This window comes from Oryza sativa, chromosome 4 (assembly GCF_034140825.1).
Source record: "Oryza sativa Japonica Group chromosome 4, ASM3414082v1".
NCBI classification, from domain to species: Eukaryota; Viridiplantae; Streptophyta; class Magnoliopsida; order Poales; family Poaceae; genus Oryza; species Oryza sativa.
The window spans coordinates 22,140,406-22,207,444 of record NC_089038.1 but is presented as its reverse complement, the minus strand read 5'-3'; the positions used below and the strand labels follow the sequence as shown (position 1 = coordinate 22,207,444).

Here is a 67,039-nt window from a genome sequence, read left to right as displayed (position 1 = left end):
GGATATAAAGGAACACATACGCACATAATCAATCAAGATCAATGAGGGAGCTCACACTATATTTTGGATCCACAAGAGAGACCAAGTTAGAATATGTGAAGTTTAATACATACCTCTAATCATTTTTTACTTTCATATCCAAATGAGACTAGTCAAACAAAAGCTCATAAAAATGTTAATCTCATATAACTAGATTTGTCATTAATCACCAAAACCAAATTAAGGCACTTGAACTTACACAGTGACAGCCAAACAAACGTTGAGCCAGACTGTCCAACAATGCATGTCGGACTATCCGGCTAAGCTTATCATAACAATTCTGGATTGTCCGGAGCATGTAGGACTGTCCAGTATGTGTAGGTTTTCCCAAATGCGCAAATACATTGCACAACACAATCTACACAGTTCAGACTATTCAAGTCCACCTGGATTCTCCGGCTAGTTCATTGTCACTGTCTGATCAACACATGATCACAAATGGACAATGAACACTTGATCAACGCATGATAATGCTTCGGACTATATGATCCAGCTGTTTTAGCCTGCCAGACAAGTGCTAGCCTAGACCTAGACTGTCTGGCTATTTCATGTTTCAAGGTAAAAGCAAGAAACTTTCAATGCAACTTATGCTCGAAACTTTCACATTGTCTAGCACTTGAAGAGAGAGGTTCACAACCTAGCGGGCACCACACCTAGACTCTAGCACTTTCAAAACATGTTTTGACGTAATGAAGATCGTTTTAGTTGAGGTTGTTGTTGGTTTTTGTTATGATCACAGATAAATCCACAAGAGTATGGATACCGCTGTAACATTTCACCTCAGAGTATTCCAACGGTATCGAATCACAGGGAACGTGTGTGTAGAATTTAAGAACATGATTCATCAAAGGACAACAACTAAAGGTAGGTTTAGGATAAAAATGATTTCTTTGGGTTAAAGTTCTTATTTAAGTTAAGGTAAAAGTCTATCAGTTGCTTTGGGTATCGGCTCATCCTTCTGGTCTTGCCATCCGAGACTCCGGACCACAACTCTATGAGGTACCCGAGCATGAAGGATTACCCGGATAAGGCTGTCACCACCTACGACCTACCTCTAAGATCCGTGAAGCACACAACAAATGAAGGTAACCTCTAATCTAGACACAACGTCTATGTTATTGATTACTACCCTAGTCTCGGCAAAGAACTTCATTCTTCATCCAAAGTCTTAGTACTAGGACGCTTAATACAAGTAATAAGCGAGATGAGAATATTTCTTACTTAAATAAGAATATTAAATACCCAAGAGAGATCTCATGAATACTTACTTATACAAAAGAAGCATTTGTCGAGGTACAAGATTGAAGAGAGAGCCGACAACTCTGGTGCTCCTTCAGAACTCCTTCGGAGAGAATGCCGACATCTCCGGCATTCCTCCAGAGCTTCTCCTCACTCTCTCCCTATATTCCAACTATACTAGAGAGTAGCTTAAATATGAAAGTGAGTTGTACTCCATTTTGTTGTGTGTTGTGCAAATGGAATGAAACTTCCTTTTATAGCCATCTTATGATGGTTGTAAGTCGGTAGTTAGGTCGGTTAGCACCCCTAACCGCCATTAGGAACTAATGGTGAAGCACCATGTGGAGGCTGGAGATTGGGGCGCCTTGGGTGGTTCGACTGAACTAGCCCACCACCTCTAGCTGTGAGATAGGTGGGTCCCTATGATGGTGCATGGTGTATAGGTTGGTTTTTGCACTGATTTGTGGGCCCTCCAATTCGTGTACTCGCGTGTCTAATCAGCTGGAGTTTATTTCGTTGCATGACGGGTGGTTTTCATCCTTAATCACATGCATACAAATATTTACCAACATTTGTGTAAGAAATGATTAGTAATAAACATTACCACTAAGTTTGATGTTTTATTTTCAAATGCTTTTATGCAGGAATTGATGGTCGGATTTGGTATTTAAGAACCGTCAACATTTGCTCTTTGAGCTTTTCATGACCGCATCATTGGAACCTAAACTTTTCAAATACTTAGAAACCAAAAATTAGCTCCAATGATTATATTGTCATCAATCGCCAAAACTCATAAAGGGCCTTATATGCTTTCATAGCCGACACTCCAATCCCTTCTTTCTATAAAGATAATGCCCACTAAACACCTAAAGCTCCACATGCAAGCATAGTATTTATTAGCATTCCTAAAATCTACATGCAAGCATGCCACATCAACTCATTAAACACACAAAGGTCAACATGTAAGTATATAGTAATTATATCTATAATTTATTTTATTCTAAAAGTAAACATACACATGTATATCATCATTCTAAAATCACTTTCATAATATTTTAATCCAAATTATTTTATCATTTCTCCAATATCTAACATATATATCGTAGCAAAATGCAGGGCATCATTTAGTTAGTTATAGTTCAAAGCGCCAAAGTGATATATATTTTAGGGCATCAAGAATAGGGTAAGGCTGCGTTTGATAGGGTTGTGAGCTTTGCTAGTCAGTGGCATGGAAAATGAGGCAAGCCATAAGCATATGATTAATTTAGTATTAACTATTACAAACTTGAAAAATGGAATTATTTATTTTTCTTAGAAAACTTGCAAAAAACACATTGTTTAGTCGTTCGGGAAAAATGCTAACAAAAAAACGAGGTAGTAGCTCATGTAATAAGCAGTACCCCTAAGGAATATACCCAAGAAATATGTTTTGTTCTATAATATTTATTTATAATGTACCTATAATATTTATTTATAATGTACCTAGCTATCTTACTAGGGTTATGTAAGTAAAGGGTAGAAAGGGGATTTTAACTTCTCTCCCTCCTCTCTCTTTATATATATATATATATAGATATATATATAAAATATGAACCCTGGAAGGTGGACTCTATCATTCTGGCTTTCTCTTTCCTTCTTTCTCAATATCATGGTAGCTAAACATTCTCCATGTTTTACGTATGGTAACAACACCATAATACATATATATGGATTTAAATTTTGCTTGTAATATGAATCTTTTGAGGTTCAATTCTTTGTACTGGTGACTATCTTAAATAAGTTTACGCATGAATACTCTCCATTCTCGATTGTAAATATAACATTATAGATCATACGTACAAAATTATTAAGATATATTTGAATCATGCATGTACTGTTTAAGGAGCTTGTTAAACAAGTATTGTCTCGATCTAATCACACATATAAAATTTACATTTGTCAAATGCAAACTATTTAAGAAGATTGGTGCACAAGACGTTGAATGAGCAAGTGTTTTTTTATAGAAACTCTTAAGCTAATTTCACACAGTAAATTCACATATACCAACATTTCGCTTATGGCTGTCTAGTTCGATATACGGAATAAGAATATTAATGCAGAAGATTTAAGGGAATGCAATTGAAATGACTCCACATTTGGCTTATGCCTGACTAGTTTTTACAAAGGAAGAATCTCAATACAGAAAATTGAGGGAAATGCAATTGAAATAACTATAAAGGATGTTAAGAGTATATTGACTTATACTAACTTTGAAACTTCAACGAGCTTGAGAGTAGATAGGGTAGCTTGAGGAATGAAGACACTATATACGAGAAAAATAAGAATGTTTCTAAACATCATATCATCAACATACTTATAATACATAAAAAGACATACATATTATAAACATATTATCTTTTTGTGTATTATAAGCATGTTGATGGTATGATTGCTGATGAAGTTGGCATGACACATAAGATAATTCAAACTGCTTATGAATGGATGAATGAGTGATTCATGTTTATATCTCTTGCTGATGTTGATGGTATGCTCGATAATAAAATGTTGTTATCAGTTAATACTCTTTGTTGATAGTGTAATACATGATGTTGATGATATGTTTATTAATGAAATGAAATATTGTTGCCGTTTGATACTCTAGTTGTACCCATAGTTTTTGTTGCATTGCAAGCATTCTCGCGATGATTTAGAAATCTATTGTAGTAAAACACAAATGTTGTTTTGCTAACTAATCACATAAACTTGACAGAACTTAATATATCAAATGTCATTGTTTTCTTATGTGGTGACGGTGCCATAACTGATCCCCTCTCACACTTTCTGAAGATTTTACGGATTATAGATAGACTTTAAACTTTATTATGATTTTAAAGATGATGTAATGTATTATGGATAATTAGGTATGGAGCTAAAATAAATATCGTTATATTACTAACACTAACGTAACAAACATATGCTGAGTGAACCATCATTTGGCCTACAGCTCATTATAAGCTATAACGCTTATTATCGAAAAAATAATTTATAGATAAAACTTTAATATATATTATATATTCATGGAGACTTGAAAGCTAGTATAAAAATAAACTATAATAAAAAAGTTAAAATGAACTTAAAATTAAGAATTACGATTTCGAAATTACTGTAGGATTTACCTTTTTCGTTTTCAAAATATAAATCACTCCTCACCCCAAAACCGATAAACCAACCTTGCTAGGCGGCTAGCCAACTCCCAGGATATTTAATTATTTATCATTTGTAAGATACGATATTTAATAATTTGTCACTAACAGTTTATGACATATGAACCCTCATATCATCTCTTAGAATAAAGTTATAACCCACTAATTCCTAAATCTTGATATGGAAATATGATACATCATCATCCACTAACACTTATTACATTTAAGCGTCATGCAAGTATGTTATATTATCTATAATTCCTAAAGTTTGACATGCAAAGATGCTACATCATCATCCACGGACACTTATTACATTAAGCATTATATAAGCATGCTATATTATCTATAATTTAATAATTTATTAAATTTTAGAGAATTAAAATGTAAGTATGTAAAATCATCCCACATAATTCACATAATATTTCTATATTTATTCATCATTTTTTAGTATCCTATATGCATATATATATTTCATCCTCACTTAGTTCAGGTTTTTTTTTTCTTTTCTCTCATTAAGTCATATCTCATCAATTATTTTTGGTCAGATGATTAATCTATGATTTAAATTATCCCTATTCTTTTCTTCTCTCATTAAGACATATCATCTCAAATTTTTTTAACCTTTAAATATATGGTCTAAATTATTTTTCTTTTTTTTCTCTCATAAAACCACATCATCTTATTTTATATTTAAATCATCATTCTGCATACTATTTAAATTTAAATCGCATCAACTTATATAACATATGTTGTTTAAGCTAGTTTTATTGTTATCATTGTAAACTCTCGTAATAACACGCGAGATGAAATTATATGTGAGTTCAATGATAAATGTTAAATAACAACAAATAGTTAAATATCTCATCCCATCTCCCATCCCATTCCCAGTTTCCTCTCCTCGCCTCTGCTCTCTTCCCCCGTTAAGGCAGGCGATCCTGATCCCCTCTCCATCCGCCGGCGGCCGACGCGGGGGCGCGGAGGCGCGCACGCACGCACGGCGGTGTGGACGGCTCCTCTCCTTGCCGGAGCCCGGCCTCCTTCCCTGTGCGGCCTCCTCGCCCCGCCGGCGAGCCTCTCTGCTCGAATCGAACCGGAGGTATACCCCATTCCTGCCTCGTAGCCCTCTCTCTCCCTCCCTCCCTCCCTCGCTCCGGCGCCGCTTCATGCGCCGGCGAGACCTGGATCGGGAGGAAGACTCGGATCGAGCCGGTGGGGCGCGATGAACAGCCAGGGATTCGGTCCGGGCGGGAGCCCCAAGTCGTTCCGCTACCCTAGGGCGGACTTCGATCTCGAGTCCGGGATCGCCCGCAAGGGCTTACGCAAGCCCAAGAACCACGACGCCCCCGGTTTGCTCACCTCCACGCTGATGAAGATCCGGTACTTCTACGAGGCGCACCCCGTCGCGGTCGCCTTCATCCTGCTGTCCTTCGGGCTCAGCGTGCTGATCCTCCTGTCGGTGTACGAGACCCGGTTCAGGATGATGCGGGGTTCTTCGGGTGAGGTCGGGGAGTATCCGCTCCCGGAGCTCCGCAACCTTGTGATGGTGGCCGGGCATTCGATTTACACGAGCGAGAGCTGCGGGAAGATTGATCGCGAGGACTCTTGGTTCTTGGAGCCGTATCAGAAGCACCCCGGTCAGGCGGCCACGTTCTTGGCGCATATCAAGGAAGGCGTGGGTATCGCCGCGAGGGATGAGAAGGCGCTTCTGCTGTTCAGCGGCGGCGAGACGAGGAAAGATGCGGGGCCGAGGAGCGAGGCTCAGAGCTACTGGACTATCGCGGATTCGAAAGGCTGGTTTGGTGAGTTTGGCTGCTTTAATGGTTTTCATCGGGTCGCCGCAATACTAGTTTTATTGACACACTGGAATTTGAAACTGCATTGCCAATTGTTCTTTTGCTTATTGGTCTAATCATAGCATTGTTAGATGTACAATTAGATATTAGTTCTAACCACTAAATTCTCAGTTGCTCTGAAAAAGAGCAAAACAATCATAATTCTTTTCAATGAGTAAAGGACTTACATTTATGTTTAGACACATATGCGTGGGAACATATATATAAAAGCCTTAACAAAGAAATGCCGTGCTAATGCTTTGGAAGTGGGAAATAAAAAAGGAAATAGTTTATTCATATTTTCTGCAGGTCACTGAGCAATTCCTTGAAACTTAGAATTCTCTGGTTATGATAAAAATAAAGTTTCAGTGTATGAGTATAGAATCTCAGGAAGATGGATAATGAAAATATATATGCTCATATAAGTAAATGATCTCTGAAGTTGATGGTATTTACTTATTGGAGTGTAGTAATATTAGCATCAAATTGAATTTGCTATCACTGATGACTAAACGACTTAATGACTATCCTCTGTAACTACTTATAGTTTGCTTGTATATGCACAGGAAATGATGAAAGTGTAAGGAGACGGGCACTCACCGAGGAGCATGCACGTGATAGTTTTGAAAACCTCCTATTTAGCGTTTGCCGGTTTAGAGAACTCACTGGAAGTTACCCGCAAAATATAACTGTAAGATTTCTTGTCTTGCTATACTTTGTTCTCAAAACCTCCTATTAGGATTTATCATTACGCAATTAGTAACCCTGTTGGCTGGATTATGTATTTCAAACTTATTGATGCCATTCACTAATCTGCATCTCAACATTTCTTTTCTTAGGTTGTAAGCTATGATTTTAAGGAGGAAAGGTTTGCGCAATTGCACAGATCTGCTCTTGGATTCCCTGAAGGGAGATTCTTCTTCTTAGGTACCCCTGCTACACTGACTGCAAGGGAGTCTGCTGTCAAGGGTGAAGCCGCTGTTAGATCTCAGTTCCAGGAAGATCCTTATGGATGCTTAGGTTCTCTTCATATGAAGAGGCTTAAGAGGGATCCATTTCACCGTGCCATTCCATATCCGAATGGTTGCCCTGAGCTGAAGGGTCTGTTCTCATACTGTGGTCTGGTGCCTTACCCTGGGCAGCTTCCTTGGACCCAATAGCTCGAAGGATATACGAACCTTGGACTATACAACCTTCTTTCATTGCCTCGGCTCTGAAGTCTGAACTGACAAAATAACTACTTGTGAAATGTGATGTATTCTTCCTGAATCCTGACTAAGACCACATTTACATTAGTGAGATTGTTTTTTTGTAACGGTGTATATCACATGATCAATATATGTTTTTTCAGTGTGATTTGGCATCTCTGTACTAGGAAACTTGAAATTATTAGTGAAAACAATGTTCTCTCTCTGTTTTTTTTTAAAGATAAATGTTCTCAATCTACTGGACATTGTAAACTGTTATTACCATGGTATATATATATATATATATATATATATATATATATATATATATATATATATATATATATATATATATATATATATATATATATATATATATATATATATATATATATATATATATATATATATATATATATATATATATATATATATATATATATATATATATATATATATATATATATATATATATATATATATATATATATATATATGTGCCGGTCAGAGCTGTTCTGTACTTGGAGAAAGAAACAATTTGTTTGTGATACACTGTTCTTCAGTATAGAACAATTTGCATCTGCTATTGTAGTGTACATTTCTGTGCCATACGAGGTGAGAGATTCCTTTCCCCTTGATGTGTTGCATACTTCTATTGAGCATCAATTTGATTGTTCAGACCCTGTACTTAAGGTTAATTCAGTCAGGTCTGATTTCATTTTAGAAATTAGAACAGCTGCAATTACTATGTCATATTTGGATGTTTTGTGTCGATGACTGACTTCTATTGTATTCAGCTTTGTTAAGGAACTCATGTCTGACTTAGTTTAGAACAAACTCTCCCTAAACTTTGGCTCCAGAATGCATATTAACAGACATGTTTCGGTGAGAGTTGGCCAAGATGTCATGCTGAACATTTCACAAGTATGTCTTGTACTTAATAGCGGTACAAATATAATCATATTGCTATTGCTACTAATAAGGTAAAAGTACAAATACAAATGGATAAGCTTCTTTTACTAGGTAGCACCCAAACTTTTTTAACTGATTCATCAGGCACATTATATAATGCTGAAAGAACCCCATTCCTTGCCCGACAATGATAACACCGAAAACTATATTCATGCAATACATCTTAGTCATGGCTGACAGTGTGGCATCCTTCAACAAAGCAATTTGCTTAAATGCTTCAAGGTCAGAACAAAATGACAACCTATTGCTGTTTACACAAAATGTCAAATTCAGCATTTTGACCATCCAATAGTGATAAATAGAGTGCAAAGATCAAGCAAAGTTAATTGCTGAAAACCATTTGATTGTTCCTACCCTTTCTCTAACAGGGTGTGAGTTGAATTGGTTGTGGATTCGTGTGAGATTGGCTATTGCTTGGAAGCTGTCAAAATTTGCTCATCTCGTTGCTGAAAGCCTGTCACTTCTCTCTCCATGGAAGCTTCAGCTTCTGAAGAATTTGATTGGAAGCCAAATTCACGTGCATTTGCTTGCGCAAGAATTATCTTCAGCTACTGTGATTCTACAAAACTCACGCAAGCAAGATTCAGTTAACCGCCACATCGAACTTTTGAAGCCCCTTAGATCAGGTGCCGTTGGTATTACAACTGCACAAAACTGAAAGCAATCTAGGCCATCTGTATTTTCATCAAACAGATCAGATTCGCTGCTACAAAGACACGAAAATTATAATTTTTGCTACAACAAATAGGTGCTACAGTGATGCATTGATCTGGACCCTTGATTTCTTATCCTGTGATCCTAGCGCAACTGCTTAAGTTGCAGTTACACTAGCAACTGCACCGGATCCTCCCAAGCAGGAGAGCTGAAGAAGGCCAGAGGCAATGGAGACAAGCCGTACTCATAAACTGTTTAAAAAAACATTTGAGAGTTCAGACCCCCAGAAATTTAGTACAAAAGCAGGCCTTACACTGATCATGCAGCACTTCAGTAAAGGAAGAAGGCAATTAGGGTGCAAACCACTGCAAGTAATCTGGGAATAGGTGAAACAATGTTACTATATTACTACTACAGGATATATGGACAGAAGGAATGGTTGGTTTTCATCCAGTACTTGCAGTCTGATTGGTTGCCCACATTCCCTAATAAACCAAAACGGCTTATTAGGGAATAAAAATTAATTTATAGGTAAAACTTTTGTATAGGTATTCTTAGCGACTTAAAAGCCAATATCCAAAAAGTACTACGTTGAAAATATCTTAAAATTAACTTCAAAATTAAATTAAATTTATTTTTTTTTAGTTTTTGTTTTGGCTTATTAGTCCAACCGATGGAGCTCTTGGAAGAAAAACACATCGAAGGTTTGCAAAGGCACAAATTGGTCCTTGCCTTTGTACTTGAAAGTGATAATATTGATGAACAAATCTCAGCAAAAAAAATGCAGAGGCAACCACAAACTAATTATATTGCAGGAGCAAAACATAAATAAGCTTGTAAAATATTCCGCAGCAAACCATTTTTTGATATGTATTCTACAAAAGAATTAACGCAATTACAAAATCTGTAACCAGACACTAGCCCAAAAGCGCAACCAAACATTAAAACAAAACTAAGGTACAACTAAACACAAAAGAAACCACATCAGTTGGCCTATGTACCGTGTCAATACAGTTGGCATCAGATCCTTTGGAGCATCTTGTAGTCTCAAGATAATTTTCAAAATTGTGATGTAGAACTGCCACCAAGAAACACTGATATAATAATTTCACTTCACATTGTAGTTAGTATGCAATCCATTCATGCCCCTGAATAAAGTTCTCTACTGAGTAGACTCCTACAAATTGTTCTGGTGCCTGGCTGCTCCACTCAACCCTTGCCGTGTGATTTGCACCAGGCCCTCGACTGTCAAACTCCCCATAGTATAGCGTCCTGAGTGCGAATTCCCCACGCCAAGGAAGCCATCCCACTGGCCTGACAACCTTCCCCAAATAACATCCGGCATACACTGTAATTGCATACTCCTTCCATGGGCGCCCCAAATACAGCCGATAAGACTCCGGCTTTGCCCGAAACAACGCTAAGAACTCTTTGCTCCCATCAAGTGTGCAATTCCAGAACACAAACCCCGTTGTCTGCCCTGGATCAATCCTCCCATTTGCCGCCACCACATTGCGCGCGCTCTTTCGAGCTCCCTCTGCCCGTGGCACCGTCTTGATCACGCATTCCTCAAACACCGCCGCTGAATTCCCGAATATGAAATCGACCGTCCCCGTGATACGGCACCGGCGATACAGCTGCCGCATCGTGCGAGCATACAGTGTGTCCTGGTGGCCGCGGAACTCGACGTTCTCCAGCACCGACCGGTCACTGTCTGACCGGAATGCCACCGCCTGATGAGCTCCCGCACCCGCGCCGTTCTCGAATGTTATATCCTTTGCCCGGAAACCATCACCGATGACGGCAACAGTTGCAGTTTCATAGGTACCAATCCCATCAATCCCCACACTCCGCGAGGCAGTGATCACGGTAGCACCAATCCCATCACCCACCAGCAAAATGTTGGTCTTCTCATACGGAATTACCACATTCTCCTTGTATATACCTGCAGCCACCTTGATGACGAAATGCCCCGCGGTGTGGTTCGGCGCCGCGTCAATGGCGGCTTGCACGGTGGAGTAATCGGACCGCTGCGTCGTCGCTGATGGGCTTGCGTTGCAGACGGTGGCGTGCGCGCGGAGGGTCGCCGGAAAGGCGGCGGCGTAGGCGTTGGCGGAGGAGGGTTTGGTGGTGGCGGCGGCGCCGGGTCGCGGCGGGGCGAGGGAAGCGAGGAAGCGGGAGGTGATGGGGTGGGAGGGGAAGGCCGGGAGGGAGAGGAGGTGGGAGCAGTCGTACTGGTACTGGAGCGAGGCGGAGGCGAGGTGGAGCGCGGCGGGGTGGTCGCCGGAGTCGAGGGAGGCGGCCGCGGCGCGGAGGCGGTGGAGGGAGAGGGACAGGTGGTCGGCGCAGGGCCGCGCGTAGGATCCCGGCTCCGGGTGCGCCGCGATGGCCGCGCGGAGGAGCGAGGCGGGGTCCGACGACGCGCGGGGCCCTCCCGGCGGCGTGGAGGGGAGGATGATGAGCAGCGCGAGGAGCAGGAGCACCGCCGCCGCGGAGGCGACGGGGAGGAGGCGGCGGCGGCGGAGTTCGTGGCCGTGGCCGTGGCCGTAGCCGAGGGAGCGCGGCATTCCGGCGCCGGCGCCGGCGCCGCCGCCGCGTCGGAGAGAGAGGCGGTGGTCGTCGTCGTCGTCGACACGGGTCACGCACCCAGATTGCGTTTAACTACTCGGGATATGGGAAAGCGGTTTCGTATTCCGAAGGCGTATTTTGCAAAATGCGCTTTCTCCTTTGGTTTGTGCACTCTGTAGCTTACCGATAAGTCTGATAAGAACGGCTGCTTCCATTCCATGCCGCTTGGTTACTCGCATACACACACTGGCGCGCGCGCGAAATCGATAATTCTGCGATGGATTTGGTCGCGGGAGGAGTGATTCGCGGACTCCCGTCATCCTGGGAACGCATCAGATCGCCGAGGACTCCGCTCTTTCTCAGTTCTTGGGCTTCTCGCCGCCGCGTTGCTTTTGCGGCGTGCTCGTCATGCCCGCTGGTTGTTTGTCGAAATGCCTCAGCGGTGGTGCCGTTCGCCAAGAAAAAAAGGAAGGGGGGAAGTGAGGAGCCGCCTGATGAGGAGGAGGGTGATGATTTTGTTGATGAGATGGAGGGTGAAGACGATGATGATGAGGAGGAGGAGGATGTTGATGATGATGGTATGGCTGGCAAATTCTGGTTATATCTCTTTGTTTTGTTTGTGGGAATCTTTCAGTACTGGGCAGAGGGGGGGAGGGGGGGGGGGCTGTTTGGGTCTCTGCATTTAGCCTACATTTCTTTCATCATTCGGTCTGGAATCCTGGATGTTCATATGGGCATGCATTCTGAATACTAGATTATATTTAAGGCCAGCTACTCGAGTAGATTATATGTAGACAGAGGCCATAAATAATGCTGCAATATGTGTGCGAACTCATTCCGTTAATTCGAGAGGTCCGTGGTTCTGAGTCCTGATGCAATTAATTGGACATAGCTTGCCAAATCGGCTATCGTCCCAAAATTGACCTCCTCATTTCGGTCTATGATTCTTGAACAGATAGGATTCCTTGCTTTCATAGCCCATTGTTAGTTCACCTTGATATTTCTAATTACAAACAGTTAGCATGTGCAATAATTAATTTGAGCTGTAGAATAACCGAATAGTTAACGTCTTGCTGAGTTTATTTACACAGTACTCAATCTTTCAACAGAAGCATCCTTGCTTGCTAAACCTGCTAATATACACCCTCAGCTATCATGAAAAGTTCCAGTCCATTGACCTACCATGTAGTATTAGCTATTTTAAAAAAGTAACTGTACCCCTCAAAACATGCAGATCTATTGGATGATAACGAGGATGATGATGATGACTATTCTTTTGAAGATGATTTTGAGAGTGATGATGAACAAGATCTTTATGTAAGTGATACTTTTACCTGTTGAAAAATGCAACCTTTACCAGAGAACATTGGAAGATGGAGGTCCTAAAAAAACATTGACCAATAGCCATACATTTTCATTGGTAACTGGAGGTTGGGGATGGAGGTGCTGGTGGCGGAATATCACTTGCTGGCACATGGTGGGATAAGGAAGCATTGGCTTTGGCAGAGGAGGTCTCAAATTCATTTGATGGAGACTTAAAAATTTATGCTTTCAAGACAGCTGCTAATTTAACCATCAGAGTACGCATTGAGAAGATGTCAACCAGGTATATATCAATATCAGTATCTATGCAACAATATGCGGTATTTACAGTTTTTATTGTGTATGTCCAACCATGTTTTTCAAAGATATAACATGTTATGAGTTAGTTGCATATATCACTGAGGTCAAAGGTTTTTTTTTTCCTCTTTTTGGTAGCTTTGTTCTCAGTTTAGCACCATTGATCTAAAATTTCTCATGAACCACATGCTATTAGGTATGGTTCTCCAACCATAGATGATATCGAAGCGTTCACAATTGCATACCGTGCAAAGATTGATGATGCAGAGTCAGCAGGCAGGATACCACAAAACATATCCTTGGAGGTATGTGTTGTCCCTCTAGGTCTCACTAACCATATCCAGAATTAGTTAATGCCTTCTCCAGATGATCTCTGGAAGAAGCTAACAACCTTCAATAAATTCGTAATTGTTTATGTTGTACTTAGTGATAAGGCATACTTCCATTGATCACTCTGAAGGTGTCATCCCCTGGTGTGGAGAGGGTTATCCGCATCCCTGATGATCTTGAACGCTTCAAAGAACGGGCCATGTATGTCAGGTACACCATTACAAGCGACGGCGGAGAAGGGATGACGCCTCAGGAAGGCGATGGAGTTTTCAGGCTCATCTCCTACGACATGGACCTGTGCGAGTGCACCTGGGGTATAGCTGATGTGAAGATCAACAGGCAGCAGGCCGGCAAGGGAAGGCCCCTGAGCAAGAAGCAGAGGGAGTGGCGGCTGCAGACGCCATTTGAGTCACTGAAGTTGGTCAGGGTGCATTCTGACTGCTGACTGATCAGATGCCTCTTTTGAGTAAATTTTTGTAGCCATCTGTTGTAATTTTGTATCATAGGTAAAAGGTGCTCTGCCATTGTGTGTGTGCAGTAGCTATATCTGAAAAAACGTTTGTTATAGCAAGTGCCAACACCCAACAGTTACATTCAGTGATCGACGAGATGAGTTTTTCTCCTCCTCCTAATGTGAATAACCTCTCCACTAACCGTTAGAAAATTAACAGATGACACCTGAAGTTTAGTTACATGCATTTCATGGGTTCGTAGTTCGTTCGTTGTTTAATTTCCCAGAAGCTATTTTACATTCCACTTGTCTTATACTTATCTCTTCTCAACGACAATATGATGATAATGGATTGCTTGTTCCAGCACTGAATGTGCTGCCAAGTAAAGTCCATCTTCACTCAACAACCATACCAGCTAATGTTAATTAGTAATGGTAGTATTGATTAAGCCACACTTGCAGTTATTTAGTCTAGCTAGCTACCACTCCTCCATGGTTTTTGTGTACACTCAGAAAATGTCTACATGTCATCTGCACCTCTCCATCATGGACAATAGAAAAGAAAAGAAAAGAAAATTAAGGTCATAATTAACAGCATCTCTAACGCAATGGGGTTGCTTCTTGCACTTCACATAGTGTACATGCATGCTCTTGCTTGTTGGACCAAGCCCTGGATTGAGACTAAAAACTGTAAGTGTCAAGTGTCAACCTCTTGCTCTCCCAAGCTATAAAAGTAGCTCAAATGTGGACTAATCTCCATGTCCATCCCATAAATCCCTCACACAAACTGCCACACATATCAAGAACAAAACCAAATTTCTCTTAAATATATATAGCTTTAATGGAGGGCGAACGATCCTACGTCACTCCGCCGCCCCCTCCGCCGCCGCCGCCGTCGCCTACGACGCACGTCACGGTGATCGTCATCGTGGTCCCGATCGTGGGCGTCATCTGCCTCGGCCTCCTCGCCGCGCTGCTGTTCGTCGTCTTCAGGAGGCGGCGGCGCGCGCGGCGCGACGAGGAGGAGGAGGAAGCGAAGGTGGAGGAGGTGGAGGACGTGGAGGTGAAGGTGACGGAGCACGTGCGCATCGTGGAGGGCGTCGTCGGCGAGGCCGGGGTCGCCGGCGTGGCGGCCGGTGGGGCCATCGGCTGCGGAGGCGGAGGCGGCGGCGGTATAAGTGGCGGCGCCGCCGCGGTGGTGGCGGAGGCGGTGGCGGCCGGGGCGGTGGTCGTCGACGACGAGATCAAGGTGGAGGAGCACGTCGTGAAGGTCACCGAGGCGTCGGCTCGGCGAGATCACCATGATCATGAATGATCGCTCTCATTGATCAGTGTGCTTAATTAGCTAGCTAATTAAGCTAGTTGCATGCAGGTGCATTCATATGGGTGGATGGATGGCTTTGCATGGTGAAAAGGTGTTTGGCAATTGTGTGTCGATGCTGAATTGCTTGTGATTTAATTGTGTGGTGGATTATGTACTTTTGTTGGTAGTTATATGTAAAATTTGTATTCTTAATTATCTGATATGAATGAATTATTATCCTTCCATTGAAATGATTTGTTTTCACGAACGTGCAAAACAATTACATGTCAATATATTAGAAGAAAAAAGTTTTTGTTTAAACAATGGAATCAGCCAGACCAACTTATACTAAAGGGGAGGGAGAAAAGACAAAATCAAGAAAAACCAAGGAAAAGAGGAAGAGACTACTACGACGGCTAAATACAACTCCAATCAGCGGGTATGGGACAGAGCCACACTACCCTCACAAGAAACCCCAAAAAAGCAACGCCAGCTAACGACCATAGATGGCTCTAAGTGAGGATGGACTCTAAAACTACTAAGATTGAAGAGAGCGCATTGGAAAGATTTGTCGAAAAGAAAAAAAATGTGTCAATTGCTGGATTAATTCTTGAGTGTTTATAAAAAAATATACATTTTTAGGTTAATACTATCTCCAGTGTTAAAGGAGATTATCAATATTTTTTCTCACTTTTTAAAATCAGTCATATCACTTTGGCGATTAACGACCGAGAATTTTACAAACTTGAATTTTTAAAACTAGCATGGTGGCCCGTGCAGATTGCGCGGCTAGCATCATTATATTTTCTATCTTATAATAATATATATGTTTTCTCAATGTATTATTCAAATATATTAAAATGACAATATAATTTTGCGTGTCTGATGAGAACGAACTTCCAATATTCCTTTTTTAAATTTCTAATTTTAGTACTCCAAATTCTACTTTAATTTTATTAGTTTTATTGTGAATTTTAAATTCTTGTATGGATTATATACTCTTCTTCCAATATTCCTTATTTTAATTCCTAATTTCTATTATTTCTAAATTGTATTTCTATATATGGATTCTAAACTTATCTTTCAATATTTTTTAATTCCGAATTTTAATTATTTTTAAATTCTATTTCTATAGGGACTCTATAGTCTTCATCCAATATATTTTTTAATTTCGAATTTTTTTAATTTCTAAATTATATTTCTAGATGGACTCTAACCTCTACATTTATTTTTTCTTATTTTTTTAATTCCGAATTTTAATTATTTTTAAATTCTATTTCTATATGGACTTTATAATCTTCATCCAATATTTTTTAATTTCGAATTTTTTTAATTTCTAAATTATATTTCTAGATGAACTCTAACCTCTACATTTATTTTTTCTTATTTATTAATTTCAAATTTCTATTAGTTCTATTTTATACCGATATGGACTCTAGTCTTACCTTCCTATATTTCTTATTCTTAATTCCGAATTTCAGCTATTATTAAATTGTATTCCTCTATGGACTCTGTTTTTTCTTTTTCTCCGATTAATGTGAGAATTTATAGGCCATGAGACCGAATGTGGATGCTTTTTTTTCTATTCCTTTAATAATATAATAGATTACAGCAATTACAGAGAGAAAAATCTAGAGACCATTTAATTAATTATATATGCACTCACTCCGGGCAGTATTACTTGTCGTTTCCGATAGACAAATACTACTAAGTGCAAGTCAATTTCACCGCTTGAAACATCATCTATTTCTATCGGAATGGAGCAATTAATATTTAGTTAGCCAGATTATAACGGTGTGGATTCATTATTTAATTCATTACCATATAGCTTGCTAGAATTTTACAAGTAACACTAATATTACTCATGCATAAATGCCTAAATATTTGGATAGAAGCTCTAGGATGCATGGTGAAAAGGCTGAATCTAAAGGGATATTCCCTCCAGTTATAATGTTTGACGTTATTTACTTTTAAACATGCGTTCAATCATTCATCTTATTACTCAACAACTCTATGTGAACATGCAAAAAAAAAATCACACTTCAAAAGCTTTAGTGATAAAACAAATCACAACAGAACAAGTGGTAATTACGTAACTTCTTAAGTAAGATGTTGCTTTGATAACCCGTTACTTATTCTTCCTCTCAAAGGGTAATCTTTCACATTCCGTCAAACAAGAAATAAAAAAAAACCAGAAAACCTATAAGCTGACGCCAAAGATTCCATCAAAAAACACCATATTTTAATTGTGCTTTAACTATATCAACTGTACTTGAACTATCGGATAATCATAGTTGATGATAGCATCACGGTTCCCACCGCAAATTCTAAAACCGTACATGAAACCTTAGCTTCATGAGACGAGACTTCTCTGTGATAAAAAAAAGTCAACAGCAACATAAAACATAACAAACCAAATGGTATATATACTCCTACATCAAGAAAAATATACAGGGGATAATCGGTTCAGCTTTGTTGCGGCTAATCGGTTCAGCTTTGTTGCGGCTGCGCAGCCGCAGCACTGCAACAGCTCCAATATATTCAAAAATATACTGTTGATACTGTAGGTACAGAATTACAGCACAGCTGCAACCGCAGCCAGCTATACCGATCAAACCTACATATATATAGATATACCTTATCTTTATCTCATGCATATATAAACTTAACTAACTTAACTAGTAGTATGATCTATCCTTGTGTAGTTGTGTTAGAAAACATGCAACAAATTAGGGCCCCTTTGAATCAAAGGATTTATATAGGAATTTCATAGGATTTAAATTCTATAGGAAATTTTCCTATTTGGCCCTTTGAATCAAAGGATTGAAGATTTCCAAATCCTATGAAATTCCTATGGAATGACACATTGCATGTAGATTTTGGAGGAAATTTAGCAAGAGCTCCAACCTCTTGAAAAATTTCCTTTGAGTCTATCTCTCTCATCCGATTCCTACGTTTTTCCTGCGCTCCAATCAAACGACCATTCCTGTGTTTTTCCTGTATTTTGCAATCATCTGTTTTACACTTCAATTCCTGTCAGAATCATATGTTTTTTCTATTCCTCCATTTTTTCTACCCTGCGATTTAAAGGGGCCCTTAATGGGTGTGTAACTGTGGGTGGCTTGCATGTGTACTGTAACGGTGTATCTTTCATATGTGTACTTACGCGCGCGTGCTTAGCTTGGTCGTTCTCCAACAATCCAGTAAATTAAATTCCCAAGCATGATTAATTAATTGTTACGTTATTGTCTATGAAAGTGGCTATGTTAATTTCGATCTTGCATATATCGCGAACGATATATATGCTGCGTTGATCAATAACGCATGTGCGCTGGCTTTCTCCGGTCGTAATAAGTGTGGGTGTGAATCCAAGCGCGAACGCTAGCTTGAAGGAACCGATTGTTACATATACCATTGTAAATTTAGTTAAAATTAATTTTCTTATTAACCATGCATGCAAGTGTATATATCATATATATACTGAAGTAAAAGAATGAAACAAATTTATTTATTCAGGCCATATGGATAGCTAGGGTGCATGCATGCATGTCAACTTAATAAGGGATGGAATTAAATTCCCGGCCCAATCTTCATTCTCTTCAATTGGCAACTGGATCTTAAGACATTCCAAAAAATACTAAAGATAATTGACCAGACTATCTAATTACAATTGCTTCTGTTTTGTACCAAAATAGTTGACCTGACAAACAATGTGCGTGTGCCTACATCAGCCGATCGAGCCGCCTGATGATCAGAGAAGCTGACAAATAACTGTTTATCTTACTTAATTAGTTGTTCTGTACTAGTATCCTAACTAATGTAGGTAGCTTCCCCAATATTGCACATGTTCTGTACTGTGCACTTTATTTTTTCTTGAGAGAAGTACTCTCAGTTTATAATATACTCCCTCCGTATTTTAATGTATGACGCCGTTGACTTTTTAATAAACGTTTGACCTTTCGTCTTATTCGAAAAATTTATGTAATTATAATTTATTTTATTATGACTTGATTTATCATCAAATATTCTTTAAGCATGACATAAGTATTTTTATATTTGCATAAAAAATTTGAATAAGACAAGTGGTCAAACGTTGATTAAAAAGTTAACAGCGTCATACATTAAAATACGGAGGGAGTATATGACTATATATATATATTGCATATGTATATATAAGTATATGACCGAACAATTGTTCTTAGCTAGCTAGTGAGCTATCCCTTCACGCAAAACAAGTTGACCTACTTACCACATACTTTTACAACTTATACGAGTTATAAACTCATGAGTCATGACAGTTGCCACATCTCATTTGTGATAGTAATTAACCCCCAAGTTGGCAAAATACGTATGCTCATCACAAAAAAATAAGTAGTTCGTGTATATGCTGATATATGAATGCATGATAGAACTAAGTAATAGCTTGCTACTAGCTTTTCTTATTGTTTATAAAAGACCAACTTTGCAAGCTCAATTAATGTAATCTCACGCTCTATCCCCCTCTATCTAAGCAAACTCTAGCTAATCTTCATGTATTTGTATACTGTAAGCTAGTGTGTACAAGTGCACAATTAGTATGTATAGCCAATTAGACACCATCTCATATGTGTGTTGAATTAGCCAACAAACTTAATCTTATTGGGCAATCGATATCTTTAGGTTTGCAGAGAAACTTACCTGGTGAAGTACATTTTCGTAGGTAATATATTATCCAACAATTGAAAAATAATTTTAATCTTTCGAGGGGACATCTCCTTATTTCTTGCATCTTATTCAAACAGTTATGAAAAAAAATAAACTTTTTGATAAGATAGATTATTAATATTATGTGATGTAATAGTTCACAACTTCACAGATATACAAGTTTAAAATTAAATTGTAAAAGTTGAAGAACAACAAATTAAACTCTAGTATGTATATATTTATAGTCATAATCCGCATGTTCTTTAATATATGATGTCGTTGACTTTTTAAGATATTTTTGTCATTCAACTTATTTTAAAAAAAGTAACCATCAATCTATTTAGTTGTGACATACTTTACATTAATAGTTTTTTAAACATGAGTTATATTTTTTTAATTAACACAAGAATTTTGAATAAGATGAATAGTTTAATATATGTTAAAAAGTCAATGGTATCATATATTATAAATGAAAAATATTTTTGTTTTTTTACCTTGTAAAAGTTAAATTATTTGAACTTGTATGCTTGCACAGTGATATATCATATATTAATATGTTTTTTATTTTTTCTAGCTATTTAAATGGCATATTAAAAAACAATAGAACATCATTCGAGAGTTTAGAATCCATCCCCATCAAATTATAACTAACGAGTTGCTTGTGTATCACGTTGCATATGACGTGGGAGTAGTAACAGGCAAGTTAGGACCAAGCACACCAAGCAAGCAGAAATGCAGAATGCATGTGTTTATCTGAGTCTGACTAATAACTATATATGGATTTAATTTGTGTACACTCTTCGATCTACTTGCAATCTTTTAAGCTAGCAGCAAGCCATTAGCTCAGGTATATATCTACTACGTATACCAACTTAGTTAGTACTACCCAACAAGCATACTAAGCTAGCTGAAACAGTTACAGATCAGGCCTACACGCTTCACTACTGTCTCTCTGAATTGAATTTGCGCGCGAATGGCTAGAGGCAATTCCGAATTCGTATCGTTTTGGCGCGTCGACCCGCCGCCACCACACTGCCCGCCTCCACCACCGCCGCCACCTCCACCTCCTCCTCCACCTCCACCGCCACCGCCACCGCCACCGCCTCCGCCTCCACCGCCGCCACCGCCACCGCCGCCGCCGCCACCACCGCCGCCGCCACCGCCGCCGCCGCCGCCGCCGAACAACATCGTGGTGATAGTGGTCGTCCCGATCGCCGGGCTGCTGTTCCTCGGCCTCCTCGCGGGGCTGTTCCTGCTGGCGCGGGCGCGGCGGCGGCGGAGGGCGGAGGCGGCGGAGGAGGAGACGATGGAGGAGGTGGACGACGTGGAGGTCGCCCACCACGTGCGCGCGGAGGAGCACGTGGTGGCCGGGCCGTCGGGGGAGATGCTCAAGGTGCTCGACGTCACCGACGAGGTCGACGTCCACGAGCACATCGTCCGCCACGAGCACGAGCACGAACGCCATGACGTCGTCGAAAGGGAAGGATGACCATGGATCGATGCCATGGTCTCTGATACTGTCAGTCTGTCAGTCTCTTCGTCGATCCAAGCATGAACAGAAACCTGATTTGTCTCAATTAATTAATTAGCAGAATTGTTAGTTAAACTGTGTGGATATATATGTAAGAGTGTGTGTGTGTGTGTGTGTGTGTGTGTATATATATATATATATATATATATATATATATATATATATATATATATATATATATATATATATATATATATATATAGTAAATTTGTTTGGTGCTCCATGGTGCCCGGGCACCATTGTTGAAATTGAGTATATACCCAATTCAAATGAGCATGAAACTTTTTCAATTATTTAGGTATTAATATTAACTACTTTACTAACTAGTTGAAAGCAAGTTTGAACTGAATTTGAACTTGTTTTTGTTAGATTTTGATTCTAGGTATATAGCATCCATACATATAATTAGTTAGGTATGTAATCATGGATTGTGAAATAAAGTTAAATTTGAGTTGTTTTGTTGATAGGTATAGGTATGAATCGAATTCTTATAACTAGGTATATACTCACAATTTGAAAATTTTGAAAAATTTAAGTGATTTTGTGCATTTGAAACCATGGTGCCCCATATGAGTGTCCTATATATATATATATATATATATATATATATATATATATATATATATATATATATATATATATATATATATGTATGTATGTATTTGCATGGAAATTTCATACCGGTTTGTCGGTTGTGTTGCGTGCGTGTGCGTGTGTATTTATGAACTTTACTTCCGCCTACTCGATTTTATCATAGTTTTCTGATCAAACTAAAGAGTTGTCATTCTTTGTCCCTTGCAAAATGATAAGTTTTCTGATAAATGTAAAAAGTTCGCATTCTTTGTCCCTTGAAAAGTGATACTAGCTCTGTTTCAGAATATAAATCGTTTTGACTTTGATTAAAATTAAATTATTTTAAATTTATAGAAAAAGGTAGTAAACATTTTCAACTCGAGACAAATATATTATGAAAATATATTCAATTATAGATTTGATGAAACTAATTTGGTGTTATAAATATTGTTATATTTGTTAACAAACATAGTTAAATTTAAGGTATTTTGACTTTTACCAAAGTCAAAACAACTTATAATCTGAAGCGGAGAGAGCACAAGGAACTTTCTCTTTCTGTTTTATTTCATCATCATTGCAAAATTAATCATTATTATTGTTTTTATCTTTTATACATATTAAATGACATGTAAGAAACAATGGGACGTATATTCCCGACCAAAAGAACACTTTCCGATCCCTCGTTATGCTTATCTGCAATTCTTTGTGTCATAGCTACAAAAATAGTAGTGGTTGACATGACAAACAAATGCGCGTACGTGCACCAGGGTGAAAACGGTCGGAATCGGTATCAGTAGCATATCTTCGGAAACAACACTCGATCGGTCGGTAATTGACCATATTTATTATTTAAATTACTCCGTATCGACATTAATACGATGCAGAAAGAAATTAGAGAAAACAAAATTTAAAAATAGTGAAAAATGGTACGACCGAAAACGGTATCCCTTATACGAAAACGATACTTGATCGATCGGGAATTTCCATCACCGTTTTCACCTGGTGCAGCTAGCGTGTGCATACGTCAGCTATAAGCCTACACTACTAGAATTCAATAGCTTCCCTAGAGTTTAAATTAGAACTCAAGGGATAATAAGAATCCCTAGGGTGACTATAGAGAACTCGAGGGAAGATTTATGTCCCCTATTGTCGAGGGAAAACCCTTAATGGCAGGGAGTCGTGAGACCCCGCTTTCGTGAGTTCGGCCGGGGGCGGAGGCTCGTCTCTCAAAATTCGCTTGTTCGTCCCTAAGATTATCAGCGAGCTTGCACACAATCGGATTATACAGGTTCGGGCCGCAATGGAGCGTAACACCCTACTCCTGTGTTTGGAATTACGGATGAAGTTACAAAGGTTTCTTCACTTCAGAGAGCATACTTGCTTCCTCTCTTCTGAAGTTCCAACCTTCATTTCTTTTCGTCCTTTTTTTTTGGCAAGGTCCTCCTTTTATAGCCTTAAGGGGATACCACACGTGCCGACTCTACCCACTCTCCACGGGGGAGGGGGGGTGCCCCCACTTCACCTTTTTTGGGCTTCAAAACGTGCCTTCTCCCAGAAGCTAACAATAACCAATTTTTGAGCGGAACCCGGCGCCGTCCCCCGCCTGACCTGGGGGATAGCCCGGTCATTCCCTCATAAATGATCGATGACATGCAACAGCCCTTCCTAGAGTGACGCCCGGATGTGACGGGTCACACCTACCCCCACTCCGCCGGGGACAAGGGCGACGTGGTGATATGACCGCCCTATCCATCGGATGTGATGGAAACGGGCCGGTCACAGACCGGTCACATCCGACGAACAGGGGTTAGCTAGGCGCGCCGCACGTCTGCCCTGACTACATTAAATGCAGCGAGGGACAGTTGGGGCGCTGCGCATTTATGGCTGCTCAGCCTGCGCTCCCCTCCGCCGCGTGGCGGCCGGGCGAGGGCCTCGGGGCGAAGGCGAGGTAGAGCCCGAGGGGGTAACGTCATACCCCAAGGCCCTCCCCGCCGCTTCTACGATTTGCGTGGCGCGTGAGTGGGGCCAACTGGCCAAGCCACACTCCCGGAGGAAAAGTAACTCTCCTCTATTTCACATACCCTCGGGCCCATATCTCCGACACATATAGTTACAATATGCAACCTAGGAAACTTATGCCACATCAGCTCTATTGTGAAAATATTGGCGCCACAGTGGCAACCAAAGTAGGTCCCACAGAAAATTTTGAAGGCAAAGCTCCCAGCAGCGAAATTTTTTGCGGGAAGGCAATATACTGTAGTAGACTAAAATATAAAGCCTCACGTACGTCATTGTCACGCCCGGAAATTCACTAGTAATTTCCGAACTTATTTGTGCATAAAATCCTCGTCCAGGAATCAGCCGAGGTACACAAACTGACAATTTAATATACAGATTCATCAAATTAACTAAAACGATAAATACTTACTTAAGAGGCACTTAGTCCTCAACATGAAGAAAACTACAGCGGAAAATAAAATCTAGCGAGGCTCCGGCTCCACTCTCACAGGCAGCTCAACTGGGGTATAAGCCAAACGTCTTCTCCTTCTGGATCCTTTTTCTTCAACTGAGGTTGATTGATTATTGCAAGGTGAGCATATGACATACTCAGCAAGCCACACAACAAATATGCAAGTGCACAAGGATACCAAAGGATGGCATAATATTGGCTCATTTGCAAAAGCAGCATTTAGCAAAACATTTAAGAGAAGTAAAACAATGGAGTAATTAATCAGAAATTTTAATCAACACTGAACAACACACCCATGCTGCACAGGCCCAACCATCCTGAACAACCATACCCGGCTGCACAGATCTAACTTCAAACCAGGAGCTAAGCAAATTATTATCAGGTATAACATCCATAATTATTGTGAGAGGTGTGAGACTAATCACGAAAAACATTGCTCAACCCGCCCATAACCGCGGGCACGGCTATTCGAATAGTTTTACTCTGGCCAGAGGTGTACCACTGTACCCACAAGACACAGCCCCACAACATGTCACCATGTGCCTCAATACCACCACGGTACCTCAGAAAGGAGCTGTGACAATACCCCTTGCACAACACAATCCACCACAGCGCACCTTTCCTGGATCATAATCACCCCCTTATAAACAAGGCATGGACTCCCCAGCGACCCCCCGTGGGCTTATCTCCGCCACTTCTCAGTCTGGTGCTCCGCAATGAACCATGCTATACAAAAGGTAAAGCCGTTGCCCACGCTGGCTTGTGGTTGGCACGGTTAATGTTTCACAATAGTAGCTCGTGAACCGGTCCTTAATTGTCATGAGCACGACTCTCAAAACCATGTGCTCACAACCCACCATTATCCAGTTTTAGTTGGCAAGTAATTAATTAACCAATCACGATTGGCCATCGTGAACTATCATTAAACCATCATTAAATAATAATGAGTCATAAGTTATCCCAATAGTGTGCTAATGTTTCTAAGCATGGCTAAGCAATCATATCTAATATCTAGCTGAACCAATATATATAGCTCAACTAGCCAAGTTATAATAACCCAAGGTATCAAGGAATAAAGTAATCAATGCAAACAGGCCATAACGAAGGAATAGGTTCACACCACCCAGTGACATTCGAAAATAAATGCACAGTTGAAATAAATAGAGAATTTAAATATAGGATCAACATGCTCAAACGATTGTGTTTAGGATCTGTGTGACTTGCCTTGCAATAATCGGTCTTCAATTAATCTTCTTGATCACTTCCGACGCACTCACGAACCTTCGCAACGACGGAAACGACAAGCTAACAAGCAAAACGAAGAAAAAGACTAATAAAAACCAAATAAACAGTACATAAAAATAAACAAACATGTAGATCATAATTTTAGATGAATTATGAGACTTGAACGGCCTCATTCTGACTTCAAATGAATTTATTATGAATTTTACTAGATTAAATCTAATTAAAGCCCATTTAAAAAGAATTAAATAAATTTAATTCAATTTATGGATAATTTTAATATGTAGATCTTTATTTTATACAACTTTTGCAACTTGAACCACATTAACTGAGTTACAATGAATTAGATATGAATTTTTAAAGATTAAATCGGATTAAAACACTTATATGGATTTTAATTGAATTATGACGCAATAATGAATTATTTTTTAAAAGGAAAAGGGAATTATTGCGTCAGCGGCTAGGGTTTGCGGTGGACCGGGTGCACGGCGGCGGCTCACAGAAACGAACGGCTGAGATCGATCCATCCAAAACGGACGGCCGAGATCGATCGGGTCTACGGCGGCTCACGGCAGACGGACCCTGATGACGTCAGCGGTGACGTCATCTCCGTCGGCGGCTCGGCGGCTCGGGCGCGCAAGCTCGCCGGCGAACGACGGCGCTTCGGCACGAACGGAGGGCACCAGGACGTAGAGCGCGACGCGGCGAACTTACCGATGACCAAAGCAACGGCGGAGGAAGGTGAACGGACGGCGGCGGCGACGAGGTCGAAGCGGCGGAGACCTTCGGCTTGATGACGACGGCGGTGCTCCGGCAGTCTACAGCGACGGCGAAGGGGCGGACGAGGACGGCGGCGACTTGGCGACCACGATGGCGACCTCCCCGAGCGACGGCGACGACTGGAGCGACGGCGAAGCATGGCTGGAGCGGCGGCGACGACAACGGCACAAGGTTACACGGCGCTAGGGCGCTTCCGACGGCGAGAGACGAAGGCGAGGGTGGTGACGGGTAGAGGAGACACCGGGGATCCTTTTATAGGGGCAAGGAGGCGGCGGCGAAGGCCCACGGCGGCCGGCGTCGGAAGGAAAGATTGGGGAAACACGAATCCGAATCAAACTTGAATCCGCCTATTTCCAAAGGAAATTAGACAAAGTTTCTATAGAGGAAAAGATAGAGGAGATCAAGGGGATTCTTTCCCCTCTACCAATTTCACCGGAAACGGAAAGGATCGGCCGAATTTGGAAAGCGGCGGCGGCGGCGCAGCTCTAGGGTTTCGGCCGGAGGAAGACGACGACTCCGACAGGCGGGACCCACCTGTCAGCGGCACGAGCGCGCTCGCGCGGGCGGACGGCTCGGCTGCGGACTGGGCCGACTTGGGCCGGGGAGAGAGAGAAGGTTTTGGGCCGACTTTCGGCCCAAAGCCAAAAGAGACTTTTAAAAACCTTTTCAATTTAAATTATTCCTTAAATGCAATTCCATTTATTAAAAATACTTCCTTAGCTCAAATAAATCCCAGAAAAATCTAGGATTTATATAATTAAGCAAAGTATTTAACAAAATTTTATCTAGCCCAATTTTATATTGAGATTTAGCAAATTAAAATTAGATCTTCTTTTTTAGGCTTTTAAGATCATTTCTAATAATTCCTTTTGAACAATAATTTATAATTTAAGGATTTTAAACAAGAAAAGCACTTAACAATTATAATTAGATCATTAATGATCAAATAATTACTGAACTGTTCTTTGTATCATTTAGGAATTGAGCTCCGAAAAATCTGAGAAAATTTCAGAGAGTATACTTAATCATGGAGAATTTAATAAAAATTAAATACATCCATGCTTTATATTTAGGAAATTTTATTTCCCACATTTAACTTCACTTGTAAACTAAAGATCATTTAATATAAATTCTAATAATAATTTATTAAATAATTTATAAATCCTGAAACAAAAATCAGGATGTGACAGTCATCAGATAATTAAGAGAGATAGACAACTAACTAAGCTTAATTAGCATCCCATATATGCATGTTCAACTGTAAATATGCAGGAGTACCTATTACTAAGGTGTGTTATTGGGATAGTACCATCCATATTTTTAGGGATATATATGTACTTTGGTTATCCAATTTTCTATTTTCTATTTTCGGTTGTAGCCATTTCTTTTAGGATGGATGAGCTATTATAATCACATTTTGGATGAAATGGTGACAATACCCCTTGGTAAATAAGCTCTCACCTTATATACTTGTTTGCATGTATATGATTTTTTTTCGCGAACACACAAAAGAATTGTACGCCAATATATTAGACGAAAAGAGTCTTTGCATGTACAAATAGAACATTAAGAAGAAGCATATGCATTATAAGTATTTTCAAATCCGATTTGGCGGATGCAAATATATAACTAGCATCTTTAGAAAATATTCCCTATATGGCCATATTCCACACCTGCCCTTCAACCAAACAACTTTAAAAAAGGACAAAACATCTTCTATCCAAACATATCCCACTAAGGCCTTGTTTAGTTAATCTCTATGAGGGAGGGATTGGAGGGTATTCATTTCACATCTATTGTAGTGTAGAATTATTCCCCCTCAATTCTCTCCAATTCTCTTCAATCCTCTCTAAACCGAACAAGGTCTAAGGTAGCTTCATTTTGCAATCTTTCACATATGCCCTATACTAATCTTGCAGTTTATTTTTTTCTTGACAAGTACTCTTGAAGTTTACAGTAGTATATATTAATATGAATATGACTGCATGTATGGTCGAACAATTGTTCCTAGCTATAAATTCTCAAAAAAAAAAAATTGTTCCTAGCTATAGTTAGCAAGATATCCCTTCACGCAAAACATGTTTGACTGCGTAGTTAATTAATTAGCACACACTCAATACAGTTGTCATTTGTGATAGCTAATTAAATCCCAAGTTGACACACTGTTTTGTCATCACACAAATTAGGTTGCTTATGTATGCATATGCCTGGTAAGATCGAGCTAGACCTAGCTTAGCTTAATTGGTGGTTGTTTATAACTTGTAAAAGACCAACCTGGCAAGCTCAGTTAATGTGATCGCACGCTCTCCCCTCTATCTAGGTAGCTCTGGTCTCCATGTATACGTTGTGTGCTCAATTATATATCCAAACAAACTTAATCTTCTTGGGCGATCGATCCATATATATATTTAGTTTTACAGGGAGAAACTTACCTGGTGATCAAGCACATCTTTGTAGCTACCTAATACATAATCTAACAGAAATTAAGTTCAAAAAATTAACAATAAGAGTCGCTTACTTGCATGTATCACATTGCATATATGTATGACACATAATAGCTAGGACCAAGCAACATCAGAAATTCAGAATGCATGTGGTCTGACTATAACTGAATGACTTTATATATACTCTGGCCTACGTGTAATCTTTTAAGTTAATTAGCACCAAAATCTAGTTAGCTCACGCGTATGGCTACTTACCGTACCAGCATATATCCTATATGTCGGGTCGGCCTAATGGGCGATCGATCGCCTAGCGATCAGTCCCCCCCCCCCCCGCGGCTCCTATAGGGACTCCTCCCCTTCTTCTCTTTCTATTACAGTACACCAAAAAAAATTAAAAAATTTATGTATAATAAATTTGAATTCAAATTCAAATTTGAATCGGGTATGTAAACTTTTGACTTATAAACTTTGTATCTATAAACTTTAGGTGTATAATGTATAGAAATACTATATATAGAAAATATTTGAATTATTTGAATTCAAATTCAAATTTAAATCGGATATAATTCAAATTCAAATTTAAATCGGGTATATAAACTTTAGTTATATAAACTTTAGATGTATAGAAATACTATATATGAAAAATATTTGAATTCAAATTCAAATTTGAATCGGATATATAAACTTTAGGTCTATAAACTTTAGGTGTATAAACTTTAGATGTATAGAAATACTATATATAAAAAATATTTGAATTCAAATTCAAATTTGAATCGGATATATAAATTTTTGACTTATAAACTTTTGGTCTCTAAACTTTAGATGTGTAAACTTGTGGTGTATAAACTTTAGGTGTATAAATTTACTAAAATAGGAAAGTAATATGGTGCCAAAAAAAGAAAACCAGGTGGAGGAAGGGAGGGGGAGGAGGGGGGCAAATCGATCGCTCTGGATAGCATTTCTGCTATATGTCTGCTCAAACAAATAAGAGATGGTTTAAAAAAAATAAAAACAGATAAGAGATGAGCTACCAAGCTACTACTCTAGTTATAACACTAAGCTCGCGGCATCGTACGCTTTATTACTAGCTAGCCTCTGAATTCTGTGGATGGCCAAAGAAAAATTCGCAGACGCGTCGCCCTCCCTCTGCTGCGCCTGGGCATGACGTTTGCCTCCTCCCCTTCCTCTGCCGCCTTAGAGCAATGATAATAATACAGCCGACAAGTCGCCTGTAAGGTACTTTGCAGTCTTCTCTCAATCCACCCATATAATAGTTAGCCCTTTACAATTAATACATGGTCCACTTGTTTCTCTTACAGAGTTTCTTGGTTCTTGTGTCCAAACTGGTTGTAAGTTTATAGCCCGCTTATCCTCTCTCTCCTCTCTTCTCTCATCCACCTCAGTATTTAGTCGGCTTACAGCTTGTTATTATACCTGCTCTTAGGGCATGAGCAATGTATAGACACCAAGTGGTCTATATAGATGGGTCCCACAGTAGGTGATATTAGTTGTGGTACACACCCCACAATGTTAATGGACTAGTTAGAAAATAAGGTGGGCCCTACAGATAAAAAAATATCACCTAATGCTAGCATGTAGGAGAGAGTTTTGAGCAAGTGAGCAGGAGAGAGAATAGAGATGAATTGTTTATTCCTTATGAGTAGTCCTCATATACCTAATACTAGCTCATCATAAGGTCACCTATAAAGACTACTTTCACAATGTATACTGTCCACTCTAAAGGCTTAAGACCCCCCTTATGGTATACATTGTAGATGCTTACTATCTATATATCATTTGACAAAAAAAACCCTTAGAAAAATCTTGTAAATTTTGGATCACCCGATTAATCCAAGATACATGCAGGGCAACCATACCCTAAAAACTTTCTCCTCATCCTCTCTCTCAACTCCCTCACGCCGTCGCCGCTCAGTAGCACGAGAGTGCAATTTGCGCCGCCACCTAGCTTCGCCGGCTGGCTCGAAGCCGTCAACGACCCCAACGAGCACCCCCCGGCTACCTTCCTCCCCCCTCCCTCTCCTTTACCTCAAGCCGGTGGCGACGAGCTGCCCCGGCACCTCCATCTTCCCCTTCTCTGGCAGGCGGTAGCTCTCCGGCTGTCATCGGATTCGCCACTACCGGTCGACTACTCCTAATAGTCCTTCCGCTTTGGCCCCATTGTCATTATCGGCCCGCCACCTGCTTCCGACTCTGCAGCTTCAGTGGCGGCGACGCCTCACCATTCGCCCGATCCACTGCCCATCGTCGGGCTGCTGGCTCCCACGACCATCCCTCTAAAGCTAGCGAACCCCTCCCCAGTCCAAGATCCTAATTCGCCGGCCCTCCACCAGAGTTTGGGTTATCGCTGACATCTGACAAGAAGAGAAGAACGCTGGAGTTGAAGAAGAAGTATCTGGAACACGAATCATGAAGCATATTTAGTGATAAAGCAGGATTTTGAAATGGATTTCATGTAGACATGGTTAGCAATTCCCATATATATAACCCACCCCCCGCCATTGCCGTCGAGGAACATCGTGGTGATAGTGGTTGTCCCGATCGTCGGGCTGGTGTTCCTCGGCCTCCTCGCCGACCGGGTTGTTCCTGCTGTCGCGTGCGCGGCGGCGGAGGGAGGAGGAGACGGTGGAGGTCGCCAAGGGCGGAGCTAGTATAGCTAGGGGTACCCAGGAACCCGGTTAAAATTTTTTTTTCCTATAGTTTATCTATTTTCACTATATATATCCCGTTAGTTTAAAGTTAGACACCCGTATTAAACTAAAGTTAGTTTACAAGCGAGTGGAACCTCCCTTCATTTTCTTCTAGCTCTGTCCCTGGAGGTCGCCCACCCCGTGCATCCGGAGTACGTGGTGGCCGGGCCGTCGGAGGAGATGCTGCAAGGTGCCCGACGTCACCGATCGACGTACACGAGCGCATCGTCCGCCACGACCACCAACGTACGCGACGTCGTCGAAAGGGAAGGATGACCAGTACTGTGTGCAGTGCTGGTCTGCATGAATTAATAATGGCGCGACTCGTATCCGATTATTCGTCCAAACATGAACAGAGCTTGATTGTCTTAATTAGTTATTATGGCAGAATAGTTAGTTAAACCGTGCGTGTGCATGGAAATTTAGTTCCGGCCGGAGGCATGCGCGTATACAGGAAGTATCCATCGTGATGGCACTTATGCTTTTGCATAAGCGCAGTACGCGGCGGGCCTCCGTTCAACCGGAAATCCTATTGGACGGGTGATCGCTCCTCCATCCGCCCAGCGATCACCCCCTGCCCCTCTCCTATACTGTATACTCCTCCCTCCTTTCCCCCCTTTCTCCTCCCCTTTTTCTCTTTCTACTACAGTACATCACACAAAATTTTTTAAAAAACAAAAGTTAGAAAAATTTATGTATAGAAATACTATATATAAAAATTTTGAATTCAAATTCAAATTTGAATCGGGTATGTAAACTTTTGACTTATAAACTTTGGGTCTATAAATTTTAGGTGTATAAATTTTAGATGTATAGAAATACTATATATAGAAAATATTTGAATTCAAATTCAAATTTGAATTGGGTATATAAACTTTAGGACTATAAACTTTAGGTGTATAAACTTTTGATGTATAGAAATACTATAAATTTGAATAGGATATTTGAATTCAAATTCAAATTTAAATCGGATATAATTCAAATTCAAATTTGAATCGGATATATAAACTTTTGACTTATAAACTTTAGGTCTATAAACTTTAGGTGTATAAACTTTAGATGTATAGAAATACTATATATAAAAAAATATTTGAATTCAAATTTAAATTTGAATCGGATATATAAACTTTTGACTAATAAACTTTAATTTGGTCTCTAAACTTTAGATGTGTAAACTTGAGGTGTATAAACTTTAGATGCATAAATTTACTAAAATAGGAAAGTAATGCGGTGCCAAAAAAGGAAACCAGGTGGAGGGAGGGAGGGGGAGGAGGGGGGGCTACCCGATCGCTACCAGGTAGGTAGGGCAATCGATCGCCCATTGGAACTACCCCCCTCCCCCCATACAGCCATACTTTACTCTCTCCTTTCCTCCTCCCCTTCTTCTCTTCCTACTACACAATAAATTTAAAAATATAAACAAACAAAAGTTAAAAAAATTATGTATAGAAAATACTATATATTAAAATATTTGAATTTAAATTCAAATTTGAAACGGGTATGTATACTTTTGACTTATACTTTAGGTGTATAAACTTTAGATGTATAGAAATACTATATATAAAAAATATTTGAATTCAAGTTCAAATTTGAATCGGATATAATTCAAATTCAAATTTGAATCGGGTATATAAACTTTTGAATTATAAACTTTGGGTCTATAAATTTTAGGTGTATAAACTTTAGATGTATAGAAATACTATATATAAAAAATATTTGAATTCAAATTCAAATTTGAATCGGATATATAAACTTTTGACTTATAAACTTTGGGTCTCTAAACTTTAGGTGTATAAACTTTAGATATGTAAACTTGAGGTGTACAAACTTTAGGTGCATAAATTTACTAAAATAGGAAAGTAATGCGGTGCCAAAAAAGGAACCCACGTGGAGGAGAGGGGAGGGGGATCGGATCTGATCGCCCTGGGCGAGCGATCGCCCAGTAGCAATTCCGGTACGCGGCGGGCTAGTCGTTCTTTATTTGAAAAATAAAAATCTTTGGGGTTGCTAAATACTCCCTCCTTCCAAAAATCTGAGACCAAGAAACCAAGAAACAACTAACTCACTCACCATGTGGCAAAACCAATGAACATGCAACCAATAAGTACTAGAATAACTTATTGATTTCCGATCAACAATTTAATTTAGCACATAGTGACTACAAATAGGACTCAGAGTTTTGGAGAAACCAAAAAATGAAATAGGTCTCAGATTTTTGGAAGGAGGGAGTATATAGATAGTCTGATGGGACTATTTATACATTTATGGATAGTTTATTTTTTCTTTTTAGGTAAACCACGAGAAGGAGGACAGGGTTCCTGTTTTATACCAAGAAGAAAAGGATATCACCTAATTTATTAGAGAAACTAGGCCGAAAACATAGAACTGCACAGTTAAATGAAGAAAAATCGGAAAAAACCTACATAGAAGACAAAAACAAAATAGTTTATGGCGTCATAACTGTTAAGACCTGACACAAGCTAGTTATCGATAAATTTATTAGATATAAGCATAGTGTAATAATCGTGATGTGATTAAATTATAACTTGCATGTAACTTTTAAAATTCCCACGGTAACACACTATTTATGAAAAGTGAAGGTCCCATGACTGAATCCCCTCACCCATCTGCAAGTTGTGATTATTTTTCCTTTCCCGCTTGTCTCAAATCTTAAAGTAAATCTAACAGGTAAAAATTATGTAAACCTTGCATACAAGTTGCATGCAATTCACAACATAATAATTAAACTACAATCATATTGTACTTAAATATAATAGATTTTTGAGAGAAAATTTATTGATAAATATATAGAAAACCGAAAATTTTCAATATAAACTTTTTTCTACATAGAAACTTAGTGAATAGAAAATATTTGGTATAGAGACTTTCCAAAAATAAATTTGATATGCCCCTCATGGGCTGATGGGCAATGGGCCAGCCTAGCTAGCTACTCCTAGAAGCCCACCACTCAGATTTGGCCTTTGGCTGCTCGTGTTTTTTCTGATTAGGAATTCCCGACTGATTCACGTGCGACAAGTACGTGTAAGTGGTTAATCCCTCGAACCTATTTTTAAGCCAAAATAAGTCACAGATTCATTTATTTCGATATATAAGTAGCTTTAACACGATCATACACGCTTGATCCCTATACATCTTGCGTGTATGATCGTGTCGAACAATTGTTCTCGTAGCTATTTATCAATTAATCCCTTCATGCAAAATAAGTTGATCTACATGCTTATACCATGTAATCTCTTCGGTCTGATAATACTTATCGTTTTATATAAGGGTGAGATTAAACTTTAAAATCTTTTATTACAAATCATTTTTAAAATATTTATCTTTCAAATATGGTGACTACATGTATAGATTAGTCTTAAAAGGTACTTTAATAAGATCATATACTCCCTCCATTTTATAATGTAAGACTTTCTAGCATTGCCCATATATATACTCTATCCGTTTCAAAATGTTTGACACCGTTGACTTTTTAGTACGTGTTTGACCATTCGTCTTATTAAAAAAATTAAGTAATTATTTATTCTTTTCATATCATTTGATTCATTATTGTTAAATATACTTTCATATACACATATAGTTTTACATATTTCAGAATTTTTTTAATAAGACGAACAGTCAAACATGTGCTAAAAAGTCAACCGTGTCAAACATTTTGAAATGGAGGGAGTAGATGTTAATGAATCTAAACACATACATATGCCTAGATTCATTAACATATAAATATAAATGAATGTGGGCAATGCTAGAAAGTCTTACATTGTGAAACGGAGGAAGTATTTATTAACACTTTTATATATACTATAATAAAAAAAGAATGGTCAATGTTGTTTTTTGGAGACCGTGCCCATCTCAGCTGGTAACTTTCTCGTATTCTTAGTCCGTCGGAAGGGGATCGAGAAAATTAAATATAAACTAGTGGTTTGCAAAATCAATGTCTTACTGGATTTCGTCTATCCTTAGCTTACTGCCTTAAAACGATAAGTATTATCAACCGAGAGAGAGTACGAGTTAAGGGATAGACTCATGACAACTGAAGTTGTCAGTTGTGATACCCCAACTTGGCACCGCACACAGTTAGTATTATTCATCACATAAATTTAAGTTTGCTTAATTTGTGTATATGTTCCCCAAAAGATATTTGTTTATGTGTACTATGTATGGTAGAGGCGACCTAGCTATAATTTTGTTGTTTATGAAAAACCAACCTGGAAGTGGCATATGCAATGCAACCTCAGTTATAATGTGATGACGCACAATCGCACATTATCTCTCTCTGCCCCTCTGTGAAGTACGGCATTGCCAACATATTAACTTAATCTTGATCTTGAGCGATACATACTAATTAGGTCTTCAGAAGAAACTTAAGTAGTACTACTACATGTAGTACAGTTTCGTAACAGACGATTGAGTAATTAACGAGAGTTGCTTGCATGCATACGTATCACGTTGCATATGAACATTATTAGGACCAAGCTACTAGCACAAGCAGAATGCATGTGATCTGAATAGATCTAATCACATATGTCGATTTATATATATACTACGTTACGTTTCTAGTACTCGTAATTGTTTAAGTGAGCAACAAACCCTAGCTCACGTATATATACCCAAGCAGAGTACACTATGCCCTTCAGCTCAAACAGATATGGCTAAAGGCAAACGACAATCCGAGTCGTTTTGGCGCGTCGAGCCGCCGCCGCCGCCGCCGGCCACTCGTGCGCGGCCGCCATGCAGCTCAGCGCACCTTCTTCCGCCGCCGCCGCCGCCGCCGCCACCGCCACCATACGTCCCACCTCACCTGCTACCACCATCGCCGGCGCCGCAGCAATGGTATGATCATCCCCCTAATTACCACCCGCCGCATACTCCTGCTCCGGCGCCGGCGCCTGGGCCTTACATTCCGCCGCATCACCCTCATCACCACCACCCGCCCACTCCTGCCCCCGCGCCGTCGACGACGCCTGGCGGGCATGGCGGCGTTCCGCCTTACTATCCGCCACCGCCGGTGACGCCGACGCCTTACTACTACCCCTCGCCGGCGCCGCCGCCGCCGTCGAGGCACGTCGTGGTGATAGCAGTGGTGGTCCCGATCGCCGGTCTGCTGTTCCTGGGCCTGGTCGCCGGGCTGTTCCTGCTGGCGCGGGCGCGGCGAAGGAGGGAGGCGGAGGAGGAGACGGCGGCGGCGGCGGTGGTGGTGGACGACGTGGAGGTGTCTTCATCCCATCACGTCCACGCAGTGGCGCATGTGGTGGACGGGCAGAACGTTGTCGACATCACCGACGAGGTCGAGGTCCACGAGCACATCGTCAGGCACGACCACGAACACACGACGTCGTAATTAAGCGAATTAAGGAGAACTGGGGCCTCCGATCATTAATTCGTCCAAGCATGAGCAAAACCCGGTTATTTGTAGTACTACTCGTATATCTTAATCTTAATTAATTAGCACAACTAAATGTGTGCGTGTATGAACTTAATCATGTCGTGCGCGAGAGAGCTGGTCGATCGATCTTTGATTTGTAATTATTTACATTCATTCTTTGTTTGTATTTTCATTGGATTGAAATAAATGGTTGGTTGGATTGTTTGTTTGTTTGTTTGTGCTGCTCGAATTTTCTTATATAAATATCAGCCATTTTTACTACCTGAATTGCTCTAGGTTCCACACTAATTATACCACCTTACTCAGCTGGTATCCTAAGCATAAACTTGTACTAATGTTATGCTCTCAACGGAAGGATGGTCATTTTTGGTATAAACAAGCACCGGTGGAGAAAGGGTTATTACTATCGGTTCGTAATCCCTCTATAGTCCCGGTTTTCGAACCGGGACTACGAATCCGGGACTAAAGATCGCTATCTTTAGACCCGGGTAAAAAACCGGGAGTAAAAATTCATTTTTAGTCCCGGTTGGTAACAACCGGGACTAAAGATAAAGCAGTTACCAACCGGGACTAAAGAGGCTAATCCGGTTGCTCTTTCCGGTTCCTCTTTATTATTTTCTTTTCTTCATTATTTTTAAATATATTGATTTCACCCCATTCCATCCCCAAAATCCCAAATCAATCATCCTCAAATTGCCTCCAAATCCACAAATCGATCATCTCAAATACTCAAATACATCACAAAATTTTTTAAAAAAATTACATCACAACTTCTACAAAATTCATCACATATTCATATCACACACAAATCAAATACATCACACAACAATCACAGATCCAATCAAATACATTCACACAACAATCTCATATTCTTCAAAAAAAAAGAAAAAGAAAAAAAAAAGGAGAAGACGCGCGGCGAGGCACCGCCGCCGCGCCGGCCGGCCGGCCGGCCCTCGGCCCTCCCTCCGTGCCCCGCCGCCGCGCGGCCGCCCACCACCGCCGCGCCGGCCGGCCGGCCGACCGGCCCTCCCTCAGCGCCCCGCCGCCAGCTGCCGCCGCGCCGCCGTGCGGCCGCCACCGCACCGCCATGCCGGCCCACCGCGCCCCGCCGCCGCGCCGGCCGGCCGGCCCTCCGCGCCCCGCCGGCCGCCGCCACAAGCCGCCGCCTCACCGCGCACCGCGCCGGCCGGCCGGCCCTCCGCGACCCGCTGCCCTCGCGCCGGCTTGGCAGTAGAGAGGAGAAGGAGAGGAGAAGAAGAGGAGAGGAATAGAGATAAGAATGAGAAAAGGAGATAAGGTTGAAGAGATGAGTTAAAAATGAGAGGAGGAGATAAGGTTGAGGAGGAGAGAGGAGTTAAAGGAGAGGAGGAGGTACCTCGATCCGATCGTGCACACCTCTCCGATCTCCGCGTCGATCTTTACTCCCGGTTGGTTTTACCAACCGGGACTATAAATAGATCTTTAGTCCCGGTTGGTGTTACCAACCGGGAGTAAAGCGTATGGCGATCTTTTTTCCCGGTTGATGTTATCAATCAGGACTACAAATAGATCTTTAGTCCCGGTTGGTAACACCAACCGGTACTAAAGATTGAAAAGTATCCTGTAGCTTTTAAACCGGGACTAAAGATATTTTTAGTCCTGGTTTTTAATACAACCGGGACTATTGTAAAATCTGGTCGACCGACCAAAGATGGTTTCTCCACCAGTGAAGATAACAATGCCTACCTAATACCGAGGTTTCCCAAATCGCCGGGGCGCGGTAGGGTTACCGCGCCCCGGCGGTAAGCACAGTTACCGCGCGATAACCACGGTAACCGTAAAAAACCGTACAAAACCGTGCAAAATTTATCAAAAATTCAAATTATTTTTTAAATTTATTTGAATTAAAGGAGGTTACCGCGGTATTTATATTACCGTACCCCCGCGGTAAGCCCGGTAACCGCGCGGTTATCGGCGGTAAGGTAAACCCTGCCTAATACACACCGCATGTAATACAAACTACAAATTAAAGCCTGCCCGACCATTGCATCGAGATTTGGGCCATGAACTCGGCCCAATAACTATTTTAAATGGTATAAGTTCACTTTGACTCTCTTAACTAGAGTGCGAATATGATTTGAGCCAATTTCGTTTATTCCCTTACTTTCATCTCCAATATTAATTTTACCCCTACTTTTAAGGGTTTTCGTTTTTACCCACACTTTTTTGAACCGAACAATCTTTTTGCCCCTATTTTAGATGGAGCAGTTAACGGTGTTAACTTTTTATCAAAAGGACATTTATACCCCCTCTCCCATATTTATTCACTCATTGTGTTTTTGCCCCCAATTATCCTCCAGTTTACATATAAACGCATAATAAGGGTGAAGTAAATCAAGATTATTGTGCCATTCTTCCCAAATCCCAACAGGAGTAAAGATTTGGTAATAAGCTGACGTGGTTGGAGCAGCAAGCTGCAGCTTGTTTGGTTCAACCTCGTTTTCTTGTTCTTGATGTTGTCAGGAACATCTGGGGTGGTAGGCGTCACCTCGAACGGCTGGGAGAGTGGGAGGACGAGCCGGCGAACTGGCTGAAGCCCAGCTGCCGGCCGGAGATGACCAGCTTGGGCGGCGCGAATGGCCCGAACTCGACGGCAGCTGGCCTGCTGGCACTGCCCTTCTTCTTCCCTGGCTTGGCCTGCCGATCAGCACGAGGAGCTTGAGCACCTCGTCCGTCTCCAGCCTGCACCGCGGTGGCGCCTTGTTGCCGGCGTCGGCAGATGATGCAGCGGCAGCGCCGCCTACGAACGCCGAAGGTGGAAGCGAAGCCACCGTTCGGCCAACACCCTCTCGGCCGCCGCCGCCTAGCCCTCTCCCCGCCGCCGCCTATCCCTCTCCCCGCCGCTCGCTCCCCGCCGCCAGGCAGCCACCCGCTCCCCACCACCTAGCCGCCACTCCCCGCCACCTACCCTTCCCCTGCTCGCCGGTGGGAGGAGCTGCATTCCCCGTGACATTGAGTCACTGACGTGTGGGGCCCATGTGGGTCCAGGCACATGTAGGTCCCACATGTCAGTGACTCAATGTCACCGAGAATGTCACGAGAGAATATCACTGGATCTGCGTTCCACCCTAGCTGCCGCCGCCGCTTGGTAGAATCGCGAGAAGAAAGAGGAATCGTGAAGACTCTCTCCTCTGTTAGTAGATATTTGCTAGGGGTAAAAAGGTAACACACAAATTCGAAAAAAAATTATTTCCTTTACTTCTCTAGTTTTTTACTGCCATATACTCGGTCCCACTAACTTCCATCCAAACCAGGGGTAAACGGATTGTTCGGTTAAAAAAAGTGGGGGCAAAAACGAAAACCCTAAAAGGTAGGAGTAAAATCAATATTGGAGAAGAAAGTGAGGGTAGAAACGAAATTATCCCATATGATTTGTATCCCTGAACCACAATACCAGATATCTCGACCCCTTAACTATTAAAACCGGTGGAATCTGACTTCCTCTGTGGTTTTAGATGGTTGTTTCGCTGACGTGGCGCCTACATGGCAGTGTTGATCTAGTCTTCATTTCACGTTGTCGACGTTTGATGTCTCGACTACGGTATTTGCATGGCATGGGGATCATTGGTACTAGGGTATACGCGAGACTGAGGTAAAAGAGATGGAGACGAGGATTTTTATACAGGTCGGGCCCCTGAATTGTTAGGTAATAACCCTATATCCTGTTGGCCGAAGCCGGTATTGCTCTTATTCATGATAATCACACCAGTACAATATTTGGGGTAGCCTATCTAACTATTGTCGACATGGCGGTCTGACGATCTGACTCGTAGTCGACAACAGGGTAGCCTTTCTCCTCGAATCCGTGCCCGGCGAGATCAGAGATAGCGCTTTCGTCTCTCCTGACAGTATCCGGAGACACCGTAGGATACTAGCCGTGCTTATCCCTGAAGTCGATATCCGGCGGCGTGTCTTGGCGTATGTAGGCTTTTATGTTGTGGCTTCTATGTCGATTGTGTTGGGTGTTCCTCGTCCTCCTCTCCTCCTAGGGGGGCATGTATTTATACCCATAGGTGTCCCCTTGTTCAAGTAGAACTAGGGAAACCAATATGGATACATTCCGAGTAGTCCTTGTCGTTTCCATGTAGAACTCTGGTTGTCTTTCCTTGTCCGGAACTCCTCCTATATTTGCATGTTGTTTCCGTATAGGATATGGTATGTGGTGGATCCTGCCGAGATTTAGTCAACTACTATTAGGTATGTGGTATCCATAACCCTGACAGTAGCCCCCGACTTCAATGCAAATGAACGAATTCATATTCTCGACCACTGACCATGGAGTAACTGTTATCGAGCTCAAGTGACCGTTCTCGGTGTGTTCAGAGATAACGTTAGACTTCCTTCATCAGTCTCGTGCGGGTTTGTCTGAGTCAATCTCCGATGTCAACCAAGAAAGTACAGAGCATACGACTAAGTCTCCCGTTTTGCTGTAGTCGAGAATTTGGATTGAAGTCAAGAAATTTTATCTCAGCAGGTACACCATCTCTTCATTCCGTATTCCTTGTCGAGATCCACCAACCGTTCTCGAGTGATCGAGAAGGCGCGGAGTCTGCGACGGAACTTTGTCAACATTTGTCGTACTCGCTTTAGTCGATCTTGGTATAGAGCCATAGAGACATGGAGTCTTCGATAATGCCGAATAGAATTTTCCTGAAACCAATACTCAGAAAAGAATATTAGATAGAAATAACCGAAAATGAATTAAACTTACAGACCAATGTTTTGTATATGAGCGTCTACTCTTTTACCGATTTCGATCAGTCAGTTTGTTGAGTTATACACTCTCCCTAGCCCCCAGCCTTGTCGCCGGAGAATCGCTCTCGGAAGATAAAGCTCTTAGACCTTTGATCTGCCTTGGTTGAACAAGCACTGATCCTAGCCCCCAGCCGTGAAGTTGGAAAATCCATTTCCGATTACACGGCTTGGTTAATACGCACAGCAAGAACTCTTACACGACCAGATCTTACATGGTCTTTTGTCTCTACAGGATCCGACAAGGCCTTATCGGCTCTGGGAGTCCCCAGCCGAAGTTCCCTTAGGTTTCTCGGAGGCCTTGTCAAGACAGCATAAAGGGACAGTAGGATAGGTTTCAACGCTAGGTGTCATCGTGGTAAGGGATCTCTGGGTAAAACACTTGGCGATATTATGTACCTGATATCAACTTTGTTGAGGTAGAGATAGTGGGAGAATCGCTACACCTCTGGTCGAGAACCAGGTAGTAGTCGTAACTCGATCACTTGAAGTAGAAATAGTGGGAGAATCGCTACACCGCTGGTCGAGAACCAGGTAGTAGTCATAACTCGACCACTAGAAGTGGAAATAGTGGGAGTATCACTACATGGCTGGTCGAGGACCAGGTAGTAGTCGTAACTCGACCACTAGAAGTGGAAGTAGTGGGAGTATCGCTACACCGCTGGTCGAGGACCAGGTGTAGTCGTAACTCAACCACTAGAAGTAAATGTACGAGAGATCGCTACGATTGATTGGTTGAGAACCAGTGAGTAGGTGTCTCTCGATCATTTGGAGTTGTGGTAGGAGGACCGCTACGCTGCCGGTCGAAGACCAGTCGTAGCTGTTCCTCAACCATCTGAAGTCATGGTGCGCGGACCGCTGAGTTATTGCTGTAGTCGTACCTCGACCATCTGAAGTTAAGGTGCAAGAGATTGCTACGTTTTACTAGTTCGAGAACCAGCGAGCGAGTAGAATTATCTCCCGAACACCAATGGAAGTTACGGTGCGAGAGATTACTACATACTGGTTCGAGAACCAGCGAGCGAGTAGAATTATCTCCCGAACACCAATGGAAGTTACGGTGCGAGAGATTACTACATACTGGTTCGAGAACCAGCGAGCGAGTAGAGTTATCTCTCGGACACCAATGGAAGTTGCGGTGCGAGAGATTGCTACGTACTGGTTCGAAAACAGCGAGCGAGTAGAATTATCTCTCGCACACCAATGGAGATTGCGGTGCGAGAGATTACTACGTACTGGTTCGAAAACCAGCGAGCGAGTAGAATTATCTCCCGAACACCAATGGAGATTGCGGTGCGAGAGATTACTACGTACTGGTTCGAGAACCAGCGAGCGAGTAGAATTATCTCTCGAACACCAATGGAGGTTGCGGTGCGAGAGATTACTACGTACTAGTTCGAGAACCAGCGAGCGAGTAGAATTATCTCCCGAACACCAATGGAGGTTGCGGTGCGAGAGATTGCTACGTACTGGTTCGAAAACCAGCGAGCGAGTAGAATCATCTCTCGAACACCAATGGAAGGTGCGGTGCGAGAGATTGCTACGCACTGGTTCGAGGACCAGCGAACGTGTAGAATTATCTCTCGAACACCAATAGAGGTGCTAGAGTTGGTTTATTACATGTGCGTCTCATGTGGCCAGCATGACTCACACACCTAACTCGTAGCATATCCGGATGTCCGTTCGCAATCATGTCGGGTGATCAAGCCGACGGTATTCGCGAGGAATTATCCGTTAACAATCTTTTCTCGAGTAGTCCAGCCATGGCCGGTGCTATGAGATAGGTCGTCGGTCTTCATTGGTAGGTTGGGCGCGATGACTCTGCATTTGTCGAGATCGTTTTCGATAATGCGGTGTACTTGACCACAACCTACTCGAGTGCTCAATTGTTCCTGAAAAATATTTTCTAGAAGACAAGACATATAGCAGATAATATCGAGTATGTACTCAAAAATGTGCATGGATCTTCTAGTATTATCAGAATATAACAAGCAGATTAAATATTATGCATTATGTAGACCGTAAACAAGAAAGATTTATACAGAAGAAAATAGAGCGAGCCCCCAGCATTAAACCGTTGTCGGCCTAACACCGGAAACACTCGCACAATAGATATTGTATAAAAAACATGCTCTAGGTAAACATAATAAATTATAGATCTGACAATATTGTATGATCTTGAAAAGTAGGTATGGTAAATTGTATATAGAATACGGCGTACCTTTGTAGATACATGCTGGATGTATCTACGAAATTAGTAGATCAATTTAAAAAACCAATCTACCAATTACCTTGTTGCGTACTCGTTCGATATCATGCGATCTGACATCTTTTGGTACGCCGCGGAGCTTGAGGCTTGGATGATCTCGATAGACCAAGTTGTCGATGACAATGATGGTTCCGATCTGGTTAGGTTGGATCTCACCACAGCCGAAGTCGTCGAGTAGCTTGTTGTCGGAGAGTCCATCTCTTAAACCCATCTCGTCGAAATCCTGAAGCATCAAAATCCCTCTACCTGGCGCGCCACTGTCGACGTTTGATGTCTCAACTACGGTATTTGCATGGCATGGGGATCGTTGGTACTAGGGTATACGCGAGGCTGAGGTAAAAGAGATGGAGACGAGAATTTTTATACAGGTTCGGGCCCCTCAATTGTCAGGTAATAACCCTACATCCTATTGGCCGAAGCTGGTATTGCTCTTATTCATGATAATCACACCAGTACAATATTTGGGGTAGCCTATCTAACTATTGTCGACATGGCAGTCTGACGATCTGACTCGTAGTCGACAACAGGGTAGCCTTTCTCCTCGAATCCGTGCCCGGCGAGATCAAAGATAGGGCTTTCGTCTCTCCTGACAGTATCCGGAGACACCGTAGGGTACTAGCCGTGCTTATCCCTGAAGTCGATATCCGGCGGCGTATCTTGGCGTATGTAGGCTTTTATGTTGTGGCTTCTATGTCGATTGTGTTGGGTGTTCCTCGTCCCCCTCTCCTCCTAGGGGGACTTGTATTTATACCCATAGGTGTCCCCTTGTTCAAGTAGAACTAGGGAAACAAATATGGATACAATCCGAGTAGTACTTGTCGTTTTCATGTAGAACTCTGGTTGTCTTTCTTGTCTGGAACTCCTCCTATATCCGCACGTTGTTTCCGTATAGGACATGGTATGTGGTGGGTCCTGCCGAGATTTAGTCAACTACTATTAGGTATGTGGTATCCATAACCCTGACACACGTAGCGTTGATGTGACGCTTATGTGGTATTAAAATTAAAAAAAATATACGTGGAACCCACTTATCATTCACACAAGAAAAAATTGTTAAGGGATATGAATCAGATTCGCCCTGTAGTTAAGGGAGTTGTGACCATTTGGGCCGTAGATGTCTAGGCTAACCGCGGTCCAGAGCTAGCTCGTTCAGGCCCTCTCCTCTGGATGGGCCTCAATTCCGACCCATGCATCCACGTACATGGCCTGGCCACGAGAACCCGTTTACGTCCTACAAAATTTGGATGGGCCGAAATTTCGGTCTGTCCAACAGGCCCACAATACATTTCTTCAAATGTGTCGTGCTTCTTGTGTGTACATGTCAGTACTGTGATGATACAGTTCATGTGTACAGCTGACATATTAGCGCTGACATTCTTGCGTTGTGTACAATTGTCAGCTAAAGTCAACATAGTATTATTATTCGGGACCAATTTTCTAATAAGGGAGTTGACTGGAAATTGCCTTAACAACTACAATTAGCCGGTTTGGAGACAATGATAGGTATGAAAATGAAAAGTCGCAAAAAAGAGAAAAGGTTAATTAACCTCTCAACCATCATGACTTAGCCTAGAAATTAAGCTAACTCTGTTTGACTTAAGCGTGTATGTGCATGCATGCATGCTGCGGCAGCTAGCCAGAGCTAGCCCCCTGATCAAAAGATCGAGTGAGAATGAACAAAAAATAATCAACTAATGAACTAATCACATAAGTGTCGTGATCTCGCCCATGTGAATTAATGGAGATTTCGAATTGATCATATATAGTTAAATCTCAGCGGTTGGCACGTTACATCGGGCGCCATGTGTGTGTACCGGTCGCTCTCGATCGATCTGCCTCACGTACGTCTTAAGCTCTAAATCATGTGATTAATTAATTGATTATTCTTAAACACTAGTTTTGGCGCCCTTTCTCTTGGATTTTGCTGCCGCCAAACGCTGTCCAGAGCGCTGGAGATTGAGGAAGTTAGCATAATAAAAAACCAAGGGTGTAGCTAATTATCAGGGTTATAATTAGGATTATTTTTTTACGAAGGGTGTAGCTAGTAAGTACTAGTAACAGTTTGGTCATGGACGAACATTAAGGTTAGATCAATCAAAATCAAGGCTAGCTGGAAATGAGCGTAATTGATCTGGTTAAATTTCTCGCGATGGAATTAGCCCATCCAGATAAGTCCTAAACTTGACATGGTGCCCGCATTTTTGACTAATTATTATTTCAGTGGTAAGCGACATACCCGTCGACAAGGATACACCCGTGATGACTTCATTAATCTTAATATATATCGGTCTATTCTTTCAGTGTGCTTATAAAAGTAGGGTGTATGTTTGTGTTTTTAGGGGTGAGTGAGGTGCTTAAGGATAGGATATTTGTGTGTTCGTTATTGGTGTATGCGTTTGCATTGTGTTTCTTTAAAAAAAATAAGGCTAGCTCACTGTGAAGTGATCGAAGTGATGTGAGCTTGCATTGATTTGGCGTGAATTACGCCTCCATCTATGGTTATTGTGCGTGAAAAAGATTGATTTGATTCCTGCCGTTCTGCCTACAGTTTCTAGGCCACGAAAGGAATTAAACGAAGTTAATGATCACATAATTAATGTACGAGTTCTACTATAGAACTCGTGTAATCCCTTGATATTTTTTCTAAGGTTTTACACCCTTTGTCCTTAAAAATATTTGAATCTTGACTATAAAACTGGATAAAGAATTTATAGCTAAGATTTGATTCGGGGACGGAGAGTGTATTTTGCAGATACATGCCTATTGCTGTGTATTTGATGCTGTGTGTACTACATATTGTTTATTGTTTCCTACGATATGAAAAAGTTAAAATAGTTACTTCATGCAAGAAAAGTGAGATGGTGACTTTAGCACATAGTATATATAAATGGCATGGTTTATTTTTGTCAAATCCCTTTCATGTCTGAAAGCGACGATTCCTCGCATACATGCTTTTGGGACCAATGTACTGAAACTTTTATAGAGTTTAGGACAGCACAACCCACACGCAAATTCCACTTAGATACACTAATAGTTCACTTATTAGCTAACCTGGAAAAATGTTGTTTAAGAAGATATGCTCTGATCTTGCACTGTTTGATTACTCCCATTGCAAAATGAGTAGTAGCAGTTTTCTAGCACATGGAAATATGGCATCATTGTGTGGAAATGTTAGTCTGATTGGTCTAGTGGTGGGACAATCCCATTGGCGTGGCATTCCAATTTCTGGCTTAAGACCATAAATAATGCAAAGTTGCAAACCACATTAAATAATTACACATTACATGAGCTATTGGACAGTTACAACTAGCTTGTTGCTACTTGTATTATGAAGTCTTAACATACAGGAGTACAGGAGTATGTCTCTACATTCATATTTAATTTAATCTTAATTTTGAAGTAGCTACCATTTTTTTAAAAGGTAATCCTCTCGTAGGTTCAAATGATGTTATCTGTGCAACACCACAATAAATATCTATGACTTATTATTAGTTGCATGACATCGTAATAAAATTGTTACTCATTTTCTAAGAGTATAATGTTACTTATTTTCGAACAATTGTTCGTCTTATTAAAAAATATTGTACATATACAATACAAGTCATATGTTAAAGTGTCTTTAATGATAAAACAAGTCAAAAACAAATAAATGATACTACTACTTAGTTTTTTTCTAATAAGACAAAGGGTGAACATAGGTAACGGCTTTTGATGTTATTAGATCAGGTACAATAGCAAGCTATAAGCTAGCTACAAATATATTTTAAGAAGAAAAATAAGGAGAGAGAAAAGCAGCGGGCTACAGATTTATACCAGCTGTAGCACGGACTCTAAGACACAGTATGTGTATGACATGTGGGATCATGTATTAATCGTGTAGTATATAACTATTATATGGATGAGCTATTAGATTGGCTATAGTTGGATTGGAGCTAGTAGTTGGCTATTAAACTTGCTTTTACAAGCCGCCGTTGTGTACAGTGTACTCCTCCGGTGTGTGCTCAACACGTCCCCGCTTGGCGTGCGTCACCAAACCTCCCTCCCGACCCGAACCCGACGCGCGCACCGCACCGCACCCGTCTACCAGACTACCAGTACCACCACCCGCGTTCCGCGAAGATTCGGCACGGGACACACACGGTGAAAAAGGAAAAAAAGGCGAAAGCCAACACACGCACGAGCGCAAAAAAAAAAAAGAAAAAGAAAAAAAGACGCGCTGGCCCCACCTCGCAGAGCCGCCGCGCGCAAGTGGCGGGAGAGGAGAGAGCGAGCTGGTAGTAGTAGTAGCACTCCGCTTACAGCTAGCCGCGCACACCACCTGTCACTGGCAGGTGGGGCCATCCACGGTTCGAGGACGCGGAGCCCCGCTTGACGGTGAGAAGCATTTACTTGGCTCGGGACCCACCTGAGCGCCACTTGCTCGCAGCAACCACTAGTACTCGCGCGCGCGAGCACACCTCTCAATCCCCCGCATTTTTTGCTTGGGTTTTTTAGACAAGAAAATAATTGGAAAAAAAAATATCTCCTCCTCCTCCTCTCCGACTAAAAGCGTCGCCGCCGCCGCGTCGTCTCCTTCCTCGCGCCTTCCTCTCTCTCTCTCTCCTCGCTTCCCCGCGCCGCCGCCGCCGCCGCCTGAGCTCGGCGGCAGCAGGGGGACGATAGGTGGTGTGGTGCTTTGCTCCGGCGCAGCGTGCTGCTGATCGCGCGCGCGATGCCCGCGTGGTGGCCACGGAAGTCGAGGTCGAAGGCGAAGGGCGTGGGGAAGCCCCCCGGGGCAGGGGCGGCCTCCGCGGCGTCGTCCCCGCGCAAGTCGCTCGACCTCGTTGACCTCTCCGCCTCCCCCTCGGTGACCCCCCGGGCGAGGGAGAAGGCGCGCAGCCTCGACTCGCCGTCGGCCGCCGCGCCGCGGCATGGGGGCGGGCGGTGTGGTGGGGGGTTCGGGGAGGTCGGGTACAAGCTCCCCGTGCCCGTGGGTGACGCGGGGCCGGGGGGGCAGGGGCAGGGGCAGGAGCCGGAGTTGGAGCCGGCTCCTGTAAGGTTCGAGGAGAACGGGGATGTGGTGGGCGGCGTCGCCGGCGACGCCTCGTCGGAGGAGTTGAGCGTGTGCTCGCATGATTCGTCGGACGAGGCGACGGATCAGCAAGTATGTAGGTAAGTGTGCGATCGTGGAATACCTCAGCCTGTTCGATTTCTATTTCTCGGGGGGTGCAACGTGCAATTCCAGATATATAGGTATTGTGATCAAAATTTGGGGAATTTCATGATCTGATAAGCGTAGCATGTAGGCTTCGTGCGTTACTTTCCCCACTAATTTCGTGTGAATGGCTTTACTCGGCTTTGCTACTTGCTTTTAAGTGTTCCTAGTCAAGTGCAGAGTTGGGGACGTGATGAATGAACAGTGTGGCTTCGTACCAACTCTACAAGTTGACCTTTTCCCATGGTCGTTTCAGATTACTTCCAGTTCGGGAATCCTAAGCCATTTATTTTTCTTTCTCTGCTAAATATGTATTGCACACAGGATTACTCGGGACGCTAAGGTGTGTTAATGGTTGGACAAAGAATTTTAAAAAGGCTGAATAGTTGTTTCTTTTGTTGCCCTGGAGTCACCATTCTGTTGAAACGTGTATTTGGTTCTTGTGCTAAATCATTGACGTTCTCTCAACAATAATGTACAGTGCTTTTCGTTAATCATTATGCTCTGAACTTAATTTGACAACTTCTTTGAGTTGGACAATTTGAGAACTTTTTGAAGTATATAAATTCATATGACGTGCCTATGTTTAGGGGTACTTAAATTAGCGTATTGTTCCACAGCACATTGTTACAGTATTTATATATTTCATTTCAAAATTTGTGTTGATATAATATCTGATGATTCTTGGCTGCTTGGTGTAATTTCTAGGTCTACGGATCCGGCGTCTTTTGTCAGGGGAAGAAATATGCCATCTGACTCACATAAGATCCTAAATGAAGACAATCATTTCATGTCCTATAGCATGCCACGGGAGCATCGGAAGTTCTTCGAGGTTCCTGTCACTAATATGGGAGAACTTCATTTGCATTGTGATGATCTGTCAACTAGCGAAACTAGTTCACGTGGCAGAATGTTGCCCGAGGATTTTCTTGCTCCAAGAACAAGAAGCCTCTCCCCTGGACCGAAAGGCCATACTTTTGCTGTAAATAATGTAAATTCAAGGGAATTTGGTTTTAGTCCAAGGTCACCAGTAAAAATGATGGATGGATTGAAGAGCCCACCTCATCCTTTACCTCTTCCTCCAGGTCCTGCTACTTGTTCACCTCTTCCCCCATCTCCCACTGCTTACTCGCCTCACCCTCTAGGTCCCACTACTTGCTTGCAATCCGAATCACAATGGAAAAAAGGCAAATTGTTAGGGAGCGGTACATTTGGCCAGGTTTACCTTGGATTTAACAGGTATTGGAATCTTTCTATAGTTTGGCATTATTGTATTTTGGTATTACAATTTTGTATATGATGCATTGATTCCGCATTGAAAGCAATAATCCCTCGCGGAGTATATGATAAATTTTCATATTCCATTATTTGGGGTAATGAACTCAACAGTGAGATTAAGTGGCATCAGTTATTTTGCTGAATTTTATGGTGCCAAGGTCTTGATATGTACAGCAATTTGTACAAGAATTTGGTATATTCTGTGAGGTTGTGGTATTACCTAAATTTGTCCAATAGCAATTTGTGGTAGCATTCTTAGTTTATGATGAATCATGCAGTGAAAATGGGCAGTTCTGTGCGATTAAGGAGGTCCAAGTTATTTCGGATGATCCACATTCAAAAGAACGACTCAAGCAATTGAATCAGGTTATTTCTCAGTTTAATCAGTATGAATATCTTTTGATGAGTAGTAACAGCATTTGTGTCTCTTGTTCAATGGACTCACTGACATATTAATTCACTCGGGCATTAACAGGAAATAGATATGCTTAGGCAACTTTCGCACCCAAACATTGTGCAGTACTATGGAAGTGAGATGGTAAGCTTTACTTGATAAACAATTGCATTTATCTCTGTGCAACTATATATAACTTCAATACATGTTTGTAACTACCATGTTGTCTGTTACATGCATGACTTGTGATGTAACTGACGTATGAAGATTACAAAAAAAAGCCTGTGTCTTAAAGCAAAATGATTATTGTGATGACTAGAGCCAGATCCAGATAATTAACAGCATTTAGTTTGGTTGGTTCGCGTTTACAAATCACTATCCTGATCAATGAAACTTGCAAGAGGTTGTTACATGTATAAGTGTAAGCGTGTCTGGAAGGATGAAGAAAACATCAGCATTTAATTGTTTATTATGTATGAGTAGTAACGCATTTCATTTTTACTTTTTAGTCTATCTTTTGAATTTAGATAATTAAATTGTTCGATTTCCTGTCACCTCTTCTGCTGTGCTACTAATATAAGATTTTTGCTGTTATTTCCTCTCACTTGGTTTGCATTTTTTACTTCTTTATTTTCCCTCTCAGAAGAAAATTCTCTGGTTTTCTTGTTTAGTTCTCATCTTTTGTTCGAAGCACTTCAGAAAGTAGAAAGTACTTTGTGTTGCTTATACTTTCTAATTCTGTATGTTTTTCCATGCAGACTGATGATGCACTTTCAATTTATCTGGAGTTTGTTTCTGGGGGCTCAATTCATAAATTACTTAGAGAGTATGGTCCTTTTAAGGAACCTGTGATCCGTAATTACACTGGACAAATTCTCTCTGGTCTTGCCTACTTGCATGGGAGGAACACTGTCCACAGGTAGTACAGATTATCCACAGTTGTTTTACATTCCTTTGGTAGTAAAAGAAATACCTTAACCACTTCATCCTGTTTCTCTTCGCAGAGATATTAAAGGTGCTAACATACTTGTCGGCCCTAATGGTGAAGTCAAACTTGCTGACTTTGGCATGGCTAAGCATGTATGCATTTTTTTTTTCTTTTCCATCCCCTGACCTGTGTGTGCAGCATCATGTAGTCTTATCGTCTTAAAATTTGGTCGCAACATCCCTTTTGGTTCAATACCTTTAACATTGAAATGTTGCCAATGCATCTTATAATAATTCTAAAAGAGAAATGTTTTCCTAAAAGATAACTTTGTTGTTTCTAAATGCTGCTGAATTTATCTGTCGGGTTTAATTTCTTAAGCATCCATGTTGTTTCCTTTTTGGGAAGGCATAGAAGCACATTCCAATTCCATTTCCTTCATGAAGCTACATTTAATTTACTTCTCCTTACTCATAAGTAGAAAAGGATTCTGTGGAAGTTTGAAGATAGTTGATATCTATTCCCAGATGATAAGTTTGATGGTTGTCTGGTTGATGTGTTTTGCGTTAGTACATGCACATATATCTACAGAAGTTTTCGGGTCCTTTTGATGTCTATTATTGCTAGTTCACGACTACAAGAGAATATACACAATACTACTGTAGCTTGTATCCCCCCCCCCCCCCACCCCTCCTCTTTTAAGCCTTTAATTTCATTACTTACGTTTGACACAGATATCATCTTTTGCTGAAATACGCTCTTTCAAAGGAAGTCCTTACTGGATGGCTCCTGAGGTAAATTGTTTTTCTAACAGTAAACCTTTATATACCGTATTTATCATCATCTTTATATGATTCTGAATTCTCCTAATGATTGTAACATGCAGGTTATAATGAACGGTAGAGGTTACCATCTACCAGTTGACATTTGGAGTTTGGGATGTACTATTATTGAAATGGCAACGGCAAAACCTCCTTGGCATAAATACGAGGGGGTATGCTTTCACTTTGTAGCTATAGTTTTCCAAGTAACTTGTGAATGCCAAGCTGATCCAATCTGATCTTGCAGGTAGCTGCTATATTTAAGATCGCAAACAGTAAAGAGATACCTGAAATCCCAGACAGCTTTTCTGAGGAAGGAAAAAGCTTCTTGCAGATGTGCTTAAAACGTGATCCTGCATCTCGCTTCACTGCAACTCAGTTGATGGATCACCCTTTTGTTCAGGACCATCCAGCAGTAAGAGCTGCGAAATCTGGTGCACTGAGAAATGCGTTTGCACCAGCAGATGGGACGCATACAACGGTATACTTTTATATTTATCATTCTGAATTCAGCTTTCCGTAGGCCTTTATTCTCATGGGCCCTTTCCAAAGTCCAATGAGAAAAGCAGCCACAGCACACTGGGTTGAGTACTTTACATGCGCATAAACCACTTTGGCCAATAAATGGTACCACCTCCACCCCAGAATATAACAATTTCTAGCTATGAATCTGGACAAGTGTTTTTCCAGATTCATAGCTAAAACTTGCTACCTCCTCCGTTTCACAATGTAAGACTTTTTAGCATTGCTCATATTCATATAGATGTTAATAAATGTAGACATATTCGTATGTCTAGATTCATTAATATTTATATGAATATGAGTAATGCTAGAAAATCTTACATTATGAAACGGAGGGAGTATATTTTAGGGGCGGAGGGAGTAGCCTTCTTTTCGTTTTCTGGCCAGTGCTTTTACATTCTTCCTCAGTTGCACTGGCTTAGTCAAAGATCCTTTTGAGTATGTCTAGTTAAAATTGTAAGCTGATGGAGCAAGGGCCCCTTTTGCTACTTTATTTGAATGGAGTTCGATGTAGTATTGTTGGCTTTTAAGGGGGAAAATGGCATTGCTTGCTTCTTTTATGGTTTCTATTTTCCTGAATCCTGAGTCCTGACGCTTATCATGTCTTCATCCTTGTTGCAGTCCAACAGGGAGTTCTCAAGGAAAAGTATCACTCCCCTAAAGGATATAGGAGTGAGTGCAAGAGATTTTACCGGATTTTCCACAGCCGTTCCTTCACCACACACCGCCAGGTACTGTGATTCTTGCATTTATCCTCACTTTGTACTCTCTTTCAACTTGTTGATGCTTATGTATTATCCTACAGCAGTCCTATTTCCGTTGTGAGAACAAACATGTCTCTACCGGTGTCCCCATGCTCAAGCCCATTGCGGCAGTTTAAGCAATCCAACTGGAGCTGCCTGCCATCCCCACCACACCCAACATTTTCCAATGGTGCTACTTCCTATAATCTATCAAGCTACATGATGAACGAGACAAGACGAATTCCCACGATTTCGGATACCTGGCAGGATATCAGCCAGTTGAAGGTCCAAAGCCCCTACGGCTCCCCAAAGAGGTTCTGAGCGTCAGTCATCCATGAGTGCTGATGAATGTTCAGCAGGAGAATTGTTCCCATGACATCGTAGATATATAATGTTAGAGATGTCAGCAACATGTCGTAACTCTGTTACTACACCGATCTGATTTTACTGTACAGTATAGAAAGGCTCCACGAGGAAAGAGGCTGTTGACAAGAGAGGAATTTCTGTATATCTGTAGGCGGTTGTCGCCTCCACTTTGTATTATGCTGTACTATATCAGTACATAAAAATACGGCCTGTAAATTCGCTAGCTTGGAGAAGCTGACGTTTGGATGATGTAGTTAGTTTAGCGCTTCCCTAGCAGATGTAAGGATTTCTCCCTACTGGGCACTGGCTACTGCAATGAATATAGCTAAAGTTTACATTTATATTACATTTGAATTTCAGATTTCTTATGTCGAAACCGTGATAAATATCGAGTGACTGAATATCATCATACTTTTTTCAGAGGAGCACCAGACTATTGGTTTCAGGATTATGTTGACGTTATTTTGAAGCATGTGAGGCACCTTGCAATTGCATGAATATACCAAGGTTAGAACTGATAAAAAAAAACTGAATATACTAGCTCAATTCTAATAGTCGATTCCTTCAGCTCCATAAACACAAGAACTCGACGAATATTTCATACTCGACTATTACGTCGAGAAAAGAATAAGAAAAATTACAGCCACTCAAATCTACATCTACTAGCACTAAGCATGCAGTGCCAGGCCATCGGCCACCATCGCATCACGCTCCGATGAACCCGAGCAGGTGATGAAGGACGAACGCGAGGACGAGCACGACAATGGCGAGCACCAGCCAGCCTCTCCTGCTGCCCAGGAGGAGCTCCTTGGCCTTCCTCGCGGCCTCCGCCGCGCGCCGTGCCCGGTTCACCCAACCCATCACCTTCTCCAGGTTCTCCGGAGACAGCTTCTTCATGGCGTCCTGCAACCTGGCAGCGTCGTCCCTGGACAGGTCCACCCCGAACTGCTTCCCGATGATCGACACCGTCTCCGGATCCATGCCCTGCACCACGGACGCGACCATCTTCCCCATCGCCGGGTCCCCCATGGAGTTCATCATCTCAGCCGCAGCAGCAGCAGACGGCGATGGCGATGGCGATGGAACACTGTGTCCAGAGGTTGAAGACGAAGTTGCCCCACTGGTTGGTAGTATCTCTGAACCTTGTGCTTCTTCTTCTTCTTCGACGATTTCTTCAATGACGAGGCCTCTGGGAGCCCCGAGCTTCTCTTCGGCGTCTCGCAGAGCGTCGGCGATGGCGTCCTCCTCGGGGGAGAGCTCGTGCGCTCTCCTCAGGTCGGCCACGGCCGCCTCCATCCTCCCGAGCTCCCTGTACGCCTGCCCTCTCCGGTAGTGCGCCTTGACGTTGCCCGGGTCGAGGCCGAGCACCTCGGAGCCTAGCTCCACGCACTCGGCGAGCCTCCCGGTCTTGAGGTGGCACGCCATCAGGTTGACGCCGCACACCGCCCGCAGCGACCGCGACGCCGACGACGGGACGCTCCGCAGGTTGTCGACGGCGAGCGCGTACTTGGCGGCGGCGTCGGCGTGGCGGGCGAGCCTGAAGAGCGCGTTGCCCTGGTCCTTGAGCGCCCTGGCGCCGGACACCGCCGCGTAGGACGACGCGCGCTGCTGCTCGGCCTGGGCGTTCTTCATCGTCGCGGCGAGCTCCTCCGGGCTGGCGGCGGCGAGCCTCCGGGACATGCCGAGCACCTCCTCGGCGCTCGTCCGGCTCATCTGCTCCCCGGCGCGGCGGAGGTCGTCGGGTGTCAGGGTCTTGATGCCCTCCGTGGCGAAGCGGAGGAGGCTCGGGTTGGACATGAGCTGCTGCTGCATCGCGGCGAGCGCGGCGGGGGGCATCCGTCTCATCTGCTCCTGCGCCACCCGCATCATCTCCGGGTCCATCATGGCGGCGCCAGCGGCGAGGCGGCGGCGAGCGAGGTCTTGGCGGATCTCGGGGAATTTTCTTCTTGTGATCACGGAGGCGATCGATGGGAGCTTGGTGGGTTTGTGATATCAGCGGGGCTTCTCCTCCGGTCTATTTATCTGCGGTTTGAAATTGAAAGGGGAGAGAGAAACGGATTCGGATTACGGTTTGCAGACTCCGTTTCGGATTTTGTGTTGGAATGGAACGGATTCGGTCCGGCGCGCGGTCGCTACTGGCCGGTCCCGGGGACGCTTTATACTTCTTACGTACGTATATAAATGCAAAGTTTATACGTATATGTATACATTTTGTATTTATACGTATACATATTTGTAATAAATATACATATAAATACAAAGTGTATGCCTATACATATAATAAAGCTTATAATCTACATGTAAATATGTACAACATATACACACAAACACACGTATGTGCACCGAATTATATATGTATACTTTATACATACAAAGTACGTACAAACTCTCACTTTATATGTCGTTCACAACTGTTATTGGACTCTATAAAAAGATCTTCTCACTTCACTCTCCGCACACAACTCAGGTGAAGATCTCTCAATTTGCTACCCTCCAGTAGAGAGCTAAAAAAATAGGGAAAAGGTGAGGGAAATTTATGAAGGAGTGACAGGGTAGTTGGCATTCTCTCCACTCTTGTATCTTGACGGATGTTTCTTTTATAAAAGTAGGTATTTGAGATTTTTGTTGGTTATTTAATTTTCCTTTTCTTTAAGTAAGATATATTGTCATCATTGAGGGTTTATCGTGTAATATATATATTAAGTGTTCTATTACTAAGACTTAGGATAAAGTAGGAAAGTTCTTGCGCGAGGCTAAAGTAGTAATCAATAACGTAGATATGGTGTCTTGGTTAAAAGTTATCTTTGTTTGTTGTGCGCTTCACGGATTATAGAGGTAGGTGGCAAGCGATGACAACCCTATATAGAGCTGTAGGCCAGATTCACTTGACAGGCTAGGGATAATCGGTGTTCAAAGTAATTGATAGAGTTTTTATCTTAACTTAATTCAAGAATCTTAATCTATAAAAATCCTCTCTATTGTATGTCTTCCATTAGTTGTTGTCTTTGGACGAACATGCTTCTTAGATTTTACACAAGGTTTTATGTTATTCGATACCCTTAAAATACTCTGGGGTGAAATACTATAGCGTTATATCAATGTACTTACGAATTTAGACGGTAAGTCTGTAATAAATACCAACCCAAGCTGTTGCGAGGGTGGTGGCTAGGTTGTGTCGACCTTTCCTTCTCTCCCATCCACAAGCTGCATGCACCGGTGGCAGCGGGCAAGAGGAAGACCGGATGCGACGGCGCCGAGCGTTACTGTGTCATGAGATTGCTCCTACTGCTCGTGCACTTGCTTGTTGAATGGACGTGCGTGCTGCCACTGGATCTTTCTTGCTTGTTTGGACTTGGATGTGCTTGCTTGACGAGGAGGTGTTGAGCGGTGGCCGGCGGCGGCGAGAGGCGACGGCAAGGTTCGGTGGCTGGTGGCTAAGGCTATGATACTTGATGAGAAGAGAAATTGGAGGTTTGGTTATGGAATTAGGCTCAAAGAGCAAAGTATATTTGTAAAGGAGAGATAAGAAATATAAACATTACTGTGTCAAGAGGTTAATAAAAAAAATTCACATATTTTATATACTGATGTAAAAAACTGGAATGAGAAAAGAAAAATCGTTGTGAAAGTAGTGTCAAATGAGTAAGGGTACAAATGCTCAATCAGGATTCAATAAAGATTAATTATTTCGCTACTTTAGATACTACTGTAGGTGTATATAGAGGACGAGGCAAATACAGTTCACAGCCGGCTGGCCTCGAGCATTTCATAACCGGTAAATGCTCATCCACAGAAACCTATTTTGAGACTATTCTTTACGGAACAGAGTCAGAACTGATCTACAGTTTTAAAAAGGAGGGTCAAATGAGTAAATATTTTTAAAGCCAAATTAGTAGTTAGACTTAAAACATGGTAAAAACACAAATGCTCAATATATAATTATTTTTTTAGTGGTAGAAAAAATTCTCATTAATAGCAAGGCACCTATGATGACTTCGTTAATATGAAAATATTAATTCCAACTTAGTCTCTCGGATATACTCATAAGAATAATGTGTGATATATCAGCATCTGCATGTGTAGCGTTTGCACCATGTTTTAAAAGTTTCGGAAATTCTCTTTTCAAAAAAGTTTCAAAAATTTAATGATAAGATGTTAGGGTCTTGGAGGTGCTTATATAGGCAAGGTTTACATATGTACTCAGGGTAGGGCTATAGAAAAAACTCGATGCTCGCAAGTTGCTTGAGCTCGACTCGTCCTATGCTCGATTTGAGCTCGGCTCGAGTTCCAAACGAGCCGAGCCCGAGCCACTCCCAAAGCTCGCGACCTCTGTCGAGCCGAGCTCGAGCTTCCAACGAGCCTAGTAATATATGATTTTTTTTGTTATTTAATAAATTAGAATAGATCATATATGTTATTTGTATGTCTTGTATTGGCGTCATATATTTATTTTATTTTTTTATTAATATGATGAACTAGAAAATAATTTTTTTAAGATTATCCTTGAAATATACTTTTTCTATTTAAAAATTAAGCTTGGTAGTCGAGCTCGAACTGAACCTGTCTGAAAGCTCGAATATTTTATAGGCTCGGCTCGAGCTCGAGCCTAGGCAGGTGAGCGAGCTCAAGCTCGTTGACAACCCTAATTTATTGGGAAATTTAACTATTTGCCACTCTTGTGACATGACAATTAACGATTTGCCACACCCTGTCAATGACATGTGGGCCCTCATGTGTCTATGACATGTGGGCCTAGTGGCAAATCGTTAAGCAACATCCGTAAGAGTGGCAAATAGTTAAAAGCCCCTAATTTATTAGTGGTAAGTTGGTGTAAATTGTATATGAGCATCTACGTGTACTGTCCATCAAAGAAATTACATTCACATAAAACAATTGGTCAGAGATAAAAGCAATCGGCATGTTTAAACAATTGGTCAGAGATGAAAACAATCGGCATGTCTGTGACATGAAAACTAAAGAAATTTACTGGTTAGAGATTTGATTAAAAAATGAAAAAAAATGAAAATTGCGGTGAGCGTGGATCGAACACGCGACCTTCAGATCTTCAGTCTGACGCTCTCCCAACTGAGCTATCCCCGCTCTGTTCAATGTTTTCCTATAAGCTCTATACTATATAGAAAATTCAGAGTATTAGGATTACTGCAATTTTATGTTCGATTATGACGTGAAGGCTAAAAGGTTATATCAACGACGAGAAATGGCAAAAATTCCCCAAGTTCTAGCGCCTCTCGCTGCATTTGAAGATGAACCTGAAGATGCAGAAGGGAGACATTTTTCTAGTCTATCCCAGCCATGAAATTGCTGCATTCGATCAGCTTACAAGCCATTTGCCATCAAAGACATTCTTGACGCACAAACTTACAGCTTACAAGAACATCATCATCTACCACCTTAAACTCCGGCAATGGCGTCTACAATAATTCTAGAAGAAAAGATTCATCATCATTTTCACATGGATTTGAGCAGCTTGAGCAGAGACCTGGCCTTGGCCTTCGCCCTGGCGCCGCACTGGCTCTGCAGCAGCAGCAGCAGCAGCGTCACCACGCCGGCGCCGGCCGCCTCGCTCCGCGCCGCCCGCGACTCCCTGCACACGGCCAGCAGCGCCGCCACCGCGTGCTCGCTGCCGTCGTTGCTCGAGTTCATCATGAACACGTGCCTCACCAGCGCCCGCGTCCCGCCGGGGGCGCGCGCCACCGCCATGCGCCCGGCCTCCGACGCCGCCAGCGCCTCCACCGCCGCCAGCGCGCTCGGCACGGCGCCGGCGCAGCCGCCGGAGGCGCACTTCCCCGACGCCGCCCACGAGAGGTGCCCGAGGAGCGCGCCGACCGCGCCGTGGTGGATGGCGCCGCCCCGCGCCGGCTCGGACGCGCAGATCGCCGCCACGGCGCGCACGGCGGCGTCCGACGCCGCGTGCGCGTCGTGCGGCGGCGCGGGCGTGGGCGCAGGGCCGTCGTGCCGCAGGAGCGGGAGGAGCGCCTGCCACACCCGCGGCGAGGCGGCCACGACGAGCGCCAGCTCCCTCGTCGCGGCGGCCGTGGCGACGGCCTCGAGGAGGCGGCACAGCCCCGCCCTCGTCCGCCCCCGCCCGCGCTCCAGCAGGGCGACGAGCGACGCCAGGCTGGCCTCGCTCTTGAGCACGTTCAGGCAGCCGAGCTGCGGCGAGGCGGCGCTCGACGGCATGAGGCCGAGCGCGCATTGCAGCGCGAGCTCCTCCACCACCGCCGCCTCGCCGCCGCGTCGCTCCGACGGCGGCGCCGCCGGCGCGTGGAACACGAGCTGCAGCAGCACGGGCAGGAAGCCCAGCTGGACCATGCACGCGCGGCCGACGTCCGACTCGGACGCCAGCGTCATCACCTTCTTGAGCGCGCCAACCTTCGCCTTACCGGCGCCGGCGGCGTCCGGCTGCTGCAGGCAACGCTTGAGCGCCGCGAGCGACGGCTCCTCCGCGTCGGCCTCGGCCTCCGCCGCCGGCGCCGCCGGCTCGGGGAGGTGGTGGTTGTGGTGTTGGTCGGTGGACAGCCAGCGCTCGATGAGGTGGCGCAGCGTGCGGTTGGGCACGAGCGCGGTGGCGTCGCCGAGCGGCTGCATTGTGACGGGGCAGGTGCGGTGGCCGGCGGCGAGCCACCGCTCGATGCACGGCCGGTCGTACGTCTGCCCCGTGCACAGCGTCACCGGGTCGGTGAAGATGTCCAGGCTGATCGGGCACCTGAACAGGTGCGGAATGCTCATCTCTTCTCCAATCCAATCTCCACCCAAAAAACAATCGATCAATCAACACAAATCCATCAAGAAACTCACAAGAAATTAAACCTCCGAATCTGCAAGAAACACAAACACAAACATTTAAACAATCACAACTCAAAGCGCATCGATAGAACAGATCATCGAGAAGCTAAAATACACATCAAATCATACCGAATCAAGAGCTCCTCAAAGAGACCAGCAGCAGCTGCAATGTGCAGTGAAGGAGAGATTTTTCAGCTTGTTCGAGCACTCACTCCCATGCCAATCACATCAGGGAATCCATGGCGATGCACTACTGATGAGAATGTAACTGGTGAAACGACTGCTGCAAAGTTACTGCACGTACTGCTTGGCTGCCTGGACCATGTGGGTTTGTACTCGATGAAGACGATGACCAAGAACACACAACAGGAGTTGCACTTGCATCCGATTATCTCAAGATCAGAGAGAGAATGCTAGAGATAGAGAGAGAGAGAAGAGCAAGTGAGGTGTGTGCAATGGCTGCAAGATAAAGGCAAGAAGAGGCAAAACTGAAGAACTTTCTTTTGCTAGTGTTTAGTCATAGAAAGGGAAAGGTCTAGTGATTGGACCAGAACAGGAGAGGCCGAGACAGAGAGAGATTAGATGAGAGAGAAAATTTGCAAACAGCCTGAAAACGTGGGGACAGTCAGAGTTGGGGACCGGTCGGGATGCAATTTTACAGATTGGAACTGCCAAAGAGGCTGCTGAGCTGAGATCATTTGCGCAAATTGGATAGTTAATTATGACTTTTTTTTTTTGTTGAAGCATACTATGTAAGACTAAGAATTGTCTACCACCAAGTTTGCAACTTGGGAAGATCCTGACCCGCCATGGCCGGCACAAGGAGATTAAAAAAAATCAATCTCTATTTGTTTATCTTTTGGTTTCTGAAAGAGACATTTCGAACTGAATGTGACGAGGTTACTGGAGAGTGTATTCTAAAACAGTTTGAGATATGTACGTGTTTCTGTATCCTGAATTATGGGCGTATCGACTTTTTTTTTCTAGATAATGGATGAATCATATATAAGCTACGGGCACAGCTACTAGTACTGTAGCCAACTATGGACTAGCCTGAACTCTTAAGCAGTACTCCATGTGCCATGATTATATCATTTGGAACAAACATAATGAGTGTGGTTGATGTTAACATGGCACATGAAAACAGTTATGACCTGGAAAATTGAGTGCTTTGAAAGCATTATGATCAACACATGCAAACAAGGCATTATTCAGATCACTTCATTTCCTATACTTCTTTACTCTACAGCCAAAAAAAGATAACTTTCTCCAAAATTCATTTATATGTTTGCTTGGTCCATTGTTCACTCTCTTTTCTTTTGATATGAATAAATTTCTGGAGACCACATCTTAAAAAAATAATAATTAAAAAAAATCAGGAGATCACACATTAAGGCTGCAAGAGTGGCACTGCTCCAGGACAGAAAGAAAGAATCTTTCTTACAAGACAAAGATCACTAGATTACAATATATGATCTGTACAGTTGAATCTACAATCTCCATTGGTTAATTGATTGGCACCTCGAGCGACACACTTAAAACTAAACAATGCAGTGCTGAGTTAGGTGCTAATGCCAGCTTAACTGCGGCTATGACAGTGCAAAAGTCTGGGGACTACAGTTTACACTGCACTTTGAGGGCAGTGTAGCCGGCAGGGGCAGCAGCATTACCCAAATCAAGGGACTCTTATCTGCACAGGGCTAGGCTATGTAGAGTGGTGAAAAATTGGTGATTATGGCCGAGTTTAGTTCCAAACTTCTTCTTCAAACTTCCAACTTTTTCATCACATCAAAACTTTCCTACACACATAAACTTTTAACTTTTTCATCACATCGTTCCAATTTTAACCAAACTTCTAATTTTAGAGTGAACTAACACACCCTATATTGGTGGCCATCATGCATTGATCATATAAGACCATAGGAGATGGAGACAGATGGCCAAACTTAACTTTTCAGAAGTGTATCTTCAAAAAAAAATACAAGTGACATCAAGGGCATGACCAGAATGTTACTCAAAATGTTAAGCCAATATCTTCTAATACTACGAACTGGTCTGTAGCCTATGGTTTATGGTTGTAACACTCTAGTTGCACACACCAGCGCGCCTGGGTTCGAGTCCTCTCAGAAGCGAATTTCCAGAGTTGGTTTTAAAAAAAATCACTCGATGTCCCCTTGGTTATACACACGTTAAGAAATGACCTATGGTGCCCCTCGTGTGCACGGTAGGGATCTCAGCACGAGTTAAGGCCTGAACCATGGGGGAGTGGATCTGCATAGAGTTGATTTATAAAAGGTCACTCGTTGGCCCTGTTACAAAAATTAGTCGATAAAGCGGAACGACGACTAACCTTCCCGATCGCTTCAGTCATTGATCACCCAAGACATACCAGATGACGACACAGGAACACACGATATTTGTTAACGAGGTTCAGCAAAAGCCTACATCCCCGGGGCTCTGATTATGAGCGCTCCTCCTCAACCAATATAGCTACTAGCCGCTATGAGTCCATAGCCTCGTCGCCATTATCTCCCTGCGTGTCTATGCTACATTGTAGTCGCCATGGTTACATTGTGGTACCTCCTCTCTATTTAAGAGAGATACCGGGTTACAGAGCCCGACTCTAACTCCACCTCTAACACCTATTACAACTCTACAACTCCAAGTCCAACTGTAACCAAATAGGACTATATATTCGACACATATTCTAACATGCCCCTTGGTTAGAAGACGTGTTAAGAAATGACCTATGGTGAGCAGACCCTTGTGTAGAGGGCAGGGGGCTAAAAGCACGAACCATGGGGAGTGGATCCGTGTGTCAATGGGCTAGGGTTCACGGCCTTTCTCGGCTAGTTTTGGCAATGTTTCTTCTTAGTGAAAAGCCGTGGAGGGGTTTTTCCTTGCTGATCAAGTTTTTCTTTTATATCTCCTATATATCCTTTTGACCAAGAAAAATGTAAATTGCAGAAACCAGAAGTTATACTTCCATCATTTAGAAAAACGAAGTCCATGATCTCAGATTTATTTTAGGAGATACGGTGGTAGACCTCTAATACATTCCAAAGTCCAAATATCATAAAAAGGCTCACTGTTAGATGGAATATAACAAGTGAATTTTGTTTGTAGCTCATATGTTTAGACGGATATTTGTGACCTAAATGAGTTAATGAAATGATGTCAGAGACATGGCTCTAACGAGAGATAAAGACGGAATTGATGATTATTGATTACTCTATCAACTACCGATATTGATGCCATGAGCCCATAATTCATATGGAATACTGTTTTGTGGACAGGAACAATTGGGGTCTGAATTATGAACTATGAAGTCTTCAGTCCAGTGCTAGCTGGCTTGCTAGCACGATCATATGTATTGCCAATTTAATCATTCCTAAAAAGGGGCCTTTGAAGTTTGAACAAAGTTGACTTATGTTCAATTAACAAATTCAAGACGGTAAATGGCGATTGCTGTCAATTTGGTGCATTAATGACTGGTCTCTCCTCCGCAATGTTTTACCACGAGTTTTTTAATCGCACGAAGCCAACGCCGGCTTTTTCAAAGATTAGACCGCCAACACACGCAACTGCGCACTGCACTGCTCAGACCGTAGAAAACCGGCCTAACAATTTGACTTCAAAGTTGAAATACAGTATTTTTCGGTTCAAACATATTGGTCCGAAAACCATTAATAAATTGCTGCGCCGGCCTGAATTTGCAGTCTTTTTGGGCTACATATGGAGTTTACAACTTCCTGTGGGCTTCAGATGTTGTCGCACTGTCTCTAGACTCAAGTGAGTACGGCCTTTCTTTAAAAGAAAATTCATATTTTTTAAAAAACAAATTTCTATTAATTTTGTTTTGGTGCCTGGTTTTACAAAATAAAATTGAAATTGTGTATTTATTTATCTACCACGAGAGTGTGACATATGTAAACCGCGACTCACCGTCGACAGTTGATTTACGCGGTTGACCTCTCCAATAAGAAAAAACTTTTGTCCAATCCACGAAACAATATTTTTCACCTCTGACCGCGTGAAACATATTTGCTGATATTCAGAAACAGAGTGAGGACTGAAGAAAACAGAAAGTTTATGGAGATAGTGACCTTAGTGAGGTATAAACCCAAATTTCAGAAGCTGGTGTTTTGGAGCCTAGCGAGTTAGGCATCTTCCTCATCACACCAAAAATAAATGAACTTTTTTTTTAAAAAAAAAGTAAAAAGAACAGCTAAGTGCCAAAGTGATGGTTAACTGAAATGCCAGCAAACTGTCAGTTCAAAGCAGCAGCAGGTGAAGTTCTGGAATTCCAAGTCAGATTCCATGGATAGGAAGGATGTACTGTTCAAAGTGTGTTGCTAGTTGTGAGCTGTAACTTTGGACCAGATAACAGAAAACACAAATCGGCAAGATATATAACCCTAGCAAAGTCGTGGACGTTCAGAATACTAGTATTAAGCTTCTCTTCAAAAAGAGGATTTTGGCTCAATTTGAACGACAAGGCGGTGCTCCTGAATTTGAATCACATTGTGCATGCATCGATCATCGCCTCATCGGTAGAACATTCTTGAGAGAGAATTTCTCTGAACCATGTGTAACACATGCTCGTTTCAGAAATCAGAATACTAGTAGTAGTATGAAAGAGAGGATTTTGGCTCAATTTGAAAGAGAAGATGATACTTCTAAATTTAAATCACATTGCACATGCATCATCCGTAGAACATTCTTGAGAGAAAACTCCTCTGAACCTCTTTTGTGGAACGCATGTTCATTTCAGAATACTACTAGTACCACTACCAGCCACTACTATCAAATAGTAGACGATTTCAGCTCTCAACTTGAAAGACAAGATGATGCTTCTGAATCTGAATCACATTGTGCATGCATCATCAGCAGAACAATTCTTGGGAGGAAATCCTGTCTGAAAAATTCTTCCCGCGCGTGTTGGTCTTTGGAGAATCTTAGCCGTAACGTCTATTGAGCCATCGAGTATATTTCTTTTCAGATAAGGTTAGGTCATGGAGCAAATGGAGCAAGAGAGGAGAGGATCAGAGGTGCACGTGTACTAGCGTTGCATATTCTTTATTTGATGCCAATTCACGGTTGTTCTGGTCGATCAAATTTATTCAAATCCACCGATCTTCTAGATCAATCGAGCGTGCATTTTTTTTCCTTCTTGCTTTTTCTGAAGAAACATCCCTTTCGGCTGCTGAGGTTTTTTGACCGGTTTCTTTCACCAATGCCATGTCGCCAATGGCATGCAGAGTGAGAGTCACTTGGAAATGACATTCCTGATTCTTTTGGCGATGCTGCCGGTGTTTGTTCACTGGAGTGTTCGTTTGGATCTGAAAAATCTGACAGAGAGATATCTGCACTTCTGCAGTATACAGATTGGGCCTTCAGTGATTGAGCCGTCAGTTCAGACTTCAGACTCTTGTTCCTTACACTGTGCATGCAGCCTGCAAATTTTGATCGAGTCTTGCAATGCCATCGAGTGGTTGTGTAAAGTGCAAAGAACAGTTTATGAACTCGAAGAATTATGAGCAGCCAAAAGCAGCGAGATGATCATAAAGAAAAACACAGCTGCTTCATCGAGAGAAGTTGCTAAGCACAGGTTGTCAACACAAAGGATCTGAATTTTAGTATTTCGAACAAACAGTGCAATGTCATCGAGTGGTTCTGAAAGTTCAAGGAAGAGCGTGTGCTGTTTATGAACTCGA

At 42.3% G+C, this 67,039-nt stretch overlaps 9 protein-coding genes and 1 non-coding gene across 11 annotated transcripts; 6 read left to right on the top strand and 4 right to left on the bottom strand.

Annotated features, from left to right (window-relative positions):
* The first annotated feature begins 5,346 nt into the window (after positions 1-5,346).
* On the top strand, positions 5,347-7,738 carry LOC4335919 (uncharacterized protein C57A10.07). Its single transcript, XM_015778014.3, has 3 exons — positions 5,347-6,259; positions 6,859-6,983; positions 7,132-7,738. The coding sequence occupies exons 1-3, from the start codon at positions 5,680-5,682 to the stop codon at positions 7,450-7,452; spliced, it is 1,026 nt and encodes a 341-aa protein (XP_015633500.1). The 5' UTR covers positions 5,347-5,679; the 3' UTR covers positions 7,453-7,738.
* A 1,371-nt stretch (positions 7,739-9,109) lies between these two features.
* Positions 9,110-11,764, bottom strand: LOC4335918 (probable pectinesterase/pectinesterase inhibitor 51). The gene is made up of 2 exons (XM_015778439.3): positions 10,107-11,764; positions 9,110-9,356 (listed from the first exon to the last, which is right to left on the bottom strand). Exon 1 carries the CDS (start codon positions 11,670-11,672, stop codon positions 10,230-10,232), a length of 1,443 nt encoding a protein of 480 aa, XP_015633925.1. The 5' UTR covers positions 11,673-11,764; the 3' UTR covers positions 9,110-9,356; positions 10,107-10,229.
* A 136-nt stretch (positions 11,765-11,900) lies between these two features.
* LOC4335917 (uncharacterized) lies at positions 11,901-14,248 on the top strand. The gene is made up of 5 exons (XM_015778440.3): positions 11,901-12,251; positions 12,908-12,990; positions 13,104-13,279; positions 13,490-13,598; positions 13,754-14,248. The coding sequence occupies exons 1-5, from the start codon at positions 11,951-11,953 to the stop codon at positions 14,066-14,068; spliced, it is 984 nt and encodes a 327-aa protein (XP_015633926.1). The 5' UTR covers positions 11,901-11,950; the 3' UTR covers positions 14,069-14,248.
* A 591-nt stretch (positions 14,249-14,839) lies between these two features.
* LOC9271479 (uncharacterized) lies at positions 14,840-15,628 on the top strand. The gene has a single exon (XM_015779576.3). It carries the CDS (start codon positions 14,916-14,918, stop codon positions 15,387-15,389), a length of 474 nt encoding a protein of 157 aa, XP_015635062.1. The 5' UTR covers positions 14,840-14,915; the 3' UTR covers positions 15,390-15,628.
* A 5,296-nt stretch (positions 15,629-20,924) lies between these two features.
* On the top strand, positions 20,925-22,017 carry LOC9268931 (protein TRACHEARY ELEMENT DIFFERENTIATION-RELATED 7). The gene has a single exon (XM_015779775.3). The coding sequence runs from the start codon at positions 21,034-21,036 to the stop codon at positions 21,547-21,549; it is 516 nt and encodes a 171-aa protein (XP_015635261.1). The 5' UTR covers positions 20,925-21,033; the 3' UTR covers positions 21,550-22,017.
* Positions 22,018-36,474: 14,457 nt separating this feature from the next.
* Positions 36,475-37,167, top strand: LOC136356219 (protein TRACHEARY ELEMENT DIFFERENTIATION-RELATED 7-like). Its single transcript, XM_066309813.1, has one exon. It carries the CDS (start codon positions 36,475-36,477, stop codon positions 37,165-37,167), a length of 693 nt encoding a protein of 230 aa, XP_066165910.1.
* An 11,567-nt stretch (positions 37,168-48,734) lies between these two features.
* LOC4335914 (mitogen-activated protein kinase kinase kinase 3) lies at positions 48,735-54,856 on the top strand. 2 transcript variants are annotated; one of them, XM_015781026.3, is made up of 11 exons: positions 48,735-49,423; positions 50,175-50,705; positions 51,023-51,110; positions 51,220-51,282; positions 51,897-52,057; positions 52,143-52,218; positions 52,798-52,857; positions 52,950-53,057; positions 53,132-53,365; positions 54,028-54,137; positions 54,215-54,856. In XM_015781026.3, the coding sequence occupies exons 1-11, from the start codon at positions 48,984-48,986 to the stop codon at positions 54,468-54,470; spliced, it is 2,127 nt and encodes a 708-aa protein (XP_015636512.1). In that variant the 5' UTR covers positions 48,735-48,983; the 3' UTR covers positions 54,471-54,856. The 2 variants fall into 2 exon arrangements, with proteins under 2 accessions (XP_015636512.1, XP_015636511.1); XM_015781025.3 differs by having other exon boundaries at positions 54,212-54,856.
* A 174-nt stretch (positions 54,857-55,030) lies between these two features.
* Positions 55,031-56,576, bottom strand: LOC4335913 (outer envelope protein 61). The gene has a single exon (XM_015779667.3). It carries the CDS (start codon positions 56,397-56,399, stop codon positions 55,221-55,223), a length of 1,179 nt encoding a protein of 392 aa, XP_015635153.1. The 5' UTR covers positions 56,400-56,576; the 3' UTR covers positions 55,031-55,220.
* Positions 56,577-59,542: 2,966 nt separating this feature from the next.
* TRNAF-GAA (transfer RNA phenylalanine (anticodon GAA)) lies at positions 59,543-59,615 on the bottom strand. Its single transcript has one exon. It is a non-coding gene; the product is annotated as a tRNA-Phe (tRNA).
* A 177-nt stretch (positions 59,616-59,792) lies between these two features.
* Positions 59,793-61,761, bottom strand: LOC4335911 (U-box domain-containing protein 26). The gene is made up of 2 exons (XM_015779104.3): positions 61,452-61,761; positions 59,793-61,354 (listed from the first exon to the last, which is right to left on the bottom strand). The coding sequence occupies exon 2, from the start codon at positions 61,263-61,265 to the stop codon at positions 59,985-59,987; it is 1,281 nt and encodes a 426-aa protein (XP_015634590.1). The 5' UTR covers positions 61,266-61,354; positions 61,452-61,761; the 3' UTR covers positions 59,793-59,984.
* Positions 61,762-67,039: the final 5,278 nt, after the last annotated feature.

Coding starts and splice junctions, on each gene's coding strand:
- LOC4335919 (XM_015778014.3), top strand. CDS start 5,680: ATGAACAGCCAGGGATTCGGTCCGGGCGGGAGCCCCAAGTCGTTCCGC. Junction 6,260..6,858: donor GGATTCGAAAGGCTGGTTTG/GTGAGTTTGGCT, acceptor GTATATGCACAG/GAAATGATGAAAGTGTAAGG. Junction 6,984..7,131: donor GTTACCCGCAAAATATAACT/GTAAGATTTCTT, acceptor TTCTTTTCTTAG/GTTGTAAGCTATGATTTTAA.
- LOC4335918 (XM_015778439.3), bottom strand. CDS start 11,672: ATGCCGCGCTCCCTCGGCTACGGCCACGGCCACGGCCACGAACTCCGC.
- LOC4335917 (XM_015778440.3), top strand. CDS start 11,951: ATGGATTTGGTCGCGGGAGGAGTGATTCGCGGACTCCCGTCATCCTGG. Junction 12,991..13,103: donor ATGATGAACAAGATCTTTAT/GTAAGTGATACT, acceptor TGGTAACTGGAG/GTTGGGGATGGAGGTGCTGG. Junction 13,280..13,489: donor ATTGAGAAGATGTCAACCAG/GTATATATCAAT, acceptor ACATGCTATTAG/GTATGGTTCTCCAACCATAG.
- LOC9271479 (XM_015779576.3), top strand. CDS start 14,916: ATGGAGGGCGAACGATCCTACGTCACTCCGCCGCCCCCTCCGCCGCCG.
- LOC9268931 (XM_015779775.3), top strand. CDS start 21,034: ATGGCTAGAGGCAATTCCGAATTCGTATCGTTTTGGCGCGTCGACCCG.
- LOC136356219 (XM_066309813.1), top strand. CDS start 36,475: ATGGCTAAAGGCAAACGACAATCCGAGTCGTTTTGGCGCGTCGAGCCG.
- LOC4335914 (XM_015781025.3), top strand. CDS start 48,984: ATGCCCGCGTGGTGGCCACGGAAGTCGAGGTCGAAGGCGAAGGGCGTG. Junction 52,219..52,797: donor ACTTTGGCATGGCTAAGCAT/GTATGCATTTTT, acceptor CGTTTGACACAG/ATATCATCTTTTGCTGAAAT. Junction 52,858..52,949: donor CTTACTGGATGGCTCCTGAG/GTAAATTGTTTT, acceptor TGTAACATGCAG/GTTATAATGAACGGTAGAGG.
- LOC4335913 (XM_015779667.3), bottom strand. CDS start 56,399: ATGATGGACCCGGAGATGATGCGGGTGGCGCAGGAGCAGATGAGACGG.
- LOC4335911 (XM_015779104.3), bottom strand. CDS start 61,265: ATGAGCATTCCGCACCTGTTCAGGTGCCCGATCAGCCTGGACATCTTC.